The sequence below is a fragment of the Paroedura picta genome, chromosome 11, assembly GCF_049243985.1.
Source record: "Paroedura picta isolate Pp20150507F chromosome 11, Ppicta_v3.0, whole genome shotgun sequence".
Lineage (NCBI taxonomy): Eukaryota > Metazoa > Chordata > Lepidosauria > Squamata > Gekkonidae > Paroedura > Paroedura picta.
The window spans coordinates 23,116,910-23,188,998 of record NC_135379.1 but is presented as its reverse complement, the minus strand read 5'-3'; the positions used below and the strand labels follow the sequence as shown (position 1 = coordinate 23,188,998).

Here is a 72,089-nt window from a genome sequence, read left to right as displayed (position 1 = left end):
GAAATGGCTGATTTGTCAATAATGACAAATGTTTGTCCTTCAGTGTGTTCCTGCATTAGAGATGTCGTAATAAGCCTGACCTTATTCAGTTAAAAAAATGATGATATCGTTTTATTAATCCTGACAGCCAATTGAAGAGAATGATCAGGCAGCTGCACTTACAGAAGGATGGGCTTGAAAGAACTGTCATGCAGCTGCATGTTATAAACTAATGAGTGGCATTAGCTTTGCAGTGAACACACACCAAGACGCTCACCTACACAACCCTCTAACTGCTATTAATTCTCATATTTTCCTTTCCGTCTGTGTGATCAGTTCTCATTGTCTTTTTCCCCACAGCTTCTTTGGCTTGCCGGATGCCATTCAAATTTCACCTTTTGATTAGGACAGTGCCTGCTCCAGTGAGCAAAAATGTTTCCCTTCTGTGCCCCTTGAGAAATGATATAGTTATAGAGTCAAACCTTTATGCTACTGAGAAATGAAGATTCTTTTACTGTCCTTTGAGACCCTTGCCTGGATACAGTCCTCACAGGATTCTAAAAGACATGCCAGGGGCCTGTCCTAGTCTCAATCAGTCCTAGAACCAGGATAAAGAAGGATCAAATAAATACCTGTACGATGGAGAACGCATGGAAACGCATGGAAACCAGGGACAGATATCCATCTCCAGCCTGTGCTGAGACAGTTGCATTGGCTACCAGTTACGGCTCGGATCAGGTTCAAGGTTTTGCCATCTGTGACTTGTGCCTTATCTATCTGAGGGACCACTTGTCTGCTTATACCTTCCAAAGGGCACTTGGCTCTGCAGGTGCTAATCTCTTGAAAGTCCTTGGACCTAGGGAGGTACACCTGGCCTTGACCTGGGCCCAGGGCCTTTTTAGTCCTGGCCCCAAACTGGTGGAATGAGCTCCCAGGAGACCTGAGGGCCCTGGTGGAGCTATCACAGTTCTGTGGGTCCTGTAAAATGAGCTCTTCCACCAGGTCTTTGGTTGAGGTCAGGAATAAGTTATATGAGGTCCCTCCTCAGGCTAAGCATTCACATCTAGCAATCTATCCAAGGTGGATGGCTGCTGGGTGGGGAGGGAGCTATGGGATTATGGTACTATCTGGGCTATGTTTATTTTATGGGGCGGTTTCATGGGGTAAGTGTTTTATAGGGTTTACATGACTTGTAACTCACCTCGAGTCCTCAGAGAGTGGCAGGCTAGAAATATAATAAATATTACTATGGACTCATTTCCCAGAATCCCTGGTGCTAAGACCAGTGATGTTTCAAGAAGGAGGAAGCAGGAAGCATCTCTGATAGAATTGCCGGGTCTCCCCTGGCCACCCATGGAGGATGGGAGGAGTATGGTTGCCATTAAATCTGCAGATGACACCAAATAGGGAGGAGCAGAAAATAAAGAAAGAGTTCAACAAGATATGAACACTCTGTAAAAATGGGCAAATGAGAACAAGATGAAATTCTGTAAAGATTAGTGCATATTAGTGGGTCACAAAAATGAGAACCATTTATACTAGATGGAAGATTTACTTCTGGGTATCAGTGTGTGTGAACAAGAGCTTGGGGTACTTGTGGACGGTAAACTAAATATGAGCAGAAATTATGATGCAGCAGTAAAGAACGCTAATATAGTCTTGGGCTGTATCAAGAGAGGCATCACATCAAAATCGCAAGATGTCATAGTCCCATTGTCTACTGCATTGATCAAATTGCACCTGGAGAACTGTGTGCAATTCTGGAGGCCTCACTTCAAAAAGGAAATGGACAACTTTTAGAGGGTGCAGAGAAGAGCGATGAGGATGATCCGGAGCCTGGGGACAAAGCCCTATGAGCAAAGGCTGAGAGACTTGAGCATGTTCAGGCTAGAGAAAAGGAGTTTGATAGGGGACACGGTTATTCTTGTTATTTAAAATGTTGTCACTTGGAGGAGGGCAGGGACTGGTTCCTATTGGCAGCACAGGATAAGACCAGTAATGGCTTTAAACTAGACAGATATATACCCTGACTGCATTAGGCTGATCCTGCTTTCGGCTGCATTGACCAGGGGACTAGATTATATGGCCTGTATCGTCCCTTCCAACTGTATGATTCTATGGCTCTATTATTCTACCTAGGCTCGGAAACTCTTGTACCGATACTGCATGGCAGCAGCCAAACAAGTTTCCATTGTCCTGAAGGGGGAACGATTTCGGTGGCGGACCCTGTCCACCTCAGATTACTGTGTCCCCACAGATGCAGCCAGGGCAGAAGGGATAAGGAGGCAGTGGCAGTGGTGGGTTCTTAGTATGATGGTGGGATTATGTTACCACAATCCCACCTTTGTGCAAAGGAAAAAAATAGTGAAAATCTGCTTTGGGGCTCCAGTTCCTTGCCTCTGCCACTTCATCTTGGCCTGAAGGCTTCCCCTACCTCCTCCTTGCTCCCTCTCCCCTCCCTGCTGTCTCTGTCAAATACACAGACACACTCACATGCATGCATACAGAGACTGTTTTCTCCCCCACACTCCCTGCTCCTTCCATCTTGCTTCAGGAGGGCTGTAAGGAGGAATGGGCATGGCAGCTGGCCAGGCATACTAGTGAGCCATGCTTGTGTTGCCTCTGCTGCTGGACATCTTATGCAGTCCTCACTGCAGCTGTTGCTTCAACCACATGCTCCAAAGCTGCCTCCTTCATGGCTGTTGGCCTCAGGTGGAGCCTGGGGTGGGGGTGGTGGCAGCAGAGCAAGCAGGGCTCAGTGTTGGGCCTGGCCAGCTGCCTCCTCCGCCCCCTGTCTTTCTTTGGATCTACTGGCAAACTCCCCGATTCCACATCATCTGCCTGTTTCTCATGTATGGGACAAACAAACATATCCATAGTCATCTCCATTTCAGGGAGCATGCCAGTAGATGAGTTCCAAATAAAAAAATGGCCAATTCAGTCCCAGAGTGCTGTGAAGTGCCATGGAACCAAGTGGGGCAATTTTTGTCTCCTCTGGGCTGCTGTAGGAGAGGGAGGAGCTGGGGCTTTCATGTTTACATGGGCTTGCAACTGGACAGGCCCCATTGGCCCCCACAGCAGACCGGGGAATGCGGATATTTCCATGTTCCCTTTGTGTGGGGTAACAGAGGCCCTAATGCATACCAGGCCCGGGAGGGGGCTGGGTCAATGCCAACATCATGTGGTCCTACCTTTAGCCTCACTGTCTTACAGGCTCAAGCCCCACTTTTTCTTCCTATGCAGAATCAGTATTGGAGATTTAGACATGTAGGCAAGAGAGGGCAGAGATCTCTGCATTGTACAATGTAATAGGGTCCACCGTCCAAAGCACCCATTTTCTTCAGAGTAACTGATCTCTGTTGTCTGAAGAAGAGCTGTAATTCTGAGAGATTCCAGGTTCCACTTGGAGGCTGTCATCCCTACTTGCAGTCTGGCCTCCAAACCTTTCTTTTTTCTGCTGCCACCAGGTCAGGTAAAGAAAGAGACACTGAGGCAGTGCTTAGGTCAGAGACACATAGAGTATAAGGAGAAGCTAGAAATTGCCTCAGGATCTTGATGTTACACTAATGTTACCAAAATTTTGAAATGGGCTGTTAAGTACACAAGTTTCAGAAGAACAGCCATGTTGGTTTAAAACTGCAGTCGAAATGACAAGAGTCTTGCAGCACTTTAATGAACACAAAATGTATTGTGACATATATTTTTGTGAGATGGATCTCACTTTGTCAGATGTATTTTTCATACTTTCAGGGAAATGCTTCCATTTATCAAGCCCAATTTTAATCCACTCTCTATGGGGAGTTCACCTGTCAGTAACAACAAAGCATCTATTCTATATCATGGGTTTTTGCTAGGATGCAACAAATTTTGCATTGAACATGGCTGACAGTTGAATTGATTAGGTTTGAACTTGTCAGTCAAAGGCATGCCATTTGAGAGCTTGATCATGTTGAATAGCTGCCAAACAGGTTTGGATTCCCCCCCCCCAAAAAAAACTGAGCACACCCCAAAATGCTGCTGATCAAGAGACTTGCAGACTGGGGGGGGGGGCACTTTTTGGTGTTTATTTAACTTGTCCTCAACATTCTATCTATTGCCATGAACTTTAAAGCCAAGCTTCTATTAAAGAAAAGGTAAGTAGCCTTTTCAAATGTGGGGTTTTAGGGGAAAGGTGCATTGTGGCAAAATATCATTAGAGTTTTGGTTCAGAACAGCACAATATCAATTTCTGATCTTAAAAAAGCCCTTGAAAACCTTCCAATTGCATGGCTAAAACACCAACCATAGATGTAAGGAAAGAAAATTTCATTGCTAGGAAGGAACATAGTGAAACAGCCTGTTGAACAGTTGTAAATGGTTGACACTCAGACTCATAATAAAGGAAATATCGCTTGCTATCTTCACTCCCTAGCTTGCTGTTGATTTCCAAATTGATCAACCGTCTAAACAAACTACCCCAAAGTTCTGCTATTTCCTGCCTGCTCAGATGCTTTGCCCTCCTTGTGCCACCAAATGTCCTTCCTTGTCAGTTTGCCTCTTCTTGTGTCACTGTTCTTCCAGTTAAAGGGAAGAAGTACTACTTTACTGTTTGAAATATTTTCTGTCAATACTCTTTAGGCTTTAAAGTCAAACTTTGTGCCTTTCATTGCTTCAAAAAGGTGTCTAAAATTTTCTGTCAAAAATTTGGCAACTTGGGGGTTCTTGGGAAATACAACAGTCAGACTGAATTATGTCCAATTTAGGTGGAAAATGGGGAAACCAATTGAAACCACCAGGAAATAATAAAACAAGAATTATGAAAATGAAACAGTCATTAAATAAAACTGTATAAAGCAGCCCAGTAACAAAACTGTCCATTTTGTAATTAATAACAAATCCAAAACAATTTCCCATTCATAATTCTAATAATGGATTTATTCCATTTTAAAACCATCATTCTGTAAAGAAAAAAAACATTCTTATGTTTTGTTCAGCTTTCTGGATTCCCATTTTTTCCTTTAAAGATTCTGACTCTGTTTTCAATAGAATGTTTTAAAGATAGTCTAAAAAGGAGATTCCAGTGAAAAAACAACCACTCTTGTTTATCTGGAAGGAACTACTTAAATGTTTAATGACATTAGCTCCTTGCAAACAGCATTCATTTCCTGCATATGCAAATGTTCTTAATGTGAAACCCCCATAACAGGTAGAATGTAGAAAGTTAATGAAGCCGTGTAATTAGAATCACTATAGTGACTGCATTCCCCAGAGAACAATAATGTGATAATATACATGGGTTTTCACATTCTTTGGAAACAACAGCTTATAATTTGAAAATAGATAGTAAAATATTTTCATTATCTTCTGCAGTCTCCTAAGGCAAATGGCAGGTACAAATAGATGGGCCTTTTATTAACTTCCAAGGGAAAAAATTATTATAATGCAATGGGAGCAACCATTCCCCATCCCCATGCATATATATACTACCAAACCACTTTGGGTTTTGATTAAGGCTTTTTAGCATATGATAAAGCCAGAGGGCAACCTGGAGGCCAAATTGTTTAGAGTTTTGTTTCTGTAATAAGCAGATATGAAAAAAATTAAAACAGAGTTTGTAAAATAGGGGGCCATTTCCCACGGCGATCTTTGTTGCAAATTGTTTGCGGAATGAAAAATCGCCATTTAAAATAGTGGAATTCGTCGTTTTGCACACCTGGCTTTGTAGTGGAATCAGTTGCGTTTTTTAGCGTTTCCCACAGGCTTCCGGTCTCGGCAGAAATCGCTAGAAAGGAAGCGCTATTGCCAAGCTTGTCCCGCCCCTGGCCGTCAAGCAGCCAATGGGCAGCCGTTAGCATGCTCCCAAACAGCCCCTTTCCCTTTAAGAAAGCTTTTTTAAAAAAAAAAACAGACCCATAGCAACGAATCCACGTAGATTCCTTGCACTGTAGAGACCCATCCAGCTGCCTAATGTGATCTATCGTTTGATTGTATGATCGTTGGCACGCTGCCTCGAGTGATAAAAAAAAATTCCCCCCCCCCCTTCTCACGGGCTCGATTTTCGGCTGAATTTATGTGTAAAAAATAAAGGGACTTTATTTCAGCAAACGGGCTTTTAAGTGGTTTGTGCTTAGTGACTAAAGGTGAAGGACTGAAGCCAGGGAAGCCTCTAAACAGAAAGAGGCTCGCCGGTGCGTTTATCCCCGCTCGCTCCGAGAAAAAAAAATGGCGATCGCTTCGCCGGAAGTTTGGAGGAGAGATCCAGGGGGAGGGACTTTGAAGAACCAGCTACAATGGTAACGCACAGGTCTTTAGCGCTATTGTTGCAGATTGGTTGCAGGAGTGTATCGCTATCCGGAGGGTGAATCCAGTTTTCTGGATTCCCCTGAAAGCGCCACAACGAAGCGCTTTTGGCGGGTCGGTTTCAGGATTGTTGCAGATTGTTGACGACGTCGTGCGTTATGGCAAATTAGTAGCGTTTTCAATCGGCAACCATTGTGCTATTTTTAAGCCGTGGGAAATGCCCCAGGGAGTTATCAATACAGGATTGCATCATTGCATCCTGGGACCCAATGAATATTTGTCAGTCTTAAAGGCATCATAAGAGTCCAGATTGTAAGAAGTGTCTGACTGGGCTGCACGCTTTTCAGAATACTGGGGGAAATGGTAGATAGAACCGCCATGCAATGTTCTAATGATTGCTATACCCGTAGGTTGGCCAGCATGGTGCTATTTTGGCATCCCTTCTGGATAAGGCATTGTTAGGTAGAGGGGGTGGTTTTTTTTTTTTGGCCCCTGCTTTGTTGATGCTAGGATGTCATTTCTGTGTTAATTCGGGTGAACAGATGCCCCCCTGTCCATATACTCCTGCTTCCCTATCTTCCCAAGTTGCTAAGACATGGCACAGCTCTCTTCCACTCTGCTGAGAACAAAAATGTTAGTTCACAATTGAAAAGGGTCAGTCCCTGACCAGATAGATTGTTGAGTAGCAGTGTACATGAATAGGGATGTGTCCCAAGTATATTTGTGTTATAATTTCAAATCCAGGATCTGGAGTGGGGATCCTTTACAAAAAGAAAGGGGGGGATATACAACAGAATGGTGTTTGTCAAGGACAGTCATGCCATACTAAATATGTAAGACATATGGCATTTTCGCTTACATCCCCTTCATTATAATTGTTAAGATATTACCTATAATATTTCTATTGAGATATGTCTGTCTTCAGCATTTTAAGTTAAAAACTTGATAATTAATCGATTTTTACCACATCATTCGTCTCATCATTACTACTACATCATTGATAGCCATCTTCAAGTATTTAAAAGGGTGCCATATAGAGGATGGAGCAGAGTTGTTCTCTCTTGCTCTGGAGGGATGGACCAGAACCAATGGGATAAAATTTATTCAAAAGAAATTATGTTTAAACATGAGGAAGAAGCTCCTGACAGAGTGGTTTCTCAGTGGAACAAACTTCCTCAGGAGGTGGTGGGTTCTCCATCTTTGGAAAATTTTAAACAGAGGCTGGATAGCCATCTGATGGAGAGGCTCAAATTGCTAAGGACCTGACCAGGCTGCCTGGGCTTTGGTGCCCATGGAAGTCTATGGCACCATAGACTATAATTCAGCATTCCCACTGCCTTTTCCAGGGTCTGGGGGGGGGGTGTGGTTGGAGATAGAGCTCCAAACTTTCAGGGTAGCTCCAGGAGGATGTTCCCTGACTCCCCTCCAAATTTCAGAATTATTGGTCCAAGGGGTGCTCCCAAAGAGGGCTCCCAAAGGGGCTTCTAGGGGCTCCCAAAGAGGATGTCCCCATCCCTCCATTATATCCAATGGAGAGTCTGTCCCATAGGATATAATGGAGGGATGGGAGCACCCTCTTCAGGAGCCCCTAGACGTTGACCCCTTGGACCAATAATTCTGAAATTTGGAGGGGAGTCAGGGAAGAGCCGCACAGAGCTACCCTGAAAGGTTGGAGGCTCTACCTCCAACCTCACCCCCCCAGGTCCTTGTAAAGGCATGAATGCTGAAATTCCCATTATAGAATATGGAGGAAGGGGATTGGCTGCCTGGATTGATTGACAAACTAGAAAAATTCAACCAATTGGCTGGTACAAAAATGTAATCTTTTGGTTATAATTATTCCAATGTATTTTGGTTGTTGCCTTCATATCTATGATGTACAAACATAAACCAAAACAAATTCCGGATAAACCCAAAAAAACATTCTTTTTCAATAGTCCGTTTTCAATGTTGTTTTTTCCTTCAATGGTTTTTTATCAAAAACAGATTATAACCAAAAAGATTACCTTTTTGTACCAGCCAATTGGTTGAATTTTTCTAGTTTGGATTATTCCATTTGGCCAGCCTTCTTTTGTACACAGTGGATTGATTGATAGGCGGAAGTCATATATAAGGCGCATTGCTCTCTTCTGCCGTTTCCATTAGCACATGTGGAGTGTAAGAAACGTGAAATGGTGGCAGACAAGGCGAGACAACATAAAGGTGAGGAATGGCTGGGAAGTGAGATAAAATTTAATGCTTTGCCATTCAGTTGGCAAAACTCTATTTTTACTGATGTGAGAAAATGCCCTGTAACACTAGCTTGTATCCAATGAGAACCAAAAGTTAAGATGAGCTCATGGAATGGGATTTTCCTCTTTCTTCTTCCAGCTATAGCTCAGTTTAGCACTCTCCCCCATGGTGGTCATGCCAGTTCAGGAAGAACAGTTGTGTGTGTGGGGGGGGAGGGGATCTGAGTGTCTGTGATGGAAGAAGGGAAGTAGAATTTCCCCTTTCCCACTTGTCCATCAACTAAAGATCCCTCCAGTGTTGGAAAACAGTCATTGGATACAAGTCTCTACAGTTTACCGACATCAGCAATAGTGAAACTCATTCTAGATTGCACCCATGGCTGTATGCAGCATCCCCCTGGCATTTATTCTCAAATCATTTTGGGTGTAGATATTTTCCTTAGCAGAGACTTTGAGACATTTTTCTTGTTGTACAGCACATTTTCAAAAAAAAACAAAACAAAAAAGCGGGAAGATGAATTGCTTCATTGCACCTTGGACAGACTGGAGTGCTTCTTCTGTAAGCGATGAAATTTTCATCCCCCACACTTTCTTTATTAAAGTCATTCAGGTCCAAAGCAATGCTGCAAATTCCATCACACAATTCCCATTTCCCACAATATGATTACGTGGGGAAGTATTGCTGAGATCCCTTGTCATATTTATCTGCTGGTAAGTGCCCTTACAGCTTTATTGTAATGCTATAATTCCCTAGCCATCTAAAGTTCTTTAATAAAAATATTTATTTTGCTTTGTCAACAGTGGGTTAGAGCTACAATGCTGCTACTGTTAACGCTTTGGATAATGCCGACAGAGATTCTCAGAGGGAGATATTTAAAAGATATATTTAAAGGTGATAAAATGCAATGGCGCGATTGTGAATGAGCACACCTTTGTATTCCACTCTTCCTCAGAGGAGCTTGAGTTGGCAGGCATAGGGTTTAGCCCATTTGTTCTTCTCATATCAGTTCTGTGAGATAGGCTCAGGCTGAGAGACATGAACTGACTCAAGGTCACTCAATAGATTCATGGTTTGAAAGGGTTTTTTTAGTCCAAATCCAGACATCTAATCAATAAAAATCTCTGCTGCAGGAGTGTTAGACGGTGGTCTGGAAGATCAGGTTCTAATCCCTGCTCTCAGCCTACACTTCCTCACAGGGTTGTTGTGATGATAAAATGGAGAAGAGGAGAACAATGAAAACCTCTTTGAATCCTCACAGGGAAGAAAAGTGGGGCACAAATGAGGTAAATAAAATAAAGAAACTTTAATTTAACTAGTACAGTGAGGCATTCCTTTCTGAATATCCCCTGGACTTTTCATTTCAGTGACTTTTAGCCTGCTTTCTTATGGACATAGTTTCAGGGTAGCAGTAGATTTTATAGGCCATAGTGCTCCTCCATCATAACCAAGATCACTATTCCCCCCAACTGTCATTCTATCCCACCACGTTGTTGCTCCTTTCTTTCACCCCCCCCCCCACCAATTACTATGCCGGAGAGACTAGAATCCTGCTGTTTCCATATTATTTGTAGCTCCAACACTGCCAGTAGGTCTCAAAGTTGCAAGAAGGGATTACTGATAATGCTTCAGGAGACTGTAGGCCAACTGTGGGGGGTACCTGGAGACTGGAAATCCTTTGCACTCAGCATTCTCAGCTGCCTCCAAGCATTTCTCCTAATGGGAAATGGGAGACCCACTTAGCATTTCCAGTTGATGGGAGGACCTCTGCCAGCAGGTGCCCAGCCACGCCTACTTCTGATGCCTCTCCTGCCCCTTTTACAAGAGGGCTTATCCATCCCTCTGCTTCTTGGACTGAACATTAATTTATTTTGACCTAATCTATGAGTACAGTAAAGAGCCTCTTGTGGCGCAGAGTGGTAAGGCAGCGGACATGAGGTCTGAAGCTCTGCCCATGAGGCTGGGAGTTCGATCCCAGCAGCCGTCTCAAGGCTGACTCAGCCTTCCATCCTTACGAGGTCGGTAAAATGAGTACCCAGCTTGCTAGGGGGTAAACGGTAATGACTGGGGAAGGGAATGGCAAACCACCCTGTATTGATTCTGCCATGAAAACGCTAGAGGGTGTCACCCCAAGGGTCAGACATGACCCTGTGCTTGCACAGGGGATACCTTTACCTTTTATGAGTACAGTCCACTGAAGATCCTTCTTTCCTTCCTGGGTCTGCGAGCGATACAGGTGAAGTCAGAATCTGAGTGCCTTACATCTGTAAACACTGTGAGTGATAAAAAGGAGACTTTAGCTATAAACAGAATCTGGATAGTAAAGAGGCTGTTTCTTCTGAAAAGGAAGCAAGAATCAAGCGCAATAAAAGACAAAATGGTTTTCTGTCCGAGTGCCAAGCCATCTGTGAGGTTTTTCTTCCGACTCTATTGACACTTATTGTGGCACTTGTAGCTGTAATTATACTGAGCTGATAAATCCACCATAAGAACATTATAAAATAAAGAGGCGTATAACAAAAACCTGATTGCAATGAAGCGATCTGGTTGAAAAGAAAAGGCACAGCAAGGGGTGCTAGAAGCATTATGAAGATATTTGGCGGGCAAGATGGCCTCAGCAAGGACATCTTGGAACTTCAGGATACCCTTGAACGAGAATCACAGAATAAACTCTTATTGTAGTCTGCTCAAAATTCTCCCTCCTGTTTTTTCATGCTGGAGCAAGGAAAGCATTTTTAAAAAAAAGAATGGAAATACGTACTAAGGTATATGTTGCAGGGCCAGTCCGTAGCTTAAGAATAAAGGTAAAGATAAAGGTATCCCCTGTGCAAGCACTGGGTCATGTCTGACCCTTGGGGTGACGCCCTCCAGCGTTTTCATGGCAGACTCAATACGGGGTGGTTTGCCAGTGCCTTCCCCAGTCATGACCGTTTACCCCCCAGCAAGCTGGGTGCTCATTTTACCAACCTCGTAAGGATGGAAGGCTGTGTCAAGCTTGAGCCGGCTGCTGGGATTGAACTCCCAGCCTCATGGGCAGAGCTTCAGAAGCCTAAGAATAGATTAGACTTATTCTTTAAGGGACACAACCTGTACATGACCCATGTAATTTACTAAATGGTAAGTGGCTTTTTCCTACTCACATAATTAGCCAAATTGACCAGTCTATCTTTAGGACATGCAATGGTGCAAGAGCAAGGGGGAAGATCTGGTTTGGGGATGAAGATTCTGCCTGTGCCGTGGCTTGACTACTACTGCCCCAAGGCATGGGTGAGAACCACACTGATGCTGTGTAAGAATAGGAGGGTCAGTTAAAATAGTCTGCTCTCAGAGATTAATGGATTCAACTGGCTTCCCAGATGCCCTGGAAGATTTATTGATAGTTCCTGGATTGATGTGCTAGGTTTCTGTTGACTTCTTCAACCCTTAAGGTATAATCTGGCAGCTTTATTTAATGTGGAGCTGGATAACAGGGAGACTTCTGGAGTGGGAACTTCTAGAGCAGGGGTAGTCAAACTGCGGCCCTCCAGATGTCCATGGACTACAATTCCCAGGAGCCCCTGCCAGCGACTGGCAGGGGCTCCTGGGAATTGTAGTCCATGGACATCTGGAGGACCGCAGTTTGACTACCCCTGTTCTAGAGTGACACAGAAAACTTGAGCTAAGAGTGCTATAGAAGTCACCGGATGCCCTGCCTCACTGCCACCCTTGCAATGGTTGGTTCACACCCAGCTTAATTGTTTTAAGTATTTTGTCACATGGTGACTTGAAAGCCTTTAAATTCCCAGAAACCTGGGAATTTGAAAGCCTAAGCCTTTGAATTCCCAGAAACCAGGAATTAATTGTGACATTTCTGCAAAGGTTTTGCTGAGAAAATCTCTCCATGAGATATTGACTACAATATAGATGAGACACTGAGAGTGCCCAGTACACTAGCTGGTTCATTTATGGCTCATTTTGATCCCGTTACCACAATACATGTTGACAGGATCCTGGGATTTATGAACATTACCGCTGACTGCTTGACTGTGCTGGTTAAAAGGCTAAAAGTGATCAAGTTGAAAGTGAATAAGACGAACGTAATGCTGGCTGAGAAGACTTGAAGTATACTGTACCTCCGACTTCTCCAGGAGTCTAGCAGGCATGTGCTAGTCAACCGATAAGGATTATACTGAATCCAATATTCAGTATATGGAAGTCACTGGCCTCAAAGAAGTACACTTGGCCTTGATGAGAGCTTGGGCCTTTTCGGCCCTGGCTCCTGCTTGGAGGAATGAGCTCCCAGGAGAGATCTGGGCCCTGTCAGAACTCACAGAGTAAGATGGAACTTTCTCCCCAAGCTTACAGTTGAGGCCAGCAGAAAAACTGACTGAACATCTTATCCAGCCTCCCTCCTCCCTCCCCTCTTCCCACCTCTCTTGTTTCCATGGGGTTAGAGGTTTTTAGTAGAAATAATTTTTTAATCATTAGTCATCTAGTCCAGTGGTCCCCAACCTTTCTGAGGTTGGGGACCGGCAGGGCATTGGGGCGTGGCCCGCGGCCTGCGCGGGCCACGCCCACGCATCGGGCCGCGCCCGCGTGCCGCACCCACGCATCGGGCCGCGCCTGCGTGCCGCGCCCACACATTGGGCCGCACCCGGGTGCCGCGCCCGGGTGCCGCGCCCATGCATCGGGCCGCGCCCGCGCATCGGGCCGCACCCCCACAGGCGCGGCCGGCCCTGATTCCCTCTCCCCGCCCTCCTGCAGTAAGAAGCTTCCCGGGCCGCAAGCTTCCCGGGCCGCAAGGGAAGTTTTTTACTGCGGGGGGGGCGGGGAGAGGGAGCCGCGGCCCGGCGCCATGGCCTTCGCGACCCGGCACCGGGCCGCGGCCCACAGGTTGGGGACCACTGATCTAGTCCAACCCTTTGTCATTTAGTCATCTAGTCCAACCCTTTGCAGAATGCAGAAAATTCACAACTACAATGTTTTATTATTTTATTGATAAGTTATACTTGGTTATATGCACTGCAATAAATCTGTCTATAAATCGCCCCAGGGTGACTAGCCATGAGGGAGCAGTACAGAAATCCCAAAATAAATAAGTAAATATTTCAGGAGCAGCAAATTAATGACATTTTTAAAAAATGCATTCTTTCATCTTCATTGAACCCAAAAGATGTTCCCCAGTTTGGCTCAGCTGATCTTGACACATGGATCCATGCTCTGGTCTCCTCATGCTTAGATTTGCATAAAGCACTCGATGTGAGTCTGCCCTTAAAGTCAGCTTGGATAGTCCACTTGCTCCAAGCATTTCTCCTAATGAGAAATGGGAGACCCACAAAGAATTTCCAGCTGGTCAGAAGTCCTTAGATGCCATGGAAATAACTAGTCTGTCCTTCTTTCTCTTGTATGATGTACATTTTGATTAATTTGGACACTAACAAATGAAAGCTAAAATTCCTCTGTCCAAATCAAATGTTTTAGATTACTGTCATCTATGTAGCAATTGCATAGATGAAAAGAAAATGTCCAGCAACTAATTTGTATATGAGTGCCTATTTCTGGAATGTTTCAGTGTTCGCAATGTTCTGTGCAGGCATAACCCTGCAATAATCTTACCGAGTCTCCAGTTTCAGCAGGTACTTACAGTAGATCTACCCTGGTGAGATGAAATTAGGAACAAAGGACAACAAAATATACGGTGCTGATAATCGTCTGGGAGATTGCCTTTATATATTAGATGTAACATGAAAACTTCAGAAATCTTTAGGGCCACCAATATGCATTTTCCCAGCATGATTTAATAAACTTGCAGAATGTGACTATACAAACTAGTGTAAGAGTCATTACTTTCATTAAGAATATTACAGAGAATAAATTAACCCAAAACAATAAAACCTGAGCTGCAGATATATGTAAGTCATTTACATCTTGTTGTAGACTCATTTGGTGGAGGAAGAGAATGAATGTGTTATGGTTGGGGTTTCATTAGCCCTTGCATTTCAATTGACTTAGAGGCATACCATAAGAATGCAAAAGCAATAAATATCAGCCATAAATGAGAACTCCGCACAAGGCTCTTCCTTTCGTCTTCCTTCCCCCCCCCCTGCACCCCCTTCAAGACGTTCTGTGCCATTACACTTTAATAGTTGTCTTGCATTTGCAATATGAAAATGCTTTAAAAATGTGCTACGATCGTGCCGTCCAAGAAATCTGAAGGCATATTTTATGGCGCTTTGTTATGCATGTTGACAATCGATATTACATTTTGACAAGGAGAAGAGAGGAAATGGGAAGGCAGAAGGAAGGCTTGAGCACGACGCCTTCAAACAACAGCATCCGCCAGCATTTTATACAAGCTTTGCTCAGGCATTTGTTGAGCACCTCCCGTAAAAATGACATATGGAATTAAACTGCATTTACCAACATTATGATTTATTTACAGCTATTGACATTTTAAGGTGTTTTCATTAGCATCTTCTTAACATCCTGTTACATACACAAAGATGAGCTGTTGGCTTCCATCCCTGGGGAATGAGAAGGCAAACTGAATTTCCTTCAATATCTAACCACTGGGTCTGCAAGGAATTGGAGTCAATATAAACTGGCATAACTGTTTGAACCACTTGTGTCACTTGGAACTGCCTTTATCAACTCTTGTTGTGATCTACGGGAGCTCTTGAAATGTGTTGCATTCAGCAGGCACCTGGGATAATGTTGGGTGATGGGTCGAATGTCAAAACTAGGATCTGGATGATCCAGGTTTGAATTGCTGCTCTCCCATGGAAGCTCTTTGGGTGACCTAAGGCCAGTCTTACACACACAGCCTCACAGGGTTGTTGTTTTGCTGATAAAATGCAGGCAGGGAGAATGATTGTATGAGCTACTCTGGGTTCCAGTTAGGGAGAAAAGCATGGTGCAAGTATCCAAATAAAGATAAATGAATTTTAAGGTGTTTTAAGGTGCACAGATTGTCCTCCTTCTGCTGCTTCCTCCTATGAATAAAGGAGAAGCAGATCTGCACTGCAGCTTGAACCATGTGCTCCATATGATCAGTCCACCACTGAAAAAGGTCCCCCATGGGGGGACAGGAAGCGGTGGGGCAAATGGCTCCATCGCAAACTCCTGGTGGCAGCCATACAAAATAGGTACTAGTGAGTTTCACAGCTGAATGCTTATCTGCACCAAGGTCTCCCCAGTCCTACCCTAACCCGCTGCCACAGACGTTGAAAATATTGCAAGTGAGCCCATTTGATTCTACAGAAATGCTTTTAAAGACTTTTTTTCCAAAAAATATTTTACAAGTTTAGAGGGGTCTGTTCAGCTGAAGTACCTTATTGGTAGGTGTCAGAAAATGTAAAGTTGGCAAGAAGAAGCAGTTATCTTTTTCTCGTGGACATGGATGCCGGATCCCTCATTTGGATTTGTCACTAGAGTTATGGCGCTTATAAAAATGTGCTTCCTACAAAGGTTTCTGTAATGCTACACTGTTAAGCATCCAACAGCTCTGCAACTACATGCATTTCTTGGGAAGTTGAATAAGAGGCATGACATTTCTGTACGCTAAATAAAAAGGATTGATGGGAGAGGAGGCCAGTTTCTTAACTTTAGTGGAGAGCGCTTATAGAGCTCAGAAATATAAGAGCAGGCAAAAAAGAAAGAAAGAAAGAGAGCTCCAATTTGGTTCCTGAAATTCTTTTTTGGTCTGTATGGAAAGAAGTGCAGGCAGAAAAAAAAAACAACCTTTAACCTTTCTTCTCACATCTCAGCTTCACTTTCTCTAATGTGCTCTATATAAAACCCAAGATTTCTAATAGTCCTTCCAAAGACTCCATTTTCAAGATCCGGTTTATTCCTAATAAGGTTCTATATTGTCCGGCTTGAAAAGGTTCCTGCATTGTGTTGGACTAGATGACCCTGGAAGTCTCTTCCAGCTGAATGATTCTATGAACATGTTTAACAGGCAATGCCAGGCATTCCTTCCGGAAACAGATTTGGAAGAATATGCACTGTTTATTTATTTATTAATTTATTAATCTCATTTTCCATTATCAAGGGTTCAAGGTAGCTTCTAATAATTAAAATAAAACAAAACAAGCATCATATTAAAATTTAAGAAAATCAGTCATAGTCACCCCAATGTCCAGATAGCCCATTAATGACCCATACTGTCCTGATCTTGTCAGATCTCAAAAGTTAAGCAGGGCTGGCCCTGATTAGAACTCGAATGAGAGACCACACAAGAAACCCAGGGCTGCTATGCAGCAGCAGGCAGTGGGAAAATATCTCTGTTTGTGTCTTGCCTCCAAAAGGCCAACGGAGTTGCCATAAGTCAGCGGCAATTTGGCAGCACTTCCCACCAATGACTGGAGGATCAAGGACAACCACAGAAAAATAAGTAGCTAATGATAATGCTGCCAACCTCCCGGTGGGATCTGGAATTCTCCCAAAATTAAAACTCATCTCCAGGCCACAGAAAGCTGATCCCCTGGAGGAAATAGCAACTCCCAAGGACAATCTCTGTTGCATCATAGCTTCATTGAGTTCTCTCCCCTCCCTAATTGTCTGGTAGGGTGGCATTAATGCCAATGAGACATGACTCGTGATGGCAGTAAATAAAGCCACAGCTTTATTGAGTGCCCTCCCATAGAGGACTGGTTTAGCACAAGATGGGAGCCCTCCACACACACAGCCATCCGGCTGTTCATTATTGGAGTCCTTGGGCACCCTAGGGCTACTTTCCCAGCTGGGAGAGCAGGCCCCTTGCCCCTGGATCCTCTTCCTGGGGAAGTGACCCTATTAGAGGTACCATCAGGTGCCCAGGGTCACATGGTATCGAGCTCCTGGCCTCCCAGCCGGGTTAGCCACCAGTAGTGACAGGAAGAAGGAAAGGTAACTGTCTTGTACATCTTCTCCAAAAATGTGCCAGGTGTGTAAAAGGGGAATTATAGGAGAAATAAATGTTCAAAACCAAAAATCTGTTCTGCTTTGTTCCCCGCACACAAGACAGACCCACCAGGCAGACTGTAACCAAACTGAGCCGTCACAAGGTGTCTGTGTTGCCCTATCCAAAATGATACAATTATTCTGCCAGAAGTAAATAAAAATGAAATAAAAATATTTCTGTTTTTGGCACTATTGACATTTTCTCTTATAAAAAGACTGACCCTGGTCCTATGACAGGCTTTTAAAAGGTAATTGGACACAATTGGGTAAAATTCTGCGAAAGCACCAGGTAAATCAATAGAGTGTGAAGTTCAATGTTTTAAGTCTCGGTGATTTTGGTTTGATTTAGTCACAGTTTACACTTGTTAGACGATTCCCGCCTCCTCACAAACACACGACCTTCAGATTAAGGCATTACTAGTAAAGTTCAAATTTAAAGCAGTGGGTCAGATCTTACTGTATGTTTATAGAAGTGATTTTCATCATTCCTCTTTCCCTAGCAGCATCTTGCACCTTCTGAAACTTCACTGCTGAGGATCAGGAATGGAACTGAGGATCAAGTCACTGGAACTTGGGTTGGCCAAAGTCACCCAACCTCCATCTTGTATGAATGGAAGGCCTTCCAGCTGCATTTGTAGAACTGGAAATGAAGGCTGTCTCTTTGTATCAAGCATTCTAGGACCCCAGGGGGGGGGTAGTAAAGCTAATCAAGTAGATAGACCAGATTCCCCAGTATCATGCACATTTGTTTGATCTACTGCTGTCCCTTCCCTTGGCCAGATTGCTGTTCTCAGGGAACCTTCCTTTTTCCGGTGGCTTCCTTTTCTTCTTGTTTTTGTGCTCTCTCCAGGGGAGAGGACAATTGCTTCCAAGTCCCCTTCTTTGCTGAATCCCACTGTGTGGTATGACAGCTTAGAATCATAGAATCATGGAGTTGGAAGGGACCTCCTTGTTCCACAAGGGGTACCCTAACCCTCAGAAGTGGCATTTTGGGAGAAGTAGGAGGCAGTGAGGAGGAAGGGGGAGTGTATGAGCCAACCCAATGGGATCTACATTAGGTAAACATGGTTTGTAGTAGGATTGCTTGTTTGTGAGTGTCTCCACATTCCTAGGAGGAAAAACCTGACGGGCTGTCACTGGCATTATCTCTTTTATTTCCTACTGAATGAATATTTAATTGTGAATGTAAGCCCTGCCTCTTCGATCATCATAACAAAATCACAGTGCGGTGTGTGTGTGTGTTGAATCAGACAGCTCTTGTGAAACAAATCAGCCTTCTCTCCCTCCCCCCTAATAATCCCCTGGATTAGATATAATTGATCTAAGCCTTGGTGCACATATTTTTCTTTTGTTTTAGCTGTAACAATTTGAATAGCTTCATAATTTGGCATAAAATGGCATTATAACAACAACAGCAACAACAACAAAAGTGACCCTGTGTTGTTTAATCTGCTTTTAGACTTGTGTTCTGATCATAAGAACCAAGGTCCTTTTTAAAAAGCACAGAAGCGCCAGCAAGTGAAGGAAGATGGGCAATGAAGTGGTTTTAAAAGTAGCCTTCATGAAGTTGTGTGCTATCCTGAGTTGCTTGCAAGGCAATCTTTGTGCCTTATTACCAAACTAGCAAAAGTGCCCATCAATATGACGGGCTATTTATATTTTATCCCATAAAAGCAAATGGCTGTCTAGGAGAGACATAAAAGAGCGGCAGTAAGGACGACCATCGAACTGAAGGCAAAATGTGTGCCCCTTTCCCTGGCATTGGTGATGTCAAAATCCATGGGCAGTGATCAAGTTTTAATTCATTGCAGCAGGGTTGCCTATTCAAGCCCCCTTTCTGTCTCCTATAATACCCGGTGATTCCTTTCTCCCACAGAAGTGAATAGGAAACAGGCTTGAATTATATTTTTACATTCACAGAAGATGATCGTCCCTATCCATAAAAAATAGAAATTAGGGGAGGGGGTTAACATTAGTGGAAGAAATGATACACTTGATTTTTTTCCCCCCAACTCCAGCACCTGTTTAGAAGCAAAACCATAATAAAGGGATCTTGCTGGAATAGCTTCGGCTTCCAAGAAGAAGTGCTTGCCAAGTAAACATTGCCCAGAGTTGCTCATTATACCCAAGACAAGGAAGCTTGATAAGAACCCCGTTAAAGGCTGAAAAAGAGTGTGAAGTATGTAGACAAAACTCATTGGGATGATGCAAGTAAAAAGAACTCCTTAGAAATGCAGCCTCCAAAGTGGGCATGGTCAAGGAGATGCTCATCAGTGGAGCATTCAAACCATCCATTTGCTTTAGCATTGAAACTGAACTCAGGCAGGGTGGTGAAACTGTGACGAATAAAGTTATTTATCGATACCCAGGGATGAAAGCCTCGCCTTTCAAGAAAAGCACAGACACTCAAGTGAAGAAAGGACCAACAGGGCAATAAGATTTAATGAGGCCATCAAAGGAGAAAATAAGCCAGAAAACTTTTTGATCACTTTCTATAATAAGGGCCATCTTTATAGCCCACCTTTCTAGCCAGTTTCACCTGTGTTATAAAGAAGTGGAGCTAGGTTTCACATAGGGCGGAGGGCTTGCTTCTATTTATGTTCACTAACATTTTGTAGGAAGAGACAACTCTTGTGAGCGTGTGGGTATTTGGAGCAACAGTAGAACTGTTAATCATGATGGCATACACATCGCTTTGTTGCATCAAAGCAAGGTGTGGAATAATCCCTGTTTTCTCAACAGTGGTCTTTGGGAGTTCACAAGCATGGCCTGCTGGTAATTGCCTTCTGTTCTTCTGCTCCCTTCTACCATGCTTAGCAAAGGGAAGCATTTCTGAGCTGAAGATGAACTCAGTCTGAAGTTCAAACTTAGATCATTACTAATCTGGCTCCAGCAACAGCCATCTCTATCATCCCTGTTGTTTTCCCACTGGAACTGGCATGGCTGTTAGTGAAGAAGAATTGGGCAGAAGTCTTGAAGAGGCCCTAGAAAACTGTAGCAAACCTCAAGGTGGAGCCTGGAGCACTTCTGATCCCAACATAATGGAGACCAATTATGCATGGGAGGTAAAAGCCAGGCTGACACTCACACGGCAGTGGGGCAAATTCCTGCTGATGCATGATGTTGACGCCAGCCCAGCCCCCTCCTGGCCCTGGCCTGTTTTAATGCCTCCAATGGCACATGGCAAAGGAACACTGGTTTTTTAACATTCTCTTTTGGGCCATGACTGCCATCAGCAGCCAGGCCAAGCCAGGCCTGTACACACAGGGAAGAGCAGGGCCTTCCAGGCCCAGCTCTGGCTACGGTGTCCCAGCAGGGGACAGAAAATGCCCCATTCAGCTTTGCAGTGCTGCGGGGCCAAACGGGGCATTTTTGCACCTTCCACAAAGGTGGAATTACGTTGTCATGCAATTCCACTCCTGTGGAAGTAACCGCACTCCCCACCTGCGCCACTGCGGCAAAGTGCAGTGGAACCTTTGTGTCCCAGAGTTGTACATGTGCATGCACAAGTCTGGGGAGGACTATGCATGCCATGGGGATCAGCTTCAGAAACATTTTTATGTAATAGACTGAATGTTCTGAAACACAACATGTGGTTACAATGAAAGTCTCCCTGAACCATGTTTACAGGAACTTTTACTTAGCCACAATCAGCAAACATTTACAGACTTTTTGTTTCACACCATGAAGTTGGGTTCTTGGGCTAACTCTGTTGTGTAATGTTGGCCAATGGGAGCAGAAAGAGGACAAAGAACAAGAAATTTCAAGAAGGCAAGTTGTCTAGACAACCATACCCCCATAGGGCACATGTTTTTATCACTGGCCATGGTTTTGGCAGCTTTCACCCTCTCCTCCGAAACGCCAGGCCTGAGGCCAGAAAGTGCATTTATAAGAATTTATATGGAAATGCTGGCTTGTAACAGATGGCAAAAGTTACAAAGTCACCTTCTCAAGAATGATTAGCGCAGAGTTAAAGCAACAGAGGATAAGAAAACAGACAAGATGTTAAACAATTACTTAAGTACATGCTGTACAGCTGAAATCAATGAACATTTGCCTGCATCAGAAATTAGAATTGCCCAAACAAAAGAGGAGAAATTAGAAAGTAGCCAGATAACAGAGTTAATGGTTATTAAAGGGGCTGAGCTACCTCCAAGGGCACAGAGGCTCCCGGGCCAGAATGTATGTGTCACAGTAATAGCATGCTTAAAAGATCTGAGAAACAAACTGGAGTAATTTGGTAGGAACTGTTTTTTATGAATTTATTAAGCCCCAGAGAAAGCTTGTAATAAAAGAAAGCCACCCAAAACCGACACAACTTCAAACATGGCAGCAGATTAATCTTATTTTAAACCTCTGCTAGATGACTCATTGGAGAGTCATTATCGAATCTCCTGTCTCTTTAAACTTCCATTAGAAACCGCTGTGGGATAAGGGGGATTAGGCTCAGGACTGAAATACTTGGGGGGTAAACTATTTCCACATATCATTATCACAGTGAGTATCCTCCTCCCCAGAGCCTCAGCTGCTGTTTTCTGGGGTAGGAAAAACTTACATAATAGAAGTTTGACCTGTTGGTACCAACAGAACTTTTAGGGGGAGCATTTTTATTGGAAAATGGTAGAAAAGAAAAAGTGCTGCGATTGATGGGAATGTAAACAGATTTGTGAGATTGCCAGTGATAAAGCTCCATGGTCTTTATCTAAAGGTAAAGGTAAAGGTGTCCCATGTGGAAGCACCGAGTCATGTCTGACCCTTGGGGTGATGCCCTCTAGCATTTTCGTGGCAGACTCAATACGGGGTGGTTTGCCAGTGCCTTCCCCAGTCATTACCGTTTACCCCCCAGCAAGCTGGATACTCATTTTACCGACCTCGGAAGGATGGAAGGCTGAGTCAACCTTGAGCTGGCCACTGGGATTGAACTCCCAGTCTCATGGGCAGAGCTTTCAGACTGCATGTCTGCTGCCTTTGGTCTTTATCTAGTGACCCCTTAATCATTAAATTAAACACATGAAAGAACTTCATGTGGACTTATATAGCATTTTAAATATCTTTGATCTGCTGTAGACTTGCAGACAACTGCAATAGTGAAGCTACATATTTGGCAAAACCTGAAACCGTGTTACTGTTTCGTTTCCAAACATGGGAGACAATTCCCATTAAGGGTTACATCCAACAGCCTAGGACAGTTGGTATGACCAGGGCTACATGCTTTGGAAGCATGCGCTAAATGTGAAGAACTGCAATAAAGAAGCAGCCAAGACTTACCTGGCAGCTGCCATTGATGATGAGGCAGTGGGTGGGAGGAGGAAGGCGCTCCTTAGAGGTGCATTGGGGGTGGGGAGAGCATGGCACGTGCGCCCTGCGACAGAGGGGGAGGAGGCACCTGCATGTGGTGCCTTAAAAGGTACCACTAGCATAGGTAAGTTGGAGCCAGGTGGGATGCGGGGCTCAGCCTTCCTGGGTCAGTCCTAATAGTTAGAGCGGTTCTTCAGTAGGTGGTGGGTTCTCCTTCTTTGGAAGTTTTTAAGCGGAGGCTAGTTAGTCATCTGACGGAAATGCTGATTCTGTGAACTTAGTCAGATTGTGAGTGGGTGGGCAGGAAGGGATGTGCCAGTGTTTGTCTCTTGTGACCCTTCCCTGCAAAACTGGAGAATTGCTGATCACCACTGTGGGATGGTAGGTGAATTTCCTCCTGGCCAGGCTGGATTCTGTAGATTTTTGATGGGGGGGGGGATCACTTGGGCATGAAATTGGGGTCACTTTGGGTGGGCAGGTAGTTGTGAGTTCCTGCATTGTGCAGGGGGTCGGACCAGGTGATCCTGGAGGTCCTTTCCAGCTCTATGCTTCTATGATTAAAACCTTTCAAACACTTCAGTTTTTAAAATACTAAAATATGTAAGATTTTTAACCAATTAACATAAACTCATATTAAAAAAACAAGGAGTAAGGAAGGACAATGCAGAAGACGATGTTAGCGTAAGACAGAAGGGGACCCAAAGCAGGGCCTCTGAAGATATATTGTGAAAGAAGGTGGTCATGAAGTTATGCTGGCCCCAACCTGGGGAAAGGTCTGCCAGATGAACGAAAACCTTCTCTATTCAGTGCTTTTGTTTGAGTGCTTTTCAGCATTTTCCTCCCGGACCAGCTGTCTTCCGATATTGGAGCCAGGTTGGATGAAAACAGTCGAAACCAGCAGAGTGTAGCTTAGTCAAGCAAATGGGTGTGGGTGTCACAGTTAAGTTTCAGGCGATTGTGTGCTTTCTTTATGTAAAACAAATACGACTCATCATTTCAACAATGAAGGGAAATAACTATCACAAGGTAATTTTATCACATTGTAATGGCCTCCCCTGTGCCCAGTGTACAATTGAAAATTGTAATTGCCTCTTAAACATGTTCGCTTTCCATTCTGTGCATCTAGTTGTGGCTCTTTAGGATGAGGGACAGAATTAAGAATTGAAACTATTACCGATGATTGGAGTGACTGTTTTATACAAGTAGCCGTTGACTTGCAGGCGGGTATATTGGGCTGAGAAGAGCCTCTTGTGGCACAGAGTGGTAAGGCAGCCGTCTGAAAGCTTTGCCCATAAGGCTGGGAGTTCAATCCCAGCAGCCGGCTCAAGGTTGACTCAGCCTTCCATCCTTCCGAGGTCGGTAAAATGAGTACCCAGCTTGCTGGGGGGTAAACGGTCATGACTGGGGAAGGCACTGGCAAACCACCCCGTATTGAGTCTGCCATGAAAACGCTGGAGGGCGTCACCCCAAGGGTCAGACATGACTCGGTGCTTGCACAGGGGATACCTTTACCTTTACCTTTATATTGGGCTGAAGAAGACTCTCACACACATATAATGTTTTGGCAAATGGGCCACAGCTTTATTAAACATATGTAACCCAATGATGTGTTGGCCAACAAGGGGAGAGAAAGCCTGCAGCCGGATCATTAGACCCTCAATGTTCCTAGACTCTAGCGGCACCCTGAAGATCCCGTCACAGTATCTTACCAAGCCCACAGGTCCCCTTGTTGCAGGGTCTTGCCCAGTAAGTGGATGCCTGGGGTGCCTCCCTTGGCCCACCCCAAATCACCCAGTTTAGTGAGCCCCTTGAGCTGACCCACCACACACTTCATATACATGCATGTATTAGCACTGAGTACACTTGCACTCCTTCCTATTATAGTCCCAGCATGGAAGGACCAATCCTCTCCTAGCAGTACCCTTCCACTCCTTTTCTTTATGCTTGCAGATGCTGGGACCTACTTTCACTAGCCAGGAGTCATGATGTTTCCGCTCCCAGCATGCCTCCACATTATACAAAACCAGCTCCCTGAACACCTTGTCATAGTCCAGCGCTGCCTCCTCCATGCTGAACTCTCTGACTTCTAACATGTGTGGGTGGCAGTGGGCAAGGTGCCAGCCCCATTCTGGGTACGCTGCAGCAATTAGCACCAAGCACTCAGCAAAACCGTGCAGCCAGTTTGAGAAATTCCTTTCACAACACAGGGTCTCGCTGCCCTTTTTCTCCTTCCACTTCCCTGTGTCACCTCCCTTCCCTGTCTTAATGAAGGCGAAAAGGTCAACGTAGTAGCCATCTCAGGCTCTCTTCCTCAATTTCATGGGCAAGTGGATGCCTGGGGGTGGGGGTGGGGTGGGGGCTTTGTATCCCTATACTTCCCCGGGGGTTCTGTCAATGCCCCCACCACTTCACCAGACTTGACTACCTGCTTTGCCTCTACCTGCTGTGAAGCCAAAAGGCCCCTTCTAGGCACTAACACCATTACTTGTGAGCATCCCCGCTATCCTTCCAGGAGGATGACCCACCAGAGGTGTGGAAGCAGTGCCATCCATATCTGCACTTGTGGCTGGCCCGCCTCTGCTGCACCTGTCCTTGGTCCATGCCTCTGGTCAAATATCAGACTTTTGGCTCCCATCTCCTGAGTCATTGTGCATTCCAATGAGGCCGCTAGGCACACTGCTTTTCCTGCTGGACCCTGAAAGCTGAGACATGGTCTGGGCATACCCTTGCCAAAAGCCAGCTTGCTCACCCCTTGACGTAGCCAGGTCATGCAGAGGACTGCTGCCTCCTGAGCTCAATGGCAATGCCTGCCTGCTGCTCCATGAGCCAGGAGGCCTGCTACTTGCCCTGGAGATCCCCCTATGCTGCCTCTGACTCCCTGGCCCACCCACTGGCTCTTCTCATTGGGGGGCGCTCTCAGCTACCCCCTCCACCCCTATTGCCCTGGTCCTAGACCAGGTATGCCAGGCCTCAGGCACTGTGGGCCTGTGAGCCCCCCTTCTGTACGAAGCTGATTCCTCCCTGGGGCAGGTGGTCCCGGTTCTGCCACCTCCAATATCCTGTGCAGGCCCGGGCCTGCATCTTAGTCCGGGGCCTATCTCTGCCCCCGGCGCCTGGCCCAGCTACTGGCCCAGTTTGTGACTGCCCACCAGGGACCTCAACTGCCCATTCCACCCTGGCTCAAATGGCACTGGCCATCCTCCCTCTCTGCCCATGAGTACTGCTGGGTGAGGAGGTCCTGCTACCCCTGCCGGGCCTGCCCTCCATTTTGGACTTTAGGGGATGCCGCCTTGCACTCTCCCCAGGTGCTGGGGAAAAAACTCTGCCAGCATGCAGACTACTGCAGATCCACCTGGGGGTTCTGAGAGCCCACTGCTGCCTGGTTTTGGCCTGCTTACCTGGCACCCAGCTGTGAAAGCTTGAGTTATCTGCTTGACTGCCATGGTAGGAGAGACCCTCAGAGAAAGAATTGTCCAGCACAATTAGCCCAGGGGTGGCAGAAACTGACAGACAGGGAGAGATGCAGGAAAGCCAAGATTTACAACAGAGAGCTTGGCTGAGGAAAACCAGTTGGCCACTCCCAGCTCCCTGAGTTCACCTGTGTTAATAGATAAGTATAGGTATAGGTTGAGAGCAGGACTCTGAATTAAAAGGAAAACCACTCAGTTCATGGCTAAGCAGCAAGTCTCAGCTGAATGAGAATCCCAGTTATGACCAGGACTGAGACCATGCCGGTGGCTGGCTATTATACAGCAGCTTGGGAGAGGCTGGGGAATTGAAGCAAATGTAAAATATTCTTGCCTAATGCTGGGCTTTTGGGCTGGCCCTGCACTGATTTCTAATCTATTTCTAACCAATGGATTTGGAATGACTATGCTTTCTGGAAACTCCCCTGGCTCTGTTTACCTGTTGTCCTGATAAGGATGCTGCAGCTTGACACTGGAACCTGGCCAGCCAGTATGGACAATTTGAAATGTTCTTATATCTTAACAAAAAGCATGTAGAAAGGCAGAATGTTGAGAAGAATGCTTGAGGAAAGGCTCAGTCCTTCAGTGGAACCAGGATTCCTCATCTAGACAAGGGCAGTTCAGCAGTGATGTAATTTTCATGAATTGTATGGAGGCTTGCGCATCCCTTGATGTATTATGCAGTGTGCATTTGTGCCAACAGTGCTTTGGTGTTATCAGAGTATGATGAGAGTTTAGAAAACAGTTATATTCATGTTGATCTCCAAAACTGGATGGGTAAATGGGTTGGGTAAATTCTGGTCACATGCCTTCACTACTTTGTATAAAGATTTACTGGATATAAAATGACATTTTTATGACATTTATTTACAGAAGAACTGGATCTCCTGGAAATTAAAAATGAAGCCTCTAATTATCCAAATAGAATTGTATTAATTGAGGAAATGGGCAAGAAGCCATGGATAAAAGGCTGGAAGTACAAAGCTGTTTTATTTCAATTCTTTGTAAGCCTAAGACTGGTGGCCTATTCAGGAGAACCAAACCAGAGAGGATGGAGAACAAGAAGAAATGCACCACCTAAACAAGAAATGCATCACCTAAACTAGCGATCCCTAATCTGTGGGCTGTGGACCACATGTGGTCCTTCAACTATTTGGAGGTGGGCCCCAAAGGACGCCTTCTCTCCCCCCCCCCCGGCCCTTTACTTCATCCCCCCCAGCCCTTTACAACACATTTCATTGTTGTGGCATGTCTGTATCTTATTTTGAAGGGATGTTTAAACATTACCATAGCGATCAGAGAGCGCTAGGGCAGTGGTTGAGAGTAGAGGAGTAAACTACCCGCCCCACCGGGCCTCAGTAAAAGGTGTTGAGTGGTCCCCGGTGATAAAAAGGTTGGGGACCACTGACCTGAACAACACTAAATAGGGCCACTGGAAAGCATAGAACAACTAGGGAATTGTCCAACTTTATGATTATGTGACTGGTCTGAGGGGGGATAGCCAAGAGAGAAAGAGCCCTATATTTACTTTAAGTCAATAGTGTCAGAGGGAAACAGTCTGTTTCCCGCAAGAGATGCTCTTTGGTAATCCCCCCTGGTGGTCAGTGGGACATTTTTAACTGACTTTGGCAAGCAGCAGAGACTCACGAGACATCGTGCTGTTCCTTAACTGCCTCTTCATTGGATTGAGTGACATCTCTCTCATGCAGCACAGTTCCCTTTGCCCCTATTCCTACCATATAGTCCCTCCTCCAAAGCAGCCATTTTCTCCATGGGAAGTGATCTTGGCCATCTGGAGATCAATTGTAATAGTGGAAAATCTCCAGGTACCACTTGGAGATTGCCAACCTTATCTAAACCTCAGGAAGCTGAGCAGTGCCCTTGTCCCCCTCTCCACCGTGCTCCCAGTTAATGCCCTGGGCTAGCAACCCTCCCACTCCTACCACTGTGATCAGCTGCTGCCTGGTGGAGGGAGCCTGATCTGCAGATGGTGCTGGGCCCATCAGCTACTACTGTGTTCTTGCAAGATGCCCTGCAGCCTTGAGCCCAGTAGGTAAGGCTTCCTCAGGCCACTGCAGCAGCCTCGGTGCCACCCCCAATCACAATTATCACACAATCTAGCCTTCCAGATGTGCAGCTCAGTAGAGTACTTTTACACCCTTCCTCCTTCCTTGTCAGCTGTTAGCCACCTGCACACCCATCCACCCACACTGCTATCTTTTCCCCAAAAAAATTAGCCACAGAGGCTACCTAAGGGTGTGCTTTTGTTTCAGCACCAATGGAGATGCTACAGTGGACAAAGTTATTTCTTTTATAAGAAGGATAGATATATAGAGTAATAATAATATTTTACCTTTGGATAATAATGGAGGAAGCAATGATTTCTTTTTTTAATCCAAAACCCTGCTCTGTATTGTGTGATCTTGTTGAATTGCTTGGGTATTAATGACGTGGGGACTGAAAAAGATATTTCTCAGTGTCGTTCCAGATATAAAGTAAAATAAATTGGTAGTCAAGCAAGAACTCGGAGCAGGTGTTTAATTTGGCATTCAGTAAAAATAAATACTTAGAATAGATTATATTTTGATCCAGTTAGCAGAAGATTTTTTTTAAAAAAAATAATAACTTCAGTCTATTTTAGGACAATAAGAGATGAATCACCAAATGAATAAGAAACGGAGCTTCAAAGCCCACTCAGCATCTGCCCACATCAACTGCTGCTATAAGAATGTTAAAGTTACATTTTTCACCATTACTGGAAACTGCAAATTTGTGACAAATCTTGACACTGAGGCCGATGATCCTTACCCTTTATTTATTTAGCAAAGATACCTAGCAGGAGAGTGGTGAATACTGGGCAGACATTTTATAAAGGCGAACAGGGCCACCAACAGAGGAGGCACCACATACTTCTGGGCACCCAAGTCAGCTGGAGGACCCGCGTGCAGCATTTGGCTAAAGATCTTTCCATTTATTTTTTATGCAGGCTGCAGCTACTAGGGATGCAGGGAAGTCTGCACATCATGAAATGCATTTGCTTATTGGCTAGGCTGGTCTTTCTGCAAGACTGAAGCAAACTTGCCTGACAGATTATGCTAAGCCAGCACTGAAGCAAGTCAAGACAGGATGCTGATGGCTAATATAGGACTTGCCAGCCTGCAGGTCATTTTGTCCAACAGTCTAGTTTTTCTCTTTTCCTTTCCATGTACTCAGTTCTACCAGATCTTGGGAAACAGTAGTTAGGTTGGTGTAGCAAGATTTAACAACCTTTCCATCTCTTTTCCTTTATTTCTGTGGCTCTTTTCATACTTTTCTCATTCACTTCTCTCTCCTCCTAATTTTTCCATGCCCTATATTTTCAAGTGTAGGTCTCATATCTTTCTCATTCCTTTCCTGCTTGGCAACAGAATGGACTTAAGAACAGTATGTTAGCAAACATTTCTTAATATTATGAAAAAGGATGGAGTTAATATTTCTCCATGATCTAACAAAGTTGTAAAAGGATGCTCCCCCTGCTTCTATTTACATGCATGTGTGGCTGACAGTACTTTAAAAATAAGTCTGAGGTCTGAAATACTAGGATTAACTCTTCACTGGGTCAGAGAGCTTGAGTGACAGACTGCTCCAAGCACTGTGATTGACTCGCAACACCTGCGAGAGAAGTGATATGAGAGCTGTATGCTGAGAGAATTGTTTTTTTTTTTTTTACTGGGATTTCCATCAAGAGAAGTCCGGTCTGAGCCTTTGCTGTTAAAACATCTATTTTGAGCGAAATATAGCAGTCCAGTTAAAACAAGAAAACAAGGAATAGTGTTTGGCAGAGTGAAATGGATAGTGTATTGAGACTCCCAGTCAGGCCAAAGGAAGGGGAGAAATCTTCTAAGGAGAGAAGAACAATTTCTGCCCAATTAAAACTTAGGCAGTTCAGTCCTTGAAGGAACAGAATTTTATTTTGGGAGGGAAAATTTTACCTCAGTGTTGGGAACTGCGAAGGTGGCTTATCATAGCTTGGTAATGGAATGTTAATCTGTTAATTACTGTATAATAATAATCATGATTGTTGTGGTTTTGAGAGATCTAATAGCACTTTTTAGTATCACTAAAATTAGAATTATAACTGGGAAAACAATGAACCCAACCTTTCTCTTCACTGGGGATCCAAATCTGCACTGTTCTCCTGTGATCCATTAATGACCTCCACTGTCATGCCCCTCCATTGGCTCTGAGAGCTCCTCTGAGGAAGAACTGGATGTCTCTGTACAGAGAGTGCAAGCACCTGAAATTAATCAGCTCTCATCCCAGCTAGAAACAAGCAGTAGGGTGTTTGAGAAGAATGTTCAGCTGGAGAAAATTGGTCAAGTTTCAGACACTGACAGTTCTGACTGCTCTCCTCCATCTCATAGGTGCAGGTGAAAACTTAGGGCAGAATTACAGTACAAGCAGAAATCTGCTTACCTGCAAAGCTGGTGCTGCTGGTAGGAAGCAAGTAGTTGCAGAAGCAATCCCCAGGCAAATGGCACACTAGATTTATGGTATGCCTGAAAAGAACATGGTGTGGAAGCAAATATGTGTCAACCTGGCTCTACCTGCATACCTTGAATGTCCTGATGACCCTGACCCTGTATTTGGAAACTCCCTGACTATCACCTTGACTTATATGGCTCTGAATTCTTGGCTTGCTTTTGGATACTCCTGGCTCTGGTAACCCCTTGGTATTGACTTCTTAGCTTGTTTACAACTCTGCTAATTGTTACACTCCTTTCAGTGCATCCTGTAACTGCAGGAACTCTAGTTCTAGCTCAGACTTTGTTCAGCAGCTACCTCAGCTCAAGGTCACTCCTCTGAACCAGCACTGCCACTGTAGCAGCAGTACATGTGACCGGCCCTGCCAGCATATCCATTTATCCTCACAACAAATATGACATTTTGGCCTACTTGTAGCACTGAACCTCTCTCTCTCACACACACACACACACTCACACACATTCAGAGTTAGAAATAGGCCAGAATGTCATATTAAAATATACAGAAAGTCACGATCCTTTTACACCTCAGATTTTCTATCTCACACACACACAGACGTCCACAGTAAGAGTATTCCAGTCCTATTTAATAACAGGCCTTCACTTGCACACCTGAGAGTTGTGGTTGGAAGCTCCAAAACGGTTCCATTCACATGCTGCCATCATTACTCATATCATATACCTATGTATCATACATGTGCCCTGAGGTGCATATCCCCAGAATTTAAACAAAACAGAAAGTTAACTTTATTTATGGTTCAAATGTGAAGAAATTAACATAACTTCGAACTGTCCCTTTATAATAGTTAGACTTGACTAGAATCCTATCTCTATCCTGTCTAGAATGGAGTTCCTTACAATAAAGGACTCATATTAGTTTGTAAAGATAAAGAAGCTCTGACTGCTATTTTGTTTGTTGTCAGCACACACAAATGAGGTTGAATCTTCTGCATTATGTGCCTTGAACACTCTGCAAACATCCCTGGTTGTCTGACTAGGAGAACATGAAGGAAGAGTTGGTTTTCATACCCCACTTTTCACTACCTGAAGGAGTCTCAAAGTGGTTTGCAGTCAGCTTCCCTGCCTCTCCCCACAACAGATACCCTGTGAGGTAGGTGGAGCTGTGGGAGTTCTGACAGAACTGCTCTGTGAGAACAGCATTATCAGGACTGTGATGAGCCCAAGGTAACCCAGCTGGCTGCATGTGGAGGAGCATGGAATCAAACCTAGCTCACCTGATTAGAAGCCACCACTTTAACAGTGGATCTCTAGGATCTCAGATAAAGAGAGTTCTGCCTCAACATCTGCTACCAGAGACCCCTTTACTAGATATGACAGGATCTGGAGCTGGGGACTCTTGCATGCAAAATATGTTTGGCCATATGGATCAAACCATATGGACCATATGGAAATGAGCCAGAGACTCATTTCCCAAAGTTGATCATGAACATCATGCCTGATTCCCACCTCTGTACTTTATCCCACAGGATAAAGTCATGAACCCTTGTATATAATATATTTCCACCTTCCAACAATAAGTGGGGCTATCTGTGAGAGTGAATTGGCTGTACTGTCATTAATGTGCCACCAGACTTGCTTTATTGGTTTTCAAGATTTTTGACAACCCAGTCTTACTACATCTCATTGGTCCAGAAACCTTGCAATTAAAACATAAAGGACATCAGATTTATTTGGTTATAACAATGGGAGGCATTATGTAATAGTATTTTAACAGTATCTGTTTTCTGTGACAGATTTCCAGTTATGGAAGGAAATATGAACATAAATAAAATAGTGTTGATACCAGGGAAAAAGGAACACCTACACCTTTAATGTCTATTTAATGTCCTTGGTTAATCCATTTCCCCTATCTAGGCAAAGCCAAAAAACCCATTTGTGAATAATTCAGTCTTAAGCTGTATAAACATGATAGCATCATACATTCCAAAAAGAAACTAATTATAATAATGGGCAGGAGTTTGATAATCCGGAATATTGTTTTCTAATCTAATTCCATTTCTAAGATAATTACTCAGAATCAATCACTGTCAGGATTATAAAAATAATCAGATTGGAGTTGGAGGCTGCTGATAATATCTTAGAGTCCAATTTCTCTCCCCCTCCCCCTCCAAAAAAAATAAGAAAGATCCAATCAGTTCAAAGACTGGGAATTGCTGATGATTATTCTAAATGCAGTTTAAATGCATCATTTTACGTTTATGTATCTTTGATTTTTTTTATGTTCCATTTATTTGTGGAAAACACACAGTGGACTTGAGATGGTATTTTTAAAATAATTACAAGTCTTTTCAGCTTATCTAAGGGAAGGCTTTCACTGGGAAAACTAAAGCCCCCCCCCCGCCCCCCGTCAGCCCCAGCATTGCTTTGTGATCTATTCAAAAGGATGAAAACCAACTGGGTCTTAAATGCTCCCTTTTGAGTTCCAGAACAAGAACAGTGAGAAAGAAAATGGGTCTCTGAAGCCAGTTAACTGCTGTGCCTTTGCATATGGTTGATAATCCACCGCTGCTAAGATTGAAGCACCTATGCATTTTTGTTATTAAAAAAAAACTTAATGGACATTCTGCCTACAAAAGAAAAAGTAAACATTTCTTTTGGCTTTGAATACACATGAAAGGTGGATTTCAGACCGGTGTTGCTTCTGGGGAAGCATAATGCATTAAATTTGGAGATATTCCAACTCTGCAAGTAAAAGCAATTAAATAGGACACGGGGAGTTTTAAAACTCAAGTTGCAATGAGTGAGAATTAAACCAAAAGAAGCAATCCATTGCATCCATTTTCTTTAGTTCAATTGGTTAAGACTGACGTATATTTGTTTGCTGGCTTGTTGGCTTTACTGGGTTAAAGGTCTGTGTCTTTCCTGGAATCTGTGTTTTCGTGGGGGGTAGTTGTTGTTCTAAGTTAAGAACTGATGAGAGTCTTTATCTGCCCTCTCCTTAGCCCATGTGCATGTCCATAACTCAACAGAGTCGTCAATGCGATTTTTACAGGATGGTTAAACAAATCCATGATTATTAGGCATTATGAAACACACACCCTGGAGGGGAAAATGTGTGCAGTTTTCATGGTTGTGTCATTGTATCTTCCACCACCAGCAATATTCTGGGCAAAAGCATGGGGAAGATCACTCCCAGCCAGCACAAACTAGTCCTGGGGCAAGTCAGAGCTGCCTTCTAGCTCAGCCTCAATCTGGATAATGTGAAAAGGGGAGCTTCAAGAGTTTATGGGGGGGGGGGGGGGCTGATAACTGAACCAGCTGGGGAGCTTGGGCTAGTCAAAGTCCTGTTAGTATTGTTGTCACAGAGCAATCTTGTCAGGGGTCCCTCAGCCTCAGCCTACCTCACACGGTGTCTGCTGTGGACAGAGGAAGGGAAGGCAATTGTAAGCTGCTTCGAGACTCCTGGTAGTGAAAAGCAGGGTATAAAAAAAAATTCTATTCTATTTTTTTTTTGCTCCTAAACAGAACAGTTGCTATTTAAAGTAACATTTTTGATGTATATTTTATGCCAATTTGGAAGTTCCTGTTCAGGCAAACTGTTTAGAAATTTTTCAGAGAAGCATAATGCATTTTGATAAGACTGGCCACATTTTCAGCAGAGATGGGGGAGACAGTTTCTTAATTTAAAAAAAAACCCCTAATTCCACCAATTCTGGGAAGCCATTCTGATGTCCAGCACCCAGAAAAGGTAGTGGAACAGAACTGGAAATGGGGTTTGCTAGTGGAGTGGGTTCCATTGGGTTGTGCATCACATCTGCAGGAAAGTCTGCTCTTGGATTCTTCTTTCTAAAGTACATTCTAACCCTCATCTGTATTTCACAGCTTTGACAATGCCAGAGACATTTCATATTGGCACACATTTCAGTCCCAGCTTTCTGATGACAGTCTAGCTGTGATATATGGCATTATCCTATTAAGAAATAGCAAGGCTGAAACAATATCCAAACAAGATGCATTTGAACATAATGTGAAAAGCTGTATTCATGGCAGTTATGAATTTCTTATAGCCAGCAAACCTGAAAGTGCTGTGCCGGTGGTGGGAAGTGCTGTCAGGTCACAGCTGATTTATGGCAACTCGTGTGGTTTTCAAGGCAAGAGATGTTCAGAGATGGTTTGCCATTGTCATATCATGACCCTGGTATTCCTGGAAGGTTTCCCATCCAAATACTAGCCAGACCTAACTGAAGGTGCCATGCCTGATTTTTCTCTCCCTTAAGTTTTGCTGTGGTTTAGTGATTTGTCTTCTTGTACTTATATCTTTTATAACGGCATCATTTTGAAAAGGTTCTTCTGACATACTCGGCCGTTTTTGCTTATAGGGTGTTCTTATCAGGCCTGTAGCCAGATTTGTTTTGATGAAGGGGCATATGTCAGGGAAAGGCATTGTTAATGGGATTGGGGGGGAGGGGACACCCTAAACCAGGGGTAGTCAATCTGTGGTCCTCCAGATGTCAATGGACTACAATTCCCATGAGCCCCACAGCAAGTTCATATGGGGTAGCTATAATAAACACACCAACTTGCTTTATAGTCAACCACATCTGTGACCATTAGATGGTCACGGGGAACTCGTGTTTAGCTTGATATCTTCTCAGTCTACCAGCCAAACACTTAGGGAGATCAGCCAGGGAGAATTTTTGTATGCTGAAGCTGATTTAACAAAGCTCAGAAGGAGGAGGCCGCTATCAATTGCTTCTAAAGTACTGTCAAAATTATGAAAATTGCAATCTCAGTGAGTAACAATATTTTTAATAACAGCCATTACTCATAAAAACAGGAATGAGTGGTTTTTTTATGTTTAAATAGATAGATATATTCTTAGTTGCAATAGAAAATCTGGATCATTTTATTCAGTGCATATGGCAAACTACTGTCGAACATGTTAGGCTGCTTTCATTATAGACAGGATGTAGCCTTTTGTGCTATCATCAGCCTTTTTATCTTGATTAACGTTTGTGTAAAAGCTTTTTATTTAGAACTGTCAGCTTTAATAGAGGGGAATCAGACTGATCAACACATCTGACAGAAGAAGAGTCTCTTCTTAGAAATTGCATTGTACCCACGTGTCAAGTTCAAACAGCGTGACAACTCTCTCACTTCAGTCTGGAATTGCAAATGGAGACTCGTCAAATCAGTATGATTATGTAGCTACAGCCACAATAATGTCCATTGGAAATATGGCATTTTGTTGAAAGTTAAGCACGTCCCCCCTCCCTCCATTCTCTAACAGGCATTGCTTACAGAAAGTGATTTCCCAGCCCACCCTATATCCTTGCTCACTGTGAAGAGCATCCAAAATGCATTCCCACGGGCTCTTAAAGCCAAGAGAGGCTCACCCAGAAAAAGAACACTGGTATCCCCAGATTTGCTGAAATCAAAGTCCTGTTGAAATCAGTAGTTCACTTATAAGAACTTTATTCCAGAACATGTTCTGAAAGTCATAAATCATACCACGAAATATGTGAAGTGATATATTTGTTTTATTTAGAAAATGTATACATCACTTTTCCGAAAGTAGTTCACAAGCTTTAAAAAAGAGATAAAAGAATAAAAAATTGTGAATTTTATGTTACTTGATTGCCCTGGTAGGTTCTTTTGGTCTTTTTGAATGGCTTGATTTAATATTAGTAATGCAAATGATTACTAATATTAAATCAAACCATAAAAAAGACATCAATTAAATAAGCTAAGAGCCTATCGGAGTATATAACTAACATAAATCGCTATTCGGCAGTCTAAATTGATACCTATAAAACAGATTGGCTCCCAAACCCCCACAGTTCCCCTCTCTTTGGCAAGTAGGCCTGTACTTGGCTGGGGCAGAAAGTTTCCTTTTTTCTCCCTCTAACTTCCCTTAGGCAGGACTTGGAGTGTTCCTCCGGATATTTACCCCTCCCTAACATCTTCTGCAAGAGCCTCTTGTGGCTCAGAGTGATAAGGCAGCAGACATTCAGTCTGAAAGCTCTGCCCATGAGGCTGGGAGTTCGATCCCAGCAGCCGGCTCAAGGTTGACTCAGCCTTCCATCCTTCCGAGGTCGGTAAAATTAGTACCCAGCTTGCTGGGGGGTAAATGGTAATGACTGGGGAAGGCACTGGCAAACCACCCCGTACTGAGTCTGCCATGAAAACGCTAGAGGGCGTCACCCCAGTGCTTGAACAGGGGATACCTTTACCTTTAACATCTTCTACATGAGGGATTAGGCTGTGATCACTGCTGGTTTGCACATGGGGCTAATTCCCACATTTGCATGGTATCAGGTTGGGCTGTATATCTTTAACCCTCCCCCCGTTCCAGAGGAGCGGGAGGAATAAAGGAGTAAGGGCAAGTGGGGAGGAGTTAGGGCGGGCCCTGTCCGGGATAAAAACTCGGAGGGCCCAATCAGGAGCCGCGAAGCGGCTCCTGATTGGGCCCTCCGAGTGTCACTCGAGGGCCAAGCAGCCAATGGGGAGCCGCGCAAAGCGCGGCTCCCCATTGGCTGGTTGGCCCAGCCTCGCCTGGGCCGGCCGGGGAGTTGCCGCTCAGAGGAAGAAGCCTTCCCAGCGGTAAGTCCTCCGGCCGGCTTCCCCTCGCCCAGGGAGCCTTCTGCCGGGCCCTGGGGCAGGCTCACCTGCCCTTGGGCCCGCCAGAAGGCCACAAAGCCCACTCCCAAAGTCCCGAGCCTTCTGCCGGGCCCTGGGGCAGCCGAGCCTGCTCCTAGGCCGGGCAGTAGGCCGCAAAGCCCGCCGCCCCCGTCCCGAGCCTTCTGCCGGGCCCTGGGGCAGCCTAGCCTGCCCCTGGGCCCGGCAGTAGGCCGCAAAGCCCGCCGCCCCCGTCCCGAGCCTTCTGCCGGGCCCTGGGGCAGCCTAGCCTGCCCCTGGGCCCGGCAGTAGGCCGCAAAGCCCGCCGCCCCCGTCCCGAGCCTTCTGCCGGGCCCTGGGGCAGCCTAGCCTGCCCCTGGGCCCGGCAGTAGGCCGCAAAGCCCGCCGCCCCCGTCCCGAGCCTTCTGCTGGGCCCTGGGGCAGCCAAGCCTGCCCCTGGGCCCAGCAGAAGGTCCCAAGGCCACCTACCTTACTCTGTTCCTCCCTTCCTCCCAGCATTCCCTTTCTCCTTCCCTTACTCCCAGCATTCCCTTTCTCCTTCCCTTCTTCCCAGCATTCCCTTTCTTCTTCCCAGCATTCCCTTTCTCCTTCCCTTCCTCCCAGCATTCCTTTTGTTTTTCCCTTTCTCCCTTCTTCCCTCTCTTCCATCTGCCTCTTTCTGGCTACCTGTTTCTCTCCCTCTTCTTCTGTCTCTATCTTCCTCCCTTTCTTTCTGTCTTTCTGTCTCTCTTTCTCCTTTTCCTCCTTCCTTCACCCCATCCCTCCACCCATCCATCATGCTAGGGCCCGCTGTATTTTGCCCACAGCGGGCTTAATATCTAGTAAGTATATAAGTCAAAATATAAATAAATAAATAAAAGAATTTTTAAAATGCTTCCTGACATTCTGCAGGACTCTAAGAAAGACTTCTAAGCTACTGGGGGGGGGGGGAATGCTTCCTGATGCCCTGGAAGGATAGAAAGATTCTTTCTTTCAAAAAATGAAATGAATACTTCCTGCCATTCTACAAGGTGGCAGAGCAGTGGGCAGCATTGTTTAATTTTTTGTTGTTGTTGTTAGGTGCAAAGTCGTGTCCAACCCATCGCGACCCCATGGACAATGATCCTCCAGGCCTTCCTGTCCTCTACCATTCCCCGGAGTCCATTTAAGTTTGCACCTACTGCTTCAGTGACTCCAGTCAGAAAGAACTCCATCCAGCCACCTCATTCTCTGTCGTCCCCTTCTTCTTTTGCCCTCGAATTTTTAAAATTTTTGTTAAGAAGGTGTTATTGTGTGAAAGCACATTAACTCCATCTTAAAAATAAAGAAAATGCTCCATGTGGTTCCACTGTGCTGCTTCAGTGACCCAGAGTCAAGGCTACATATCATGGTCTGTGGAGACAGACATGGGAGAGCTGCTTGTGAGCATTTACATTGTTTTCATTTTTTATTTAAAATAACAATACCCTTTTTAAAAATAATAACTTTTAATTTTTGAAAAAGATTTCAGTCCTGGAACAGGGTGCTCAAATGCGACAAAATGGCATAAGAAGGTAATAGGGAGTTTGTGCCACGTGACGATGATTGCTAAGCCAAAATAGAAAAATTTCCAGTGGGAAGTACATAAAGGGAAAGCTCATTGCCCCCCCACACACACACCATTGTATCAAGAGTCCATTACCGAGTCTAGGTGACAGGTTCTGGAGTTCAAAGCCTGCCAGAACTTTCTCACCCGATAGAGATGGCATATTTCTCTTCCCACTTGTAAAGCCAAGCCTGTCTGTTGAAATGGAGCTGCTCCCAGGCCTTGGGGCTCCATATTGCTAGTCTGTCTTTAGAATAGTCAGACTCCCAGCTGCCTATCTGCCTCTTATCCATAACACTGCCATTAATGAAAGAGAATCATACCACCAAGCATGCACACTGTGCACTGTATCATCAATAACCAGCCACACTTAGACCCCATTTATCAGGGTTTCTATGTCTCCAGTTATGGATAACAAAAGGGCAAAGGAGGAATCTGAAGAAATCTGTATGCTTTTGAACTGGCTTGGAAGTGAAACCAGGGGGAAATCACTCTCAGAAAACTGAGTGAAACAGTGAACTGAGTACTGAAGGGTGGAAAATGACAGCAGAACAACAATGAAAAACCTTGAGGACATGAACAGTGAAAGTGAGGGAAAACACTCATGCATAATAGGCCAAAGAGTCTTGTGACTCCACAAATATATTGTGAGATAAGCTGTCATGGACAAGAGCCAACTTTCTCAGATGTATGGTGTTACCTGACAAGGGAAAATTTGGGAGGGCGCTGCCAAATGAGGGAAAGCCTTAGTGAATCTGATCACCATCTGTGGTTTATAAAAATCTAATGTCACAACATATTTGTTAGCCTTTCAGATGCCACAGGACTCTTAGTTCTTTTAGTTGATTTGGACAATTGTACAGAAAATATGTATGTGTCTTAAGACTTTCTGGCAGGTATTTTTGAAACTACAAGAGTTCTCCTATTATCACTGGAAAATAGAGTGTTAAAAAGAAGGTTATGCAGACAGAGTACTTCTGAGAAAAAAAGTTGTATATGTTGCTGTTCAGAGAAACCTTGTGGATTGGGGAAGGGATGGATTTTAAGTTTAACCCTATAAAAGGTTACATTTTCTCAAAGAGGAAATTTAAAAATCAGTCTACAGGACACTGCAATAACTGCTCACTGCCTCTTTTAAGAACTGTCATTTTCAAATAATCAATCACCTTGCAAAGAGGTTTACATAGGTAATCCCTTGAGACTAAGGAGAACCCTATTAAAAGTAGCAGAGATTCACAAAAGTTTACAGCCTGCTTGCCTCTGTTGGCTACGCCATGTGTATGGCCAAGCTACAACACCACAATAGAAAGTTGGAAGGGCATAAAACTAAAAGCAGACAGACAGAAAGAACAAAGGCGACAGTTTCCGAATATCGCTGTTACTCAGGCATGTGCACATCTTGACGGAGTTGATAATTAGTGTCTTGTTCACTTTTAATCCCCACTTCTCAGGGGTGACATGGCAGAAGTAACACTGTATTCAAGGCATGTCTTGTCACACGTGTGTGATTTTTGCTTAAAAGTCTTTGGAAATCAGCAGTCTTTGAAAAAGTCTTTTTTTTCTGCTCAGTTCCCCCCTTTAGGGCTGGAATCATTTTTATTCTTACCTACATCTACATCCAATGCAATGTAAGACAGATTTTCTCAAGTCTTGATAGTAGCTCAATAAAGTGTATCCTTTCTCAAAATGTGAGTTTTGTAGCTCAGACCAATGTTCCAGAATGTCAAAATCTAGAAGGTCTCTTGATGTCCAGAAATTGATTTCCTGAAATTAAGCAAGTTAGCTCCATCACGGCAGAGCAGCCAATGGGATTTGGAGATACTGATGCAGAGATCCAAGACTGACTTCTCATTTTAGGAAGCCTTCATTCTAACTATTTTTGATGGTGTCCAAGTCAGCTGCTGTAACAAAGTTGAGTATGTTCCTTGCTTAGAGGTTCACACAGCCTCTGCCACTTGCATCTGCAGTAGTAGTTATCAGGCAACTGGGCCTCACCTGGCAAATCAGCCAGCAGGGAGGGGAATGACACCCCACACACACACACACAAGTCTTTGCAGCTCCTTCTTGTATATTTATCAGGCTTACCCAGGATGGAATATGCAAGATATCATGTAAACTGCCCTGAGCCTCTGGGGAGGGCGGTATAGAAGTATGATAAATAAAGAAATAAATAAATAAGATATGAAGTATACATGATTCAAAAGGACATGAAGAATATCCTACAGGGGGCATCAGAGGAGATGTGTATTTAGCATAGTTAGATTAGGGACTTCCAGATATTTTTCAGATAGTCTCCTCCTATGTCTTGATTGGCTCATTGGAGACTTCCTGCTCCTTTGAGCACCCTTCCTCCCTGCTTGCCTCCGCATCAGACTGAATGAAGACAACAGAACAGTTAGATAGGACCCTCTCTCTTCTCTTTCAATACGAAGCTTTTTTTCTTAAGAAGAAAACTATTTTATTATTTTTAGCAGACTAGTACTTTGCATATCTAAATTCTGCTAACAACCTGTGTGCCAGTCTCTAGCACTATCCCAGAAAGAGAAAGAAAGAATGGAAGGACCAGCTGGGGAAAGGGGTAGTCCTAGAGCTTTAGAACGGGAGGAAAATCTGGAGATGGACTACATGGAAAATAGTTTGCCTTCCTGCATCTGGCTACTTACTCTGAGATTTAGATCCTTCTGATAGAAACCAAACCCAGCAACCATTTGCAAAATATGCTCCAGTTAAAAATTACAAAACTTACATTGGTAGCTATGGTCTAATCAAATCCATATGGCTTTTAAGAATGCAAGGATAATACCTTCTACAAACCTAGTCTTTTCAGAATGAAACAGAAGTCCCTGAATTCATACATGGAAACCTACTACAGATTTCCTTTCCCATTCATAAATCATATAAAGCACTCATCAGCTTATCAGTTTGAATATGGTTTCCCTCATGTCTATTATCTCTGCTTCACCTGCAAATGTCAGCTTTTTTTTTCTTTCTTATTCTTTTTTTTGGGTGCAGTGTATTTTAATACTGTGTCCTTCGTTACTATGCTTGGCATTCTAAATTCCAAAATCAATTTTAGGACGCCCTCTTCCGAATCCCAAACATTGAAATCATATTCAAATGCACGTGTCATTCTTTCAGTCTTCAAAGTCAATATCAGATCTGCCTTTTTAAAGGATTATGCAAGGACTACTGCACAAGAATATCTGAATGTGTGAGTTCACAGATTATTAAAATGCTTGGTAGACAAAGATGTGTAATGGTTTAGTTACTTCAAATCATCATTTGACCTGCACTTGGAGTTTTGATTCCCACATCAGTCATGTCTAGTTCTGTAATCCTTAAAGCAAACATGCATTTCAGCATGCTTGAAAGAAAATTGATATTGTAGTGTATACGGTCAGCGGAGACATTTCACAAGCTCATTGGGTAGTCAAGAAGTCTGACAGCATGAACAGATTTTGCTCTTTTTTTGTACTGAATCGCCATCAATTAATATTCATAGTCACTGTACAAATGACCTCCTCCTTTATGTTTTTTAACGTGAACATACAAGGTTTCTTTTCTCAATATGACAGGTTCAATTCTCAGGACATATTTCATGTTATACCACAACACCCTACCCCACCCCAAAATATACAAATAGCAAGTTTTTAAACAAATTCACTTCCAAACTGACATTAATTCTTCCTGCGGGATGTGCATGAAATCTGGAGTTGTGATGGAAAACAGATTATTTTCTCAATGGTATCCTGTCATAGCCAATTTAGAGCAACCTTTTAGGATTTTAGAGACGTTCAGAGGTGGTTTGCCATTGTCTAACTCTGCACAGTAACCCTGGTATTCCTTGGTGATCTTCCATCCAAATGCTGACCAGGCCCAACCCTGCCTAGCTTAAGAAATCTTCCGGCTACACCATTCTGGAAGCTTCCCTTAAAAGAAGGCCTTCAGAGGGCAAACAGATAAAAATAAAAACCAGTCCTTAATGGAGCTCCCCATACTTGAGGACATACCTGGAAAATTCATCCATTATGTTTTTATGGTTAGTGGGAGCTATAATCATACTTCAGTCAAATCTATAAATAAATTATAAATTTCTACTTGTTCAATAATAATTAGGCATGTGAATATCATTGCTCAGACAACAAGCAGAAATTTAATTGCATAATAGTTTTCCAAAGTAAATATATTTCCTTAATTTCTACTATATTTCAGAAATACACTAGGTGAACAAAATTAAGTTTGTAACTAATTCTATACAACCTACCCCGTTAAAAAAAATTGACCAGCCATAAATTTCAAATTACATCCCCACTGCAAGACCAGTGAAGAAAATTGTCAGTCTTTACCCTCTTAAGGGATATTTATTGTTATACAGGTCAGTGTTGTGTTAATATTCCTATGGTAGAGCACTGTATTGCCTTAATTAAAATAACTCAAATTAATTTATGAATACGTGATGGGAGATTTTTTAGATAGCAATTTTGGTACCGTAGGAAGACATGTTCACAGCTAACAGGAATACAGAGCAGTTGTCTCTCAGTAAAGATCTCTTGACCTTACAACTCATTTACTCTTCAATGTGCCCTACTAATCTCCAGAAGGAAATGATGTGGAACACATGAGGATTTAGGTCAGAACCTTGTTAGAGCTAGTGCAAAAGAGTAAAAGATTATTAGGATGTGCAGTAAATTATGACTACAAATGATTTTGAGTGAATACTATGCCAGGATGCCAAGTAGTGTACATAAACTAGATTAAATAACAGTGAATCTGATCTTGTTCCATTGACAGTTACAAAGTTTTTCAGTTCTGTACAAAATGACTGATTACAAAACCATTAATTGTGTGTGACCTATGCAGGTGAATTAGACAAGGCTGCTGGAAATTTTACAAAGAAAGCGTGCCTTGGTTATAGATTGGATATGTCTGTATCTTACTTGTGAATACCAACTACAGCTTGAGAAATTGGTATTTGGGGCTGCATCTGGAGAAGATATAGTTTGAGTAGGGAACTTAAACTGGGATGTGATCTCAGTGGCATGCCATAATATCAAGTCTCCAAAACTGTTTTCTCCAGAGGAAACTGATCTCTGTAGATTTGAGATTCGTTGTAGTTCTGAGAACGTTCCCTATTAGATAGAACATTTCAGTTTGTCATCTTTTCTCACTTTTGTAGTGTCCTCTAACTAAGAAAAATGTCAAGGATTTTTATATCCATTGTCTCATGAAGAATCATACTAGGGTGAATGTAACCATCCTTTAAATAGTCTTCCTCCAGCTTTTGTGTTTCTTCCTCCAATGGAAGAGCCACTTAAATTAGAGCAAGACTTCGTAGACTAGAGGAAAACTACCAACTTGAGTCAAAATGTAAGGCGGGATAAAAATCTTGAATGAATGAATGAATGAATGAATGAATGAATGAATGAATGAATGAATGAATGAATGAATGAATGAATGAATGCTGCTCTTGGAAGTGGTACAGTTAGGATCCACTCCATTAATAGCAAAGGACTCTGGTTTGAAAATATTATTTGGATGTACAAGTTCCAAAGTTCAATAAAGGAATGGATGTAGTGGAGTTAAGAAAGATCTTTGTTTTAGAACCATTGCCACAGTGTTAAGCATAACAAATCAATAAATCTGATAAAATAAAGCATCTTCATATATTGATATGATTATATCATGCTGATAAATACACATAAATGTTAATATACCTAAACAGACTTTAGGCATATGGATGGCCTTGTCAGATCTTCCACTGTTAGATATCTTTTGAAAATCTATTTTACTAACAGATGTTTATCATTTGTTATTCTACCTAGCTACAAATTTTCTAACTCTCTGGATAATCATGAAATGACCAGCCACCCTAGAAATGTGAAGATGAGGATAGAAGTGGGGGGAAATATAACTATAGAAACAATTATGTATTTATGGCATGTTGCTTGTCTCCATCATTTAAAAAAGAAGAAATCATACTTTGGATTAAGAATCCACTAGATGGCACTGAGAAGGGTTCATCCTTCTCTGGATGTGCTATTTGTTGTTCTTGTTATTCTGTTCATCTGTCTTCAAAGCTTGGATTCTTGTTTGGCCTTTGAAGCTCCTCTGTTCTGTGGATGAAGGGAAAGCCATTTATCACTCTCTTTGCTTACAAGTGCTTGCAAGTCCAAGGTGTGAAACAGATGCAGAGACTTTAACACCTGCATGGTTTATTTTGCAATATTAGTCTCTACCAATTTCCATCACACAAATCACTTTTCTGTGCTTTGGAAGTGTAGACTGTTGATAATTAAGAATATTTGACAACTTGAATAGTTTAATATGGGTAGTTCTATATATGCAGATGTTATTGTTGCTTCTGTATATGCAGATGATGTTGTTACCTTATCCCTTTTACAAATGAGCCTTAGGAGAGCACTTCTTGCCTTCACTGCAAACTATAAAGAGGAGCAACTTCCAATGAACTACCAAAAAACAAAAGCCCTCATGATTGCCAAAAAACATCGAAACTATAGATGGGTAATAGAAGGACACAACACTGAACAAAGAAAAATCTTTAAATATCTTGGCATAGTTTTTCAGTCATCTCAACACTGGAATACTACTACAAGCAATCTCCCACATTTGGAACGTCACACAGAATGCAAATTCTTCAAGAAGGCATGTTTACAAAGGGAACAGGGTTGCAGTTCCAATGTCTCTATTACAGTACCAGTAAATTATATTACTGTGCTCTTACATGAAAGTATTCATTCTAAAGCACTTAAGTTAATGGCAAGAACACCCCCATTTGTTCTAACGCTTCATCTCAGTGTACAAATATTGCTGGGTTGCTTTTGTTTTATTTGGCTTATTCAATACATTGATACAGCATATAATATTTGCTCTTTTACTTTGTTACATATATTTTGATTTGCATGCCTTCAAAAACATGGCAAGCTCTTAAAACAGCAGCTATTTTAGTCAGTCGGATTAGTTCAGCAGTGGAATAGGCTGCCTAAGGAGTTGGTGAGCCCCCCCACACCAGCAGTTACTTGTGATGGATGCTTAAGTTTAGGCTGATCCTGCAAGGGTTGGTCTAGAAGACCTGTATAGCCTTTTCCAATTCTCTGATTCTCTGAAAATCTCTAACTACTATCATGTTAACCTAAATGCATTTTCCCCATCCAGTTGTTCTTTGGACATGAGAGTTCTGAAGTGTCCCAGATTTTGTAATGATGGTATTAATTGTATCCAGAAGATCCTTATTCAAAAATATTTTAAGTGCAAGCAAATGTTTGTGGGTACAGAAGTCTCTAACAGCCCTAATAGCAGACAGGCTGGCCCGCTCTTATGCAGATGCCCAGAGCAGCAAACCTGGTCACTTGTGGAGAAGGAACTGGCCTTTACCTCCTGAGAGACATTGCCCAGATATGTAGAAAAATCTGGTTTCATGTGTCAGCCAAACAGGGGGAAATGGTCTTGTGAAGACTAAATGCATTCCAAAAACAGCAGGATACTGAAAGCAGATGTCAGTTAAGAAGAAACAAGGGAGGAGGAAAAACAAGCTATTTCAACCCACTGAAGACTTACAGAACCCCAGTGAAAAAGAGGGATTTCCAAACTTCACCATCCCTCATGATTACTCGATGAGTTTGTGCTGCCCTAGTATCTTTAGAGAGTTGTAGGGTTCATGACGTAGGAGCCTTCCATTTAGGGATGCCAGCCTCCAGGTGGGACCTAGGGATCCCCTGGAATTGCAGCTCATCTCCAGACTACAGAGATCAGTTCCATTGGGGAAAATGGATGCTTTGGAAGGTTATGGCATCGAACCTCACTGAGGCCTCTGTCCTATCCAGACTCCGTCCCCAAATTTCCAGGAATTACTAACCTGGATATGACATCCCTACCTCCTTTCCCCTCCTGATGCCAGGGGACCTGGTAAGTCTAGCTCCTGGGAGTGCAGGGGGGGGGACACACCTTGTATTGGAGGAGGGAAATATTCTTCCTCTTCTTTGCCCCATGGAAGGAGTTGATTTAACTCATCAGAAGATCCTTTATCTAGCAGAATGGAGCCATTGGATCCAACCTACAGGGGGGGGGGAAACAATTTGGAAAAGTGTTACTGATAAATTGAAGATTAAATTGGTCTAATGGGTGAAAGAATGACGCCACCTGTGCAGACAGCAGAAATGAAGAACTATTCAAGACTGAGCAATCTAAATAGATACAGAATGTTCTCACAGAAGCCAGAACACTCATACCACACCATTTTTAAGGGCAACTGACTGCCAGTGCTGAATAAACTGGATTCGCTCAACAACACCAAATTCACAGGGAAAGGGGGGTGGGTGGGAGAATGACAGCTTTACTCGGGCTTTTCTGTTGACTAAAAATGGAGCTTCACAGCAGCGCTCTCTCCCTTCAGGGAGACAGCAAGTAGCAACTTGTCTATATTATAATATCAATTTAGTCTTCATATGTAAACTTCAATTTAGATCCCTTATGGTGGCGGTATAGACAAGGTGTCAAATTAAAATGAAGAGCATTTAGATCTGCTGAAAAATAGCAGTCTTGCCAACCTGTCATCTAGAAATGGTGAATGTTTTTTAAATGGACCAAACCTGTGCAAAATTAAAGCAGTCCATTCCCTGCTTGCTTTATATTTTTTTGTTATTTTTCTGTTATAGAAAAGCCCTGACTCTCAGCTACAAAGCTTACAATGTTTTAACCTGGAAAAATATTTAAAACGGGTGTCATAAAACTATTCATATTCTGCCCTTACTTTCCTCTGCATTTTGGACTCCCCAGCATCCTTGCTGGTGCCTCAGTTATACTTCTTTCTCTCTGTGTTTGTCTTTGAGATGGTGGCGCTTTTTCAGTAGAACAACAATACAGCTCCTATTGCTTTTGCCCTCTGCAGCATTCCAGGAAGTGTGGTGGGTAACCAGCAAGTGAAGAAATTCCAGGATGAGGGGAAAGGCAGGGGCCTCAGTCCTACCTCAGGGTTGTTGTTGTTGTTGTTAGGTGCGGTCATCTCTGACCCATCGCAACCCCATAGACAATGATCCTCCAGGCCTTCCTGTCCTCTACCATTCCCCAGAGTCCATTTAAGTTTGCACCTACTGCTTCAGTGACTCCATCCAGCCACCTCATTCTCTGTCGTCCCCTTCTTCTTTTGCCCTCGATGGCTCCCAGCATTAGGCTCTTCTCCAGGGAGTCCTTCCTTCTCATGAGGTGGCCAAAGTATTTGAGTTTCATCTTCAGGATCTGGCCTTCTAAGGAGCAGTCAGGGCTGATCTCCTCTAGGACTGACCGGTTTGTTCGCCTTGCAGTGAAAGGGACTCGCAAGAGTCTTCTTCAGCACCAGAGTTCAAAAGCCTCAATTCTTTGACGCTCGGCCTTCCTTATGGTCCAACTTTCACAGCCATACATTGCAACTGGAAATACTATAGCCTTGACTAAACGCACTTTTGTTGGCAACCTCAGGTTTAGACTGCTACTTTTTTGGATGAAGCTGCAGCAGCAAAGGAGGCAGGCAACCCACGGCTTCTTCTGAGGGGCTTATATTGCTGCAGCTGCTGGAGCCCAAGGTGAGCCTAAGCAGATGAGTCAGCCCAAAGAGAAGCAACAGGCAGCAGTTCAGCTGCTTTCACATGCCACCACTGCATTCAGAGTTAGCAGGGCCAGGCAGTGTTTGTAGGAAGATAAAAGGCGGTGTAGGACTAACTGAAGGGGAGGAGTTTTCAGACTTCATGTCTCCTAAGCCAGTGATAAGGATATTGGAATGAGCAGACTGTCAAGGCTCTATGAGCAGCCACAGCATCTTCTTTCTTAAGGAGCTGAGCAAGATCACTGCCACACTCCTATCCTTCCCTCGCTTAAGGAAAGAGGGAAAAGCACAGCCGAGGGAGGTTTTGTTTTTTTAAAAGGATGGGTAAAAGGTAAAGGTAAAGGTATCCCCTGTGCAAGCACTGAGTCATGTCTGACCCTTGGGGTGACGCCCTCTAGCGTTTTCATGGCAGACTCAATACGGGGTGGTTTGCCAGTGCCTTCCCCAGTCATTACCGTTTACCCCCCAGCAAGCTGGGTACTCATTTTACCGACCTCGGAAGGATGGAAGTCTGAGTCGACCTTGAGCCGGCTGCTGGGATTGAACTGATTGAAAGGATGGGAGTGCTGTGCTATTTCTATGCATGTGCCCTACTGTTTTGTGCTATTTCCATGGGAGTTTTGTGCTATTCCTCCACATAGGCCCTACATGCTATTCCTATGCATGTGTCCTTTGGTTCTTGCCAGTGGCACGGCAATACAGAAGCGATAGGGAGAAAAGATAAAATGTGCATCTAATGAGAAAAGGAAACCACAGTTAACAATCAGGGGAAGGGGGAACTAGATTGTGCCACCTGGAATCTCTTTGCAGTCACAACAGTAATATGAACACAATGTGAAGGTAGCTATGTTGATAAATGGAGAAAGTGGGTTGTTCCTTAAAGGTATATTAAAAATGGAATTGATTAAAAGAAAAATCTAGCCTTGACGTTTAAAATATTGATGTTAATCCCCCCTAGCATAGGATGATCTCATAGCACTAAAGTTGCCAACTGGAGAGAAAAATCCCCAGTCCTTTTAACAGTTATTTAATGGGATATTTACAAGGTTATATTGTTTACCTCCTTGCCATGAAAAGCTGCCACTGCTGATTTCCACATATTAAACCTCTGTTGAAGAGGCAGGATATTTTCCCATCAGGACATTTTGCAATCCTACAAGTAGAGGAAGCTGAAGACTAAGAAAATAAGGCCGGATGAAAGCAGGAAGGCATGGAAAATGTTGACAGAGGAAACTAGGTACAAGAATGTGATAACCTTGGAAAGTGATTGCATAAAAGCACCGATTCATTACCATTTTATATTGCCCCTCCTTAGGTTTGCCAAACTAAAGTTATTGGCTGGAGATCTCTCAAAATTACAACTGATATCCAGACATCAGCTCCCCTGGAGGAAATGGGAGATTGGGAGGGTCAACTGTATGGAATCATATTCCTGTTGAGCTTCCTCCCCCTCCTTAAATCCCATCTTTCCCCAGGTGCCACCCCTGAAATCTCCAGGAATTTTCCAAGTCAGACCTGGCAACCCTATGCATCATCCAAGGAATTCAAGATGGCATACCTGGTGCTGACCTTCTCCATTTTATCCTCCCAACACCTCCGTAAGGTAGGTTCCGCTGAAATTGATTGACTGGCCCAAGGTGACCCATTCAGAAAACAACCCTATGCAGATCTAAACAGAAGTTAGTTCCCCTTTATTCAATGAGACTTACACCCAGTAAAATGTTCTTAGGATTTCACAGCAAGTAGGATCTGAACCTGGATCCCCTGAGACCTAGTCCAGCCCTCTAACCACTACATCACACTGGAAATCTGCCCAGCTATGAGTCATTCTTTAGCTACTGGTGGTCCATTCTTTTCTTGCAATCCATTCTCCAAAACACTTCATATTATGTCATTGCAAACCATTGTAATTTTATTTCTTATTCTGTAAGAATACCCTCCAGTTCACCAGAGAGCAGATCTATGCCATTCTGGACTTCATGCAGCGCAGGTATACTATTTTCAGAAGAATAAAGAACTACTGAAAAACAACAATCATAACACCTTCTTCCATCTTCAATATTTTCTGTAAAAACAATAGATTTTTCCTGCTTAAATAGAACAGCTTGTGCAAGTCAACAGGCCTGTAGTAAAAGCACTGCTGAGAAGATACAGTATAATATGTCAATCAATACAATTTACACCTAGATGGTAAGCATGGAGACTGGTACCTGGCCTGCCATTTGTTGTGAGAACAACAGGTATAACTATCTGAGACACCTTTGTGCTTAGCAGATAAACATTTTCTTGCAAAAACTACCCAGAAATCCAGGGCAGAACTTAGACTGATGCAATCAGAAACAAAACATCTATTTTTGACTTTTTGACCTATGGCCTCTAGATGAAAAGAAGTATATAAAAACTATATCTTACTGAATCACAGTTATGCACCAGTGTTGTAACCATAAAACATAAAGCTATTAATTAAAAATCTGAATGAGGTAATAGTGTTACCTGGGTGGTATGTATGTCTAATAACGACCATTTCTGCATGAGGAATTTGCCCCTGGCCAGCCTCTCATTGCTCACGGGTTCTAGGGCTGCTTCCACATGACATCGGCAGCAACCCATGGCTGTGCAGGAGTTGGTTCAAGTTTTCATCCAATTTGCTCCACGATGAGGGAAATCAGCAAAAAACGATATACCTTTCTTGTTGTAGTGCAAATCAGGGCACAAAGAGGGGCAAGTCCATCTGAAGGGAGAAATGCATGACAGTCTCAGTAGCATTTTGTCTGTCCTTGCACCTGCCCACCTCACTCCATTTTCATATTGAAAAAAAAAATTAATGGCACAGTCCATGTTGCTATAGGATGGCAAAGCGACATGCTCTCAGTAATGTTCATTGTGCATGGTAATATTGGGATTGGGCAGCTAAAATATATTGCTGTTTGTGTTATCTGGTGGTGGGATATGAACAGGGAAAGAAGGGATGTGTGATGAAGCAGCCCTCTCCCTATTAGCTAGGCATCCATGCTCTGTGCTTTAAATCTTCATTGTGAAGACACAATCATCAGGGTCCAGTTACTATCGCTAGCCTATCACAAATCTACCCAAACATAAAGAGAGACCATTATACAAAGTATCCCAAAAAGGAATGTAAGGAAATGTTTTTTGTTGTGGCGTGATCCCATAGCAATGCAGAAGTGAAAGGGTGTTTTTTTTAAATATTTACTGTTGTTGCATTTTCCCATAGTAACACAGAAGTGAAAGGATTTTTCTTAATTAATTTTGGGACTTAGGGGGACGAAAGTTTAAAAACAACCGCTTTAAAGGGATTGGTGGCTTGCGTTGATTGACAACCTGAGGAGAGGGGGAGAAGTACAGGTTGTCCACACTTTAGGCTTCTCTGCCGCCTTGTCTGGAAGGGAAAAGCCGTGCACAGGCAACGAGACAATATGGGAGACGACTCCCATCAGGAAGCATGCAAATGCACAATTTCCTATCGCATATCTGCAAGCAGGAGGTAGCACATGTTTTAGGCCTTCATGTGGAAATGTTCCTGAAATGGTCCTGACTATTAGCCTGTGCATACCTCAGAAGGGGACTTAGAGACTCCATTCCTTTACTGGAACACATCTAGGATAGTCAGTTCAGGATTCGAAAATTCTTGGAGAATTGGTGGCAATGCCTGGGGTGGGTGGAGAGAAGTTAGAGGGCATGTGATGTCACTGTAGGTACTCCAAATGGCAAAAATATAATTACAAACTCTGACCTCTTTCTCTGCACACATGGGATCTGGTCAGGAAAAGCATGGGAGACTGTGATAGACCACATACTACCTTTTTCAGGATAGGTTTGGCAGCTCTGTGTGGGGAAATACCTGAATATTTGGGAGGTGGAGCCTGAGGAAGGAGGGGTTGGGGAGGGGAGGATCTTCAATGAGATATAGTGATAACTATTATTTAGATCTATCGGCTGCCCCTCCCTAGACTTTGAATTTGTCTGACAGAGGCCACTCAGCAAAAATGTTAAAACATGCCCCTCCCTAGTGACTTGCTAGCATCAATGAAAACATATACAGTGCAAATATAAAACATTTACAAACCACAGTTTAAAATTTTGGGTTAAAAACCCTATTGAGTAACTCTGTCCGCGTGGGTCAGAGTAATTCTGGCATTGATGTTATACCCAGCTTTGCAATGGAAAGGGAGGTGTGTGTGTGTGTGTGTGCATGCGTGCAGAGGCTTTCTGATGTCATATTGTGCTTGCGTTGGCCTCATCCATATACTTGGTGGAAAAGTGCCATCTTGCAGGCCCTTAAGCATTTTGTCAGCTTCGATATAGCCCAGAGCTTGGTTGGCAACTCATTTCACCAGGCAGGAGGTCCTGGCTCTGGTTGAGGCCATTCACATTTCTTTGGGGCTGGAGACTAACAGCAGGTTGGACTTTGCAGAGTACAATGCTCTTCAGGGGGCATACTCGAAGAGGCGGCCCCTAAGGTATGCAGTTCCCAGACTGCATAAGGCCTTGTAGGTTAAAATCAATAGAGTCTTGTCACAGAGTTCACCTTCCAAAGCAATCATTTTCTCCAGGTCACCTGATTTCTATCACCTGAAAATTAGTTGTGATACCAGGAGATGTTCAGGCTTTGCCTTGAAAAGTGTGATTGGTTCTATGAAAATCATACAGTAGCCTGAATGTTTGGAAGAACAAAGTGATCATACTGTATACTTCCATGGAAAGGACAGATGGGCCTCCCATTCAAGGTAATAACAAGGTGCATTGCAGCATGATAATGTCCTCCCAAACAAAGAACAGCCAAGGGATTCTTAATTTTCCTCTTTCTTTACGATCTAATGCTTATTGAAATAATGAAGAGAAAGTGAAAGATGAAAGAAAAATAAAATCCTTATTGGATCTAAGGAGAATTTCTCTCCTGCAGCCCTCTAATTTTCCATTATGCAAATATAGGAGATAATGGTGGGCTTCTTGGCCAAACTCAGATCAGTAAATGAACTGTTTACATCCATATAGCTCGAAAGAAACATGGAAACAAGAATGGAAATGGACAGAAACTTCAAAGACTCCAGTCCTAACCTCTTTTTTCAAGCCTGTAATTCGAAGAAAACCCATCACCTCCTTCTCCACTACACAGTCACACATACCCCAGGCAGTCAGCCAACACTCTTCTTTGTACCATCACATCAGATAGAAAACAATTTAGAACCAAAACAATCTCTTTCATTAATAATAGAATTAAATTACTTAACCAACACACACCTGATTATTTTTAAATTAGGTGCAAACCCTGAAACCAAGTTTATAGCCAGGAAAAACAATAGTAGAGAGGGAAATAAGGAGGAGAAGTCTAATTGGACTGCTGCCCTTTTCTAGTCTGACTTTTGTCTTCAAAGAGTGCAGGAGAAAATGGCTAATTTTATTTCAAAGGGCTCAAATTCTGCTGCTCAAATTGCTGGCCCAAGCCTTTCAAGATAAGCAAAGTGGCATCATTAGGAGACACACTTCTCTGCTAAAATGCACCACATGATATTTGGAAAATAGACTTGGTTCTGCTCCACCCCAATCGCAGTATTTTATGTGAATATAATAATATTGATCATGCATATGTTGAAAAGGTTGTGGTAACAGGCATGAGAAACACAATGGGATTCAGCACAATCAATCTGAACAATCCATTTTGCCAATTGTATTTGGACAAGGGCCTGTTCAAACGGCCATGTGGGTCATGTGTGTTTGCACAGCATTGAAGAGGAAGGATATCTGCAGGTGCAAATTCTGGTTGTATTACAGTGCCTGTTCCTGTACACAGAAGAGAAAGGAAGCAGACATGGAATACTACACAGACATCAAAGGAGTTGCATAATGAATGTTGGCTGTCTCCTCCATCTCACCTGATCTATTACCCTGTGCACAAAGTTCCAAGTTTTTTTTTATTGCTGTTTGCCTGTTCTTGCTATTGTGCCTTCTGTTCTTATTGTTATACATGTTTTAAATATCCTAATTCTACTGTTCCATATATACCGCCCTGAGACGTCGCAGTGAGGGGTGGTATATAAGTCAAATGAATGAATACATTTTAAAAATAAAATAAATAAATGTACATGTTTAGGACCAAGGTATTGGCTCACGAGAGGCTATACACTAAGGCTGAGCATGAAAGTTGAAATTAATGAATTTTGGCTTATTTGGGGGATGAGTTAACATGAAGCACACACACAATACCGTTATTGGCATAAAGCAGGTTAGCAAGATGAGCAGAAATAGTAAAAATACATCAGTCAGTTTGAATTTAAGAACTGAAGACAGAGTTAGCATGAAATTTGGCACAATTCATGGTAGCTTGTGATGGTTCACGAAGGACAGATCAGGGTTTCCCGCTGCTTTCTTCTTTCCATAAGAAACAGCTAAGTGGCTGAAAAATCTCTGTCACTCAGCTGTTTTTTATAAATGGTTCAGAGCCATTTAAATCACTACTGCTTTCTGTTCCCTGTGACCTTGCTCCAGAGGCAGAAAACAAGGGTGTATATTGAACTGTTGTAAACCGCCCCATCCAGTTATGCCAGGAGGGGTGGTGAAGAAATAACATAAATAAACAAATAAATGGCCCCACTTTCTGCTTCCTGTGAAACGCCATGGGGAGCAGAAAGGAGGGTTTAAATGGAAGGTGTGAAGTGCCCTCCTGTGGCCACATCCCCACCACCATTATGCTGGCCACCGCTCACCATTGCTAACAGAAAGGTGAAAGGAAAGTCCTTTCTGGGGAGATATTCACCCGCCACCCCTCTTTCTTTCTTCCTTCCTTCCTTCCTTCCTTCCTTTCTTTCTTTTTGCTGGATGCAGCTGACCATGGAAAGCAGAACATTTCCTGGAGGACTTTTCCCATTCCATTTCTGCTGCCTGAAGTTCTTCAGGCTGTCTCCCCACTGCACAATTGTTTTTTGCACTGTTTTGCAGTCTCTTTAAACTTCAGTGGGACTGCAAAAGTCAGCCCAAAACAGCAGAATGGTTGTTAAGGTTTTCTGCTAACACTGTTTAAAGGGATTGCAGACTCTTTCAATGGGGTTTGCAGGGCCATGAACCATACAAACCAGTTTGCTTTGTACATGAGCCTCTTGGTTCAGTTTGGGATTCAGCCACAATCACAAACTGAATCACATTTTCCCAGTTTGTACCCATTTATAGTATATATACTAGATCAGTGATCCCCAACCTTTTTTAGGCTGGGGACCGGCAGGGCAACTGCCCCGCCCGCGCATCGCGCATGCACAGCCAAAATCACGCATGCGTGGCACTTTCGCGCATGCGTGAAAGTGCCACGCATGCGCGATGCGCGGGCGCGGCCCTGATTCCCTCTCCCCCCCCCCTGTATTAAGAAGCTTCCCGGGCCACAAGCTTGCGGCCTGGAAAGTTTTTTACTGTGGGGGGGGCAGGGAGAGGGAACCGCAGCCCGGCGCCATGGCCTTCGTGGCCCAGCACCGGGCCGCAGACCGCAGGTTGGGGACCACTGTACTAGATTAGCAAAGAAGAACCTTTTAAACTCCCTTTTCTTGAAGAGTCACATCCTTCCTGCTTCTGTTAAATTGATATAATTTTCACTGTGTAAAGTATTTTTATGTAATGTCTTTATATTTACTGGTTTGGTGAGAAACACTTTGGTGTAGTGGTTAGGAGTGCAGACTTCTAATCTGGCGAGCCGGGTTCGATTCTGCACTCCTCCACATGCAGCCAGCTGGGTGACCTTGGGCTCGCCATGGCACTGATAAAACTATTCTGACCGAGCAGTAATATCAAGGCTCTCTCAGCCTCACTCACCTCACAGGGTGTCTGTTGGGGGGAGAGGAATGGGAAGGAGACTGTAAGCCACTTTGAGACTCCTTCGGGTAGGGAAAAGCAGCATTTAAGAACCAACTCCTCCTCCTCCACCTCCTCCTTCACATGTTTTAAGTGTAGTTTCTTCTCCATCCCCCCAGAAAAGAGCTAGTTAGAAATATATAAAATATTTTCCAAAAAAATCATCCTATTTATGGAAACCGTTTTATTTTGCAGCAGAATTTTTTAAAAAATGTTTCTTGCTAGACTACCCCCTGATACACACCATGCACAAACACACACATACTGTTTCAGATAATTCATGTTCCCAAAAATGAAAGTGACAGATGCTTTCAAATGTGAGCAACCCACTCAAAGTTAATTGATATTATTTTCCAATTTTTGGAACTCAAAATTAAACTCCCAAACTGCTGATACTCAGGCCTTGTCTTCTGAAGAATTAAGTGCTAAAAACCCTCATCAACCAGATGGTATGATAATTGGGCACCTCAAGAGTATAGTCTGATTGACTCCTCTAGGTAAAAAAGGTTCACAGCCAAGAGAGATCATTGGAGTCTCCTGTCATCATTTTGGACTCTGTAAAGCCAACTGGTCTTAATTAAGAATATGGGTCAGCCTTGTGTCCAATACTGGAAGTGATGAGCCAACAGGAACCTGCAAAGCTCAACTGGCATTTATCAGTGAATGCCGTTACAACCAACATACTGGTCTATTTCTTATTCAATATTCTGCTGTACTGCTGAAGATAAATCAGTCTCCACACTGATACATACAGTGTAGAAGAAGCAGAGTCCATTTTTATATGCTGTTTTTCTCTACCAGAAGGAGTCTCAAAGTGGCTTACCATTGCCTTCCCTTTCCTTTCCCCACAAGATACACCCTGTGATGTTGGTGAGGCTGAGAGAGCCCTGATATTACTGCTCGGTCAGAACACCTCTGTCAGCGCTGTGCCGAGCCCAAGGTTGCCAAGCTGGCTGCATGTGGAGGAGGAGCGAGGAATCAAACCTGGCTCACCAGATTAGAAAAAGAAGAACAAGAGTTGGTTTTTATATGCCAATTTTCTCTACCCAGAATCTTAAAGCAGCTTCCCTTTAAGAGCTGCCACTCTTAACCACTACACCATGCTGGCTCCCGAATATTAAAATGGTGATATTAGGTTAGATATTATTATTATTATTGGTGTTCTTGACTTGCTTCTCCTTTTACATCACTTTATCCCCTTTCTGCCATTTCTACATTATATTTTATTTGTATGCCAGTTGTATTTAATAGATGCAAAATCTGCCATTAAGATGGCATACATTCCATGAGAAAACAAATTGGCAAGAGTAAACAGAAAATGGCAAGGAAATAAGACTCAGGGGTCAATCTGCACAAGGAAGAAAGTGAGATTAAAATGAGCATATTTGGATTGAAACAATGGGTGAGAAATCTAAAATAACCCCTAATCATGATGCTTATTTGAGTATCTGAAGCCATATAGCCAATACAAAACAAATATTGTGGTAAGGTAGTCCTCTCAGAGGTGAAGACAAGGCTACTTCCAGTTTGTGAAGCCCTTTGAAATTTATATATATATATATATATATATATATATATATATATATATATATATGTGTGTGTGTGTGTGTGTGTGTGTGTGTGTGTGTGTGTGTGTGTGTGTGTGTGTGTGTGTGTGTGTGATTTTAAAAATATAAAATCACATGACAAACATAAGCAACAACTTATGAACATCATTAAAAGTCCCTTCCCTTTCTGACTAGTCCTAGTGGCAAACCTGTTCACAAGTTGCTATGAAATATTTAAATATTTTACACCCGCTAAATAGGTGTGTGTTTGTTTTTTACTTCAATAACCCTTTATTCAGCGCAAGTCGCAACGTCCTATGGAAGCCCCTCTAAAATTAGGCAAACTGCCACAATAGTAAATACTTCATTCATCACCATGGAGCTTGCATGTGATTTCCAGTTTCCAACACTGACTCAACATCAGGAAATTAGAAAGGGGGTGCTTGTGAAGGATGTGATGTCACTTCTCTCAGACTCTTTGGTCTTTTTCATAAATATATGGGGAAATTCCTAGAGTGTTGCTGTATATTTTCTCCCACTCAGTTCCTTGTTGGAAATTTGGTCTGGGGAAAAAAAACATTCAGTCTGATAAGAAGGTGAATTAGAAATGAATGTAACTAATTGATGAGAGGCTATTTTTCTGTTATTTTGTTTGCAAAAGTACTAAGGGTGGTAAAGTAAATCTCCATCTCTTCTGTTAGCCTTTGCTCTCTTTGCTTTCTGTCATCCTGATCTGTACAATTATCAGCTCAGCCCTGAAAGGGATCCATGCATGTTTAATTAGCAAAACATAATCAATATTGAAACCTCAATGGGAATGCCGGTGGTTATTTGGATATAGTTACATGCAACAAAAATGCCAAGAATAATTGGCTTGTTAGCTATTCACCTCTCCAGCACTAGTGCCCAACTTAAATATGGACTTCATTAATTGTAATACAAAGATATTTGGCATAGGAGAGAAAGTGCCAGTCAAAATATTTTCAGTCATTTCCCTTTTACAAAGACTCTGCTTTGCCAAAGGGAAATAATGCGCTCTATTATCAGTAGGAGTTAGCAAGTTCTTTTCCTTTACTGCATCTGACCAGACATGAAATTTAGATGAAGAACATCTTGTGCTAAATTAGAATACCACCTAGGTTGGTTTAAAATATCCCACATCTGCCATGTTCTTTAACTGTTTTATAGACCTCTCGGTAACCTGATTCTACCTATTCATGCTAGATATCTTATAACATCAAGAAACAAATGGAAATAACCTCAACTTATGATTGTGGGTTTCTTGTTGTTAAGTAACCTCCTCACGTTCTTGTAAATCCTCTTGCCAGATTTTGGCTTCTTCCCTCTGCCCTTAAATTACACAGAAATGCTGTCTAATTCACTTACACTTAACTTAAACCATTCAGTAGAGAGAGGTGTAAATAATTCAAATCAATGGAGTTTTAAACATCCAAGTGCAATTGTCTCATTGAAAATCTAGTAACCAAACCACAAGATTTTTAAAGTAAAGTGTGTTGATTATGATTATTAAGCATTTCATGTCATTTATGCATGTAGATGTTTTTAGGCTTATGTTAGTTTATCTGGATGGTTTGCTTCTATCCCTGAAAACATTTCCTTTGTCAATGCAACCTCCCAACTCTGTTTTTTAAGTTGTTGTTTTTTCAAATAAGTTGTGGGGTAGGGGAAGTAGCATTTAAGTCCTGCTACCATAAAACTGCAAGTCTTTCAGTCTCACCTAGAGTTCCTACTGTCCTCCAGAAGTTCTTTCCCCAGTCACTGAACTGCCACATATCTGCCACAGAGAACTTTCAGTTTGCTGGAGTGTGGGCATGGCCTTTCGGGCCTAATTCCTTTCTCCCACCATCTGACAGCATGCCCTAGAAAGTGATCATCAGTCCTCTGCAAATCCAGGAAAAGACTGGTAATATCAGTCAAACAACCTGTCTAACCTTAATTATATTGGGGTAAACATTATCTTCTTAGGATCCTGTTCTTTACTGCCAACCCTCTCCCTAGGGTTGCCATTCTCTCAGGAGTGGTAGGTACCAACCAGGATCTAGATCTTACCTGGCTTCTTCATGCCAGCAGAAGCAGGGGGAAAGGAGCACATTGTGCAATAAAAGAAGTTGTTGTTTCTGCCATTATTTAGTGATGCTTATGTAGTTAGGTAAGTAGAATTTAGCCTTGTATGAATTGGGGGTAGCCTCTTTCCTCCGCCTAGTCTCCCTCACATCCCCTCCCTGCATTCCACCCCTCCCTTTCACCTCTAACCATCTGCCGCCCCCCCCCCCCCGTGTCTTGGAGCCAAATCCCTTATCTGAGTGTTTTGGCTGTGATCATCTCCTGCTTTTCTGGATTCCCACAGGGAGGGGAGGCAGCAGGGGGAATATATGTGAAGATCTATATCTTGGGCCCCAGTTTCAACAATGTTTTGATGAGTGTAATTTCCTGCTCAATAAATGTAATCTGCTGCTTCAAAGTCAAGAGTTTGCTTTTCTGGGCAATTGAAGATCCTCACACTGGGGGGAGGTCTGCCTGGAAGTTTTTTCTCCCTTACAGAGTCCCCTGAAGCTGTAAATAGTAGGCTCTCTGCAGCTTCAGAGGAGTCTGAGGGGGAAGCAGATAAAGACCCTGCCAAGCAGCTGATCCTCAGGACTAGCTGCTTGGTGGGATATTCCCCTCCCCGTAGACCCTTCAGAGGCTGTGAAGAGATGGCTCCCTGCAGTTTAGGAGAGCCTGTGGAGTAAGTATTTAAAGACCCGACAAGCAGCTGATACTCAGGATCAATTGCTTGGCGGGGTCTTTTCCCTCCATAGAAGCTGTGGAGGGGAAGCTTCAGAGGAGTCTGTGGGGGAAGCATTTATAGACCCTCAATCAGCCAAATCACAAATCAAACCTTAATCAATTCAAGCATATCTGATTTGGGTTATTAAACTGATGGTATATGTGATTCAGCTCAGATAATCCCAAAAAGTACTCAAATCAGCATTGATTTTAGTATTTTGGGGCTTATCTGAGCTGAATCACCCATCCCTAGAGTAATGTTTCAGAGACAAGGCTCCCTTAGGTCCAGTAATAATCTGCCAGCCTGTTCTCAAGCTGGATTGGGCCCCATGTGTTTCACAAATGGTAGTTTTCTGAAATTACTGGGTCTTTCAAAGAGCTTCATTAAAGCTGCCTGCATCAGAAACACTCTGACTGCTGGTACAGTAAATGTGCTAACATAAGCAACTATTCCTACTTGGAGGGTATTTAAGAGGTGACCATTAATTTTCCTCTGCATTTAGCAATTATATTGTTTTGTACCAAACTAAGGGATCTCTTTTTATTCTTGTCATTTAATTATTTGAAACAATGGGATACTTCTAGCTGTCACCAGTTTTTTCTTATTATGCTTGCTGAGTGCCTTTTTTTTTAACCTTGCCTTTTAAAAAAAAACTCAGCTATCTATAAAATTACAGCACATGTCAAAATCTACTTCTAGGTGTGTTGCTTTCAGAGTATTTCTGGGCTCTTACTGTTAGTGATTTTATTCAAATTTTGCTGACTGTCCTCTGCTCAAAAAGCAGAAAGGATTTGACACTTCTGCATTTTTGCTCTGCAGGATAAATGTTCTAGTGCCAGAATGTTGCTTACTATTACTGGTCCGGCCTTAGGGAATGTTACTTTATTACCTTTCCAAACCACACTTCGGAGGAATTAATTAACTGATGCTCTAAGCAGCCTCATCCTGACAAAAACATATGATACTCAAATGTTAAACATAGAAGCTAAGATGAAACTGTCAGAAGAAGGCTAAAAGTGGTTATTAATATGGCTTTTGATAAATATCTTCTCGGGCTCACACTGTGCCTCGTCTACTTTCATCTGGGAAAGTAGTTAATCTGATTGATGAAGATCCCATTTCAGATTGTCTCCATGCTGTGCTTAATAACTGCACTTTCCCCTCCCTAAATAAAAAGCAAAAAGTATAGGCATAAAAGGCCCTTTGTCCTGCCAAAAATCCCCTTTGCAGAACCTGGGTTAAAGACCTGGCAATGAAACACCAGCTTTTGCCACGTTGGGCTAGGAAAAATCGACCGGATTTGCTGCTCCATTCCATTTCTATGGTTTGGGGTGCTGTTGCTGTTCCTTTCTCCATCCTTCTGCATTTTGCCAAATGAAGCTCTGACAAAGAAAACTGTCAGATACTTTTCATGATAAACCCTCAAGGCATGGAAGACCAAGCCCATCATGACGTCCTCTCAGGATTCCAACACTAGCAGACGACACAGCAAGAGTTTAATATCCTTATCCACATCTGGGAGGCTGAAGTTTTTAAAAAAAGAAACTGAAATTCACCCACTATATGAAGCATGTAGCTCTAATTACCCTTACTGGGGAAGATGACAGTTACGTGCATATGGCAGTAAACTCCACTGAAATAAGTGGGACTTGTTTTCATGTATATCATAATGCTCCATCTAAAACACTTAAAGGTGTGCAAAGATTTGCTTTAGGATGCTTTGGACTGATCCTGCATTGAGCAGGGTGTTGGACTAGATGGCCTATATGGCCCCTTCCAACGCTATGATTCTATTTATACATGCACTAGGGTGAGAATCACTTAAAGTTGGTTATGCACCGCCAACCCTAAAAAAACACTGTTTATTTTTGTCAACATTTATGATACTGCACCCTTGCAAAAATGATCACTGCTTAAATGTACTATGATCAAACTGCTTATTTACCCATAAGCCTCTCACCAGGTCACCTTAATGCATAAGCTTAAGTTTAAATATCACAAATTGTTATGTATGCAACAGGATCATGGATGGCCCTGTGACAACAAGCTACATTTCTAACAGGCACTGAGTAACTTCTGAACTTTCACAGTTGGCACACAGACCTGGTGAAGGATCATTAAACTGGCCCAAGTTGCTAGCACAGATTATTTGCAGGTTGCCTTTTGATTGCATCAGGGCAGTCATGATGCATTACTGAAAAAAAGCACATCCTTCCCTCTCTCCAAGAAACCTTCAAATCCACCAGCACCCACAATATGCAACATTACTACTGGATGCCCTCAAACTACAGGTTTAAAAAAACAGAACATCAAGAAAAGCTAGGCATATTTATACATTTAGGAATAGTTACGAACGATATGGGGATACAGGACATGCATGGTATGAGACCCTTGTGCTTAGGGGCGAGACAAAGAGTAGTCGAGGGAAAGCCAAGGTCAGAGTCCAGAGAAACAGATAGCCAGTCCAATTACCAAGTGCATAGTCAAAAGCCGTTTGCCAGAAGTCAGGGAAGCCAATAATAGTCACAGGAGTTCGCAGGGGCAAGGAATCCAAGCCAGACAGGAGGGTTTCTGCCCAAATTGCACCCACGCCAAAGAGTTGCTGCTGTCTTGCCTAAAAGCAGCCCAGCTAATTGGCTGCACCTGGGGGAGGACTCACTCATCCTCCCCAGGAGCTATCCCAGCTGGGCCCCATCTACTCTGACAGTGTGCCTGCAGTCTTTGGCTCCTTTGGCGTTCAGCAAATACCACTCTTCTGCGTCTTTCAGGCGAGCTGTCAGGGCTGGAGTGCATTTGCGGCTGCTCCAAAGATGTCTCTTGGGAAGAACCTGGCTGACTTGTGCTGTTTTCCCCTGCTGCACATTCTGACAGAGCTGGCTCAGCAGCAGGCCCTGGTTGCTGTGGCAACTCCTCAAAGATGGGAGGTGGCAGCGGGGGCATGACACCGATGCAGTGTGTCATCACCCCCACTAGTTGTTCAGCAGTACCATAAAATGACCTACTTTAAGCATTTAATACATCAAAAATGCCCTTTAATGTTCAGTTCAGAAAAGTTTAGCATTCACTTCTGCTAGCATTCTGTGAGTTAAATAACAAAGCCCTTTTTTTTTGGGGGGGGGGGTGGTATATAAATAAAATAAATTCCAAAAATGGTGTTGACATTTCCAGAGATGCTAGTGCACAAAGAAGCAAGAAACAATCTGCAATAGTGGTTATTTTGGTATGTTCAATGCAGAAGACATGATAACTGTCATTCCTGCCCTAATGAGAGCTCACATGAGAAATCAGTGCTATGCATTTCAGTAACCTACGTGAAATTCATTTATTATATTTATGTAGTTCTTTTCAATCAGTGTTGGATCCCAGAGCAACCTTTAGGAATAAATGGGAGGTGGCAGTATCCTGAACTACTCTGACTGTGAATTTTTTTCCCTGATATCTAGCCTATATCGTTGTACTTGTTTAAACCCATTACTGCGTGTCCTCTCCTCTGCAGCCAACAGAAACAGCATCCTGCCCTCCTCCAAGTTACAACCTTTCAGATACTTAAAGAGGGCTATCATGTCCCCTCTCAACCTCCTTTTCTCCAGGTTGAACATTCCTAAGTCCCTCAACCTATCTTCATAGGGCTTGGTCCCTTGGCCCCAGATCATCCTCGTCACTCTCCTCTCTACCCTTTCAATTTTATCTACGTCCATCTTGAAGTGAGGCCTTCAGAACTGCACACAGTATTCCAGGTGTGGTCTGACCAGTGCCGTATACAATGGGACTGTATGTGATAGCCAATACAGTGGTGTGATTGCAGAATAAGACTAATATACATGCTCCACCTAGCTCCCAATGACAGCCATGGTGCAACATTCTGGGCCAGCTGAAGTTTCCAAATTGATTTTGCAGTGAAACCAATGTCACCATAGCATGGATGCAGATGGACAGATCAGCCAAATCAAGGTAAGGAGCCATTTTCCAAGCTACAATGAATTGGAAAAAAGACTTTTTTTTTAACAACTGCATTAATTTGTTTCTCCAGCAATAATTTTATTTGTATTTAGTTTTATTTAATTTATTTATTTTATTGCTTGATTAGATTCATTAGTCACCGCTATCATGAAACCATATCATGGTGGGTCACAACATAACAAATATAAAACCCCACATAAAAGAGAAATATTAAAACACACAATAACACTACGGTGAAAGTAAAAAAACAATCCCTACCTCCTTCCACTATTTCCACCACCACCCCCAAGCTTCAGGGGCAGAGTCCATGGGTGTCTGGCATTCCCACTGCGGTATTAGTTGGTATTAAATAAGGTACAATCCCAAGACTTTCACTGAGTCAGCAAGGGTCAGATGAACATCCTTTAAGACTTCCACTTTCCCAACCATCATTACTTTGGTCTTTCCAGGATTTAGTTTCTGGTTGTTCACTCTTGACCATTTTACCACAATAGCCAGATAGTGGTTTCGAACCTCTACTGCATCTCCAAGAAGTCTGAAGCTGTGTATCATCTGCATATTGATGCCAGTCAACCAGCAAATGAATGATTTAGCCTAAGAGCTTTATATAGAGACTGAAGAGCATGGAAAACTCAAAACATTGGATCTGATACCATGCCAGGGAATGGGAAATTCAGTATGGGATTGCCAATAACTATAATGTATCTACTAGTTCCTGGGGAGGGGCGACAGCTCAATGATAAATCACCCGATTTGTCTGCAAAAAGGTTTGGATAAATGGGTATGCTCTTTACCTGGACATGGAATCAACTAAATCTGGTGGGTTTAAAAAATACATGACATTTTAGGATGCTCTTGAATAAAAAGAAATCAAAATAGCACATGACATAATCCAAGATGGTACCTGCATGCCCTTATTAAAGCACAATACAGTGCTTTGCAGAGGAACACACAGCTTAACACAGCATGTGCAAGGAGCCATAGAAGCAAATAGCAGTTTATCACAAGTTCACAGCTTGATATAGGTCATTGCTTCTAACGGGCATTTGGCCTGGAGATCAGATCTGTAGACAGATCCAGGATATCACCAGAGCTGTCCTTTATACATAGGAAAACTCAGAATCTTCCCCCATATTGCATATTACAGTTAGTTACATGACCCCTTTTTAATGAATGAAATATTATACAAAACAGCTGTTTGGGCTTTTTATATATATATATATTTAATTTGTTAAACATTTATTTATAATAAGACTATATATGGTCATGTCAACCCCCTCCCCAAAATGGCCAATGATGGGTCTACAGGGAGCAGGAAGGGGAGGAGCCCCAGGTGGCATGTACACAGCTATGCTTCCCAATCATATTCCGCACAATCGTACCATCTCTGGGGTTTCATGAAGCCTGAGGAATGTTTCAGGGGTTCTCATTGTTAAAAAAAAAAAAGCTGAAAAAGGCTTCACTAGAGAGAGCAAAACACATGCAGAACAGGGGGCGAAGGGAATCTTCCAAAGAACAGGAATTTTAACAGTGAGCAAAATAAAAATGTGGAAAAGCCAGATGTCGGTGACAGAACCACAAAACCAGGCTACACACAGAGCAGGTGCTCCAGGTGTTCTTTGGATGTGCAAACAAATATGAATTTGTAAATTAAGACAAAGGCAAAAGCTTCAGAAGGCCTGGCATGTTGAGAATAACTGAGAGCACAACTGGACACAATCCCTGGGTATAGCCTCAGAACAGCACTACCATTATAGAGCCTAATGGGCTTCGTTTTCAAACACAGGGTGGGGAATAATCCTGCACGCCTCCTATGCTCTGAAAGGTCAGTGGTGTCCCAAGGTCAGATCGGGAGACAAGTCTTCAAGGGATGAGAAAAGAGATGGTTGGCGAGACTGATCTGTTCAAGTCAGAGAGTTTAGAGAATCCTGGAGGAGGGATTCCTTTATGAGTCCCTAGCTTGTACCCTTTTAAATAAAACTTGACAGCCCATTCGTTTCCATACATTAAGGCCCTTTGTAAGGGAAAAGATCCCCCCCCCCTGATGTTGGCAAACCCTAGATCTCATATCTGAAGAGGAACATTTTGGGACCTTATGAAGACACTTTAAAACTGGACATTTTCCCATTGCGAGGAGCTGTTGATGCCTTGCCTACTTTAACAGATACCCAAGAAACCAGGGTGAGTGCCTCCTCCTTTATCAATCACTGAGAGTGTTAAAGAGATAAGTATGTCTGGCAAGTTTCATTTCAAAGAAGCCTCTCTCAGACTAACAATGAGTAGATCTCATTACCTTGTCCTGCTATCAAACTGGTGAAAGAGTAAATCTGAAGTTCAATTTGTCAGTCTTTCTTCTTAATCAGCCTTTAGAAACCAAAGCTTGCAGATAGTTTAACAGAAGGAAACTTGAACTTTGTTTAACGGAAATCCACTTGTTAAAAATACATTTTTTTCTTCAAAGAGAGCTCAGTCCTGAAATGCTAGCTTTTTTTTTTTTAAGAATGATTACTAAGTTGTGAGTTAAGTAAAACTGGACGAGAACAAATTTAATATGACAGGCTACAGAAATCACGTGCCTGACCTTGTGTGCCATTGGACCCTGTTCTGTTGAATGCTTTGGTGAGGGATAGCCACTGGATATCTACTCTTGTCTTTTGGACATCAGACATAACTTGGGCTCTTACAATGCTGGTCCCTCCTTTCTATAATAATAAAATAATATATATGTTTATTTTTTGTTCTGTCCTTCCGTGTCACTCATGGTGGATAACAACAGTAAAACAATATACAAACGTTAAAAGTTAAAAATATTTAGTTTTTCCTAATGCCCCCAACTAAGCTTCCCAGACCGGGGAGGGGGGTGTCAGGCAAAAGCTGATCTTCCAACTCTCCTCCTCCTCCCAGTGGGGAGGCTAGAATTTCTTGGTGGATGTTACCTTAGGCCTTGACCATAAGCTCAGTGGAATAACTCTCTCTTGCAGGCCATGCAGACCTTCCCACTCTCTTACAACTTTTTTGGCCCTAGCCCCAACTTGGTGGAATGAGCTTCCACAGGGTCTGTATGACAGAGCTCTTCTGCCAGGTATTTGGTTGAGGCTGGGGTAATTAAGATTCATGGGCCCCTCCTTGCCTCACCTGTGACAACATGCTGACCCTCAAACATACTTTCTTTCCCCTGAAGCACCGGTTGGATAGAAGGGGTGATCAAGCTACAGGAAGGGGATGGAGGTTTGAATGCCACTCAGTTTGATAGTTTGAATGCCACTCAGCTTTTTAAAGGAGGGGATTTTAAATGTATTTTACCATGGAGGCTGTAAGCATTGTATCCTAGCTCTAGCCAGTGAGTAACTGGAAGTGGTGGCTAATACATTTAAAAATAAATTTTAAAAAATAAATAAATACCCTCCCATCCTTCCATTGGCCCCATTTTCATGCTGTTCTTCATTATGTGTGATCCTCATGACACATTAAAGTAGGCATATGGCCTAGGACTCTATCTTGGCCAAAGAGGCAGAAGCTAGATATCTTTATGTCACTTAGTGTGGTGGTTAGGAGCGGCAGCTTCTAATTTGGCGAGCCAGGTTTGATTCCCTGTTTCCCCACACGCAGCCAGCTGGGTGACCTTGGGCTTGCCACAGCACTGATAAAGCTGTTCTGACTGAGCAGTAATATCAGGGCTCTCTCAACCTCACCTACCTCACAGGGTGTCTCTTGTGGGGAGAGGAAAGGGAAGGCGAATGTAAGCCACTTTGAGACTCCTTTGGGTGGAGAAAAGTGGCATATAAGAATCAACTCTTCTTCTTTATCACACTTGCAGCCACCTCTAGTTCCCCTCCATCTTGGAACCAGCCACATCCATGGAGCCAGAGGAGAAGATCCTTCATATCTGGACTGAAATGTTATTGAAATAATATGCTTTAAAAAGAAATACTATGTTAATATTTGAATTAATTTTTAGTGGAATAACAATGTGTCTCTGCTTATGTCCTGTCACATTGCTTCTGACGTAGGGAGACCCTGTATATTAATGTTCTAAGCTTGTGTCTAATGTTCTAAGCTTGTGTCTTGCAAAAGGCAATGGCTTCCTTTATTGGCCAATCCATCTCGTGTTGGATCTTCCTCTTTCCTGCTGCCTTCAACTTTCCTATCATTATTGTCTTTTTGAGTGACTCTTGTCTTCTCACAGTGACTCTTGAGTGACTCTTGTCTTCTCACAGTGTCAATACAATACCAAAACAGGAATTGACAAAGCCACATGTAAGTCATCATTTATGACCATTGTTTCACATGTGTCTGTTTTGCTTTATGTGCCCTGCTAAGTTATAATTGGCTATCACTGCTCACCATGTTGTACAGCATGGTCAAATAGCACAGTATTTAATAATCAAGCCTAACAACCTACACATGGTCCCCATACTATTTTCTACTTGGGAGTGCTTTGTAGGTGGGAAATTCACAACCGTATAAGCACCTAACATTCTATGGCTTATTAGCCAGGTATTAATTTGTCTTTCTATGTTCTTCTAAGCCAGTGATTCGCTCCAAAATTGTACAAAACTCATTGAAGAGTTTCCACTATATAATGAAAGATGTCACTGAAATATAATCATGATTAAAGGTCTAGAAATTAACAGCTAATATAGCCATCCAGAGAAAGCTTCAGACTTTGTGTCTGCTCATTATAATGGTCAAAACTGTTTCCACAGTCTCCAATGCAAATATGATTTGTAATTGTTTTATTGTCCAGGGGAGAGGGAAAGAATGCTGTGTATCCAGTTCCTAAATTCACATTTGCTTAGGGATGATTTCAGTTTTCTTTGTAGGAGAGGCCTGGGGAACCAGAACATGGCTAGGTGGGGAGCAGGAAACTCAGTAAGATCCTTCCCCATCGGTTTCAGAGGCTGCCCTGAGTATCCTGCAGTTAAGGCTTCTCCACTGAAATTTGCTTCTGTCACCACCAGATCATGGGGCAACTAAGTGCTGGCCCGTGAGCCCATCAGGATCCACATCTCCAACCATCAAGAGCAATGGGGGCAGTGGCCTCATGCTGAGGTCATTGGGGGGAGAGGCAGTGCCAGCTAGGCTCCCTGGGCACCCGGGACCCAGACTAGACTATGTTCTCTTCAGGATTTTTGTGTTGCTAAGACCTCACCAAGGAAGTTCCAGAAACTGCCTCCAGAACACCAGGGACTGCTTTTGTTCAGTGTATTTAAGGTAAAGAAAGGCAAGGCCTCTTGTGGCACAGAGTGGTAAGGCAGCAGACATGCTGTCTGAAGCTCTGACCATGAGGCTGGGAGTTCAATCCCAGCAGCCAGCTCAAGGTTGACTCAGCCTTCCATCCTTCCGAGGTCGGTAAAATGAGTACCCAGCTTGCTGGGGGGTAAACGGTAATGACTGGGGAAGGCACTGGCAAGGCCACCCTGTATTGAGTCTGCCATGAAAATGCTAGAGGGCATCACCCCAAGGGTCAGACATGGCTCAGTGCTTGCACAGAGGATACCTTTACCTTTTTAAGGCAAGGCAAGGAAGTGAGTGCTGCTGGATCAATCAGTTTACAAGGCCACAAGCCTTGTCATGCCTACGAAGTGTCAGTCTGCCAAGAATGTCCTGGTTGTCAAAGAGACTGGCAGACCAGGAAGCCTGAGGCCAGAAGATGGTTTTTGGAATATAATCTCTTTTATACATCAACTAGAATTTAGTATTTTTTAAAAACCCCTTCATTTATGGGACAGATCCCAAACAGTGAAATGAGGTGATCTCTAGGTCACCTAGGAAGTCAGCTGAAAAAAAAATTAGCCCTGTAGTTCTCAGTCCTTCAGGAATGACATCAGAGAATGCAGACCTTGACGATCATAGGCCAATTTTCAAGCACTCTCACCACCAAATCCAAATTTGCCATCTTGGAGAAGGGAGATAAACAAAACTGGCAGCCCAGGCTGTTGCGAGACTCATGCAATCAATGTGTAAAGAAACAGCTAAAGTGGCTGCAGAAACACAATAGTCAGTGAGGCAGTTAAAAATGTCTCTAGTGCTGGGCCACGTCCAGTCAATAGGCAATAAATAGTTCACGACGTGCCCGTCCAGAGCAGTGTCAATAAACCAGAAGGCCGCGGGAAAAGCAATCGCTGGATATGGTGAATACAGAATGATTATTGTTGATACAGCCAGTAAATAAGCTAAATGCAGCTATCTGCTCAAGCCTACAAAGTGAGTCAGATCTGAAGAGCAGTTATAGCTGAGGCTTTTCATAAGCTGTCACAATGTAAGAAGTATTGAATGATGGCGGTGATCAATAAAGGGCGCTCTTTTAAACATAAAGGGAAATTAAGCTTTTCATAACAGACCACTTTCTGATTCCAATTCACTAGCCGCATCACCCGTAGAATGGCCATCATTTCTAAAGAAAACAATAACGTCCTGTTCAACAGCTTTGAATCTCATTTATTTATATCCACTATTTATTGCGCATATACCATGTAGAAAATATACTGACGATGATTAATAAGTCTTTTAGTCGCTAGCTCAGGTGCTTTTAATCCCATACAAACTGAGCCATTTTCCAGGACAGACAGACTAACTGTGCCATGCTATGCAGAGTTACTTAGATGGAGTTAGAGGCTTAGAGAGAAGAATCGATTAAAGTTAAAACCACGCAGGTGCCAACTTTGAAATTTAACAGAAGCCCAGGCTAAGGAACTATTTCTTGAAGCGTAATAAATATTTATTTATTTATTTATTTATTTATTTTATTATATTTCTATACCGCCCTCCCCGGAGGGTCAGGGCGGTTTATGAGGAGGTCAACAAGAGAGAAGTCTGAAAGGATCCTTGAAAAACCCTTGCCTCCAGCTCATTTTTGACCACATCGAATCTTCATATGAACATATCTGCAATGCTGTTATTTAAGGCAGGCCTCTGTCATTCATAGCCCCACACAACAAATTCAGCCCACTTCTCCAGTTGCCATTCTTGAAACAGCTCAGAAAAATACAGAAAAGCAACCAAGCTTCCCTTTTTAATTTGCATACTCCTCTCTCTTCCTCTTTTCTCCCCTATCCATTTCTGGATCATGGATAAGAAGGCCAGTCCACTTTGGGGGAGTGTGACTTACCCCTGCAGGTCACACCTTGTGTTCATAATGGCTGACTGGAGGCAAAATATACATTCACTTACCAATTCTCCTTCTCCTTCCTTGTGTGTCCCTATTGCTTGAAGGTTTTTTTCTTTTCTTTTCTGTATTTTAAATCTGCAGGTTTTTACACTGGACTTGGAGTATTGTAAGATTAAAATGACCACTAGGATGAGGCAAACAGGTGTGGAAAAGAAAAATAAATGCAGCAACAAGGAAATGCAAGCAAGTAAACCAAGAAAGCAGAAGAGCCCCAACTTAAGGTTCACTCATGAGTAAATATTCCCAGGGCAGAGGCCCAGACATACTCATGAATAAACATTCCCAAGGTAAAGGCTTTTCCTGGCTGTCTGCATG

General features: G+C 43.1%; 1 protein-coding gene across 1 annotated transcript; it reads right to left on the bottom strand.

The window, feature by feature from the left end:
- Window positions 1-42,329: 42,329 nt before the first annotated feature.
- Window positions 42,330-52,125, bottom strand: LOC143820546 (uncharacterized). Its single transcript, XM_077303505.1, has 4 exons — window positions 52,029-52,125; window positions 50,951-51,188; window positions 46,825-46,933; window positions 42,330-44,975 (listed from the first exon to the last, which is right to left on the bottom strand). Exons 2-4 carry the CDS (start codon window positions 51,065-51,067, stop codon window positions 44,899-44,901), a joined length of 303 nt encoding a protein of 100 aa, XP_077159620.1. The 5' UTR covers window positions 51,068-51,188; window positions 52,029-52,125; the 3' UTR covers window positions 42,330-44,898.
- Window positions 52,126-72,089: the final 19,964 nt, after the last annotated feature.

What these genes read in the sequence shown, in the direction of transcription:
- LOC143820546 (XM_077303505.1), bottom strand. Translation starts at nt 51,067, where the DNA reads ATGGGTTGCTGCCGATGTCATGTGGAAGCAGCCCTAGAACCCGTGAGC. An exon ending in TAGACATACATACCACCCAG is followed by an intron (nt 46,934 to 50,950) that starts GTAACACTATTA and finishes CCCCCCCTGTAG; the next exon opens with GTTGGATCCAATGGCTCCAT. An exon ending in TTTCCCTCCTCCAATACAAG is followed by an intron (nt 44,976 to 46,824) that starts GTGTGTCCCCCC and finishes CTTCATCCACAG; the next exon opens with AACAGAGGAGCTTCAAAGGC.